General features: G+C 45.5%; 5 protein-coding genes across 5 annotated transcripts; all 5 read left to right on the forward strand.

Moving 5' to 3' along the window:
* Positions 1–17,625: 17,625 nt before the first annotated feature.
* ANKRD65 (ankyrin repeat domain 65) lies at positions 17,626–22,781 on the forward strand. Its single transcript, XM_032232191.1, has 3 exons — positions 17,626–17,819; positions 19,311–19,860; positions 22,332–22,781. The coding sequence occupies exons 1-3, from the start codon at positions 17,626–17,628 to the stop codon at positions 22,779–22,781; spliced, it is 1,194 nt and encodes a 397-aa protein (XP_032088082.1).
* Positions 22,782–24,538: 1,757 nt separating this feature from the next.
* Positions 24,539–29,820, forward strand: MRPL20 (mitochondrial ribosomal protein L20). Its single transcript, XM_032231526.1, has 4 exons — positions 24,539–24,772; positions 27,140–27,250; positions 28,570–28,647; positions 29,571–29,820. The coding sequence occupies exons 1-4, from the start codon at positions 24,686–24,688 to the stop codon at positions 29,742–29,744; spliced, it is 450 nt and encodes a 149-aa protein (XP_032087417.1). The 5' UTR covers positions 24,539–24,685; the 3' UTR covers positions 29,745–29,820.
* A 3,044-nt stretch (positions 29,821–32,864) lies between these two features.
* Positions 32,865–42,864, forward strand: CCNL2 (cyclin L2). Its single transcript, XM_032231648.1, has 6 exons — positions 32,865–33,288; positions 36,681–36,755; positions 37,782–37,891; positions 39,084–39,204; positions 41,662–41,726; positions 42,777–42,864. The coding sequence occupies exons 1-6, from the start codon at positions 32,917–32,919 to the stop codon at positions 42,793–42,795; spliced, it is 762 nt and encodes a 253-aa protein (XP_032087539.1). The 5' UTR covers positions 32,865–32,916; the 3' UTR covers positions 42,796–42,864.
* Positions 42,807–52,891, forward strand: LOC116518319 (cyclin-L1-like). Its single transcript, XM_032231647.1, has 7 exons — positions 42,807–42,907; positions 45,865–45,964; positions 47,772–47,876; positions 48,523–48,661; positions 48,925–49,045; positions 49,431–49,523; positions 51,439–52,891. The coding sequence occupies exons 1-7, from the start codon at positions 42,828–42,830 to the stop codon at positions 51,794–51,796; spliced, it is 996 nt and encodes a 331-aa protein (XP_032087538.1). The 5' UTR covers positions 42,807–42,827; the 3' UTR covers positions 51,797–52,891.
* Positions 52,892–55,928: 3,037 nt separating this feature from the next.
* On the forward strand, positions 55,929–58,407 carry AURKAIP1 (aurora kinase A interacting protein 1). Its single transcript, XM_032231937.1, has 4 exons — positions 55,929–56,008; positions 56,251–56,313; positions 56,973–57,445; positions 58,192–58,407. Exons 2-4 carry the CDS (start codon positions 56,262–56,264, stop codon positions 58,297–58,299), a joined length of 633 nt encoding a protein of 210 aa, XP_032087828.1. The 5' UTR covers positions 55,929–56,008; positions 56,251–56,261; the 3' UTR covers positions 58,300–58,407.
* Positions 58,408–59,994: the final 1,587 nt, after the last annotated feature.

Below are 59,994 nucleotides of genomic sequence, written 5' to 3' on the forward strand. Positions count from 1 at the left end.
GTGGTCATTTGACTGGGTGGGCATGGCCAACTCGTCACTCACATTGATGGGCGCTTCACCTTAGCTGTTACAATGGTAATAAGGGTTAACTGGAGAGGCAGTTTCTGTAAGCAGGGCAATAAAGATTAGGCTAGAAACAACACCAGAATGTTTCCTTCCTGCCTTCCTTACAGGATTAGCCCTGCAAAGTGGAAAAAAACAAAATGAGATTTCTTCCAACAACCGGTTCTCTGAACTGCTTAGCAAGTTAACAACCGGTTCTCCCGGATAGGTGCGAACTGGCTGAATCCCACCACTGGTTCTGACCCAGGCTTCCTTAAAATGTATGAAGCAGAGTCTTGGTCTTGGCAAAACCCCTTTTATTTACGTGACTGTGAATTCCTTTTATTCGCAGTCAGTAAGGCTTGGCAAACAGTCTTTCTGAGGAATGTTTATCCACACGCACCCTATCTTGCTTGGACAGCTGCCAGATAACTAGTTTCCAAACGCAGGGCAAGGCCACACTTGGCACAGAGTCTCTTATAGTCACAAACAGAACTTTCCACTCTCGACACGACCGAAGGAACGAATTGTTTCCTGCAAAAGCCCCCTCCCCTTTTGCTCCTCTTTTGTTTACTATGGGAAGGGCCATTCACCTCCAAGTCGATCCTGCTTTCTTAGTTGTGTTCCAGCAGTCTGCGCCTGCTCACACTGGGAACAGGCTCCAGCTGTTCCTCTGCCTTCCTGCTGTCTATCTCCCTCTCTGCCTCCGACTCAGAGCCCTTGTCTGAGCTTTCCTCGGTCTCCAGGAGAGGCCCATATTCCTCCCCAACCTCCTCGCTTTCCCATCCTGCTGCCAGCTCTGCTGGCTGTAGATGGGACACAACAAGAAATGTCAAACCCTCCCCCCCACACACACACACAAGTCAGAAGAAGGGAGTGAATGAGTTTGGGGATACCCAGTAGCTTGCAAAATGTGTAAGCCAACTTGGCCTGATATCTGTCCATAGCACCTAGGACCAGTCAAGCACTTGGCTCTAAAATAAATAGGTAAGTTTTGTTTTGGGGAGTTCCTTGAAGTCTCCTCTTGCAGGACTACAGAATCAAGTCAATTCTTCTAAGCCAGACTTGGGGAAAAAGGCGTCTTTGCTGCTGTCGCTCTCCGTGGTGCTGAACCAAGGTTCCTGTTGATTTCACCAAGAGCTTGTCAGCACAGATAGAGCTGGAAGCGACCTCGTCCAACCCCCTGCTCAATCATCTATATCATTTCAGACAAGAAGCTGCCCAGTCTCTTCTTAAAAAAAACGTCCAGTGATGGAGCACCCACAACCTCTGGTGGCAAGCTGTTCCACTGGTTAATTGTCCTCCCTGTTAGGAACTTTCTCCTTAATTCCAGGTTGCTTCTCTCCTTGGTTCGTTTCCATCCGTTGCCTCTTGTTGTTCTGACCGAGGCTTCCCAAGAGCATGAAGCAAACTCTGTGCAAGCCATATTTTGGGGGTCCCCCGACCTCCAGTAGCGCTCTGCCAGCCAAAAACGGGCCGCGCGGAAGCCTCCTAAACAACTGGAATGAAAAAAAATGATCTAGTGAAAAGGAAAGTCAACCCCAAGAGCAACATGCAAACAAAGACAAATAAAACACCCCCAGGAGCAAAACAAAGTTTAGTTTGTGTGTATTGCTTAACGGACTGCTAAATGGGCCATGCCCACCCAGTCACATGACCACCTAGCCACGCCCCCCCTAACTGGTCCGCGCCCCCCCACAACAGTCCGAGGGACACTGTTTAAAAAGTTTGAGGACCCCTGCTCTAAACTGTGGCTGGAGGAATAGAATAGAATAAAATAGCAGAGTTGGAAGGGACCTTGGAGGTCTTCCAGTCCAACCCCCTGCTTAGGCAGGAAGCCTTACACCACTTCAGACAAAGAGTTGTCCAATGTCTTCTTCAAAACCTCCAGTGATGAAGCACCTACAACTTCTGGAGGGAAGTTGTTTCACTGATTAATTGTTCTAACTGTCAGGAAGTTTCTCCTTAGTTCTAAGTTGCTTCTCTTCTTGATTAGTTTCCACCCATTGCTTCTTGTTCTGCCCTCAGGTGCTTTGGAGAATAGCTTGACTCCCTCTTCTTTGGGGCAACCCCTGAGATATTGGAAGATGCTATCATGTCTCCCCTGGTCCTTCTTTTCATCAGACATACCCAGTTCCAGCAACCATTCTTCATATGTTTTAGCCTCCAGTCCCCTAATCCTCTTTGTTGCTCTTCTCTGCACTCTTTCCAGAGTCTCCACATCTTTTCTACATTGTGGCGACCAAAACTGAATGCTGTATTCCAAATTTGGCCTTACCAAGGCCTTATAAAGTGGTATTGAGGAACTTAAGTCCTGTGCAGACGATGTGCCTTGTTTGTGACTAGCATTAAAGTCAGATTCAGCTGCTGACCTGGTTAATTTTTAAACATGAAAGAGTAGTGAGAAGGTATTATTCCCTCCCGCTGGGAGCTGAAAAAATATTGGGAATCGTGGCTTTCAAATTCCCCCTTTCCTCCAATGAATATTTAAACCCATTTGCAGTCCTCTTTCCAGCTTGGGAATCATTTATTCCTTCCCTTTCTCAGACAGAGCCCCCTCATCTCAGCCGCCAATGAAAAGTTGCGTGGTTGATTTTTATCCGCAGCCATTGCACTTAAAATACCCTGCAATAATTGCATAAAAAAATCCAGATGGCGTCCGGGGTGCAAACAAACATGACAGATTGCACAAAATGTTCTCCAGAGATGTGTAGTGTTTGTGCCTCATAATTGCTCTTTCTTTTTTGCCCGTCTCCTTCCCCACCCTTGCCACTTTCAGGACTTAGAATAATATAGATGAAAGGGGCCTTGGAGATCTTCTAGTCTAACCACCATGTTCAAGCTGGAGACCCTATACCATTTCTGGACAAATGTCTCTCCAGACTTTTCTTAAAATCCTCCAGTGTTGGAGCACCCACATCTCCTAGAGGTGAGCCGTTCCACTGATTAATTGTTCTAACTGTCAGAAAATGTCTCCTTAATTCCAGGTTGAATCTCTCCTTGATTAGTTTCCACCCATTGCTTCTTGTCCTGCCCTCAGGTGCTTGGAGAACAGGCTGACCTTCTCATTGTTCTGACAGCACCTAAATACTGAAAGACTGCTAATAAATCACCTTTAATCATTCTCTTTGTTAGACTAGATATATCCAGTCCCCTCAACCATTCATGATACAGTTCAGCCTGTAAGATGCCTTATCGTCTTTGTTGCTCTTCTCTGCACTTTTTCTAGAGCAGGGGTCAGCAACCTGCGGCTCTGGAGCCGCATGTGGCTCTTTCCTCCTTCTGCTGAGGCTCCCTGTTGCCGGTCAGTTCCACAATTGATAGGGCCTGCCACACTTTCTACTATTCATTTTCTATTGTGGGGAAATGGGAGGGGGGATTATACGGAGTTGGGTGATATTTAGCCATAACAATATTCTTTCTAGAAAGCCAAGGTCATCCTTTGTCTCTGCACCTGACCGGAACTGGATAGGTAGAACTGCCAGCATGGCAGTGGGAGACCCTGTGATGAACTTGTGGGTGTGGGGGCAAGATCTTGAACTTTCAACTGGGTGAGGAAAACCAGGAAGCTTTCAGATTCGGGTTTTCCCAAATGTGCCAACATGGGTCTCTTCATAAATTGGAATTTTGAGGAATCCTTTGCCTTGGACCCTGATTTAATTTTGGATGCTATTTGGAACCCTGACAAGGGCTTTTGGTTAGGACAGGTAGAGGAAAAAGGATGCCGCGCTAGGAGGAGACTTTATGGTAGGGGAACCAGACTTCCGATCAGTATAGGAAAAAGGATGCCACGCTAGGAGGAGACCCTATGGTGGGGGAACCGGACTTTTGGTCAGTAGAGGAAAAAGGACGCCACGCTAGGAGGAGACTCTTTGGTGGGGGAACGGGACTTCCGGTCAGTAGAGGAAAAAGGACGCCACACTAGGAGGAGACTCTATGGTGAGGGAACCGGACTTCCAGTCGGCTCCAGAATTGGATGGTGGACTTCCGGTTAGGACCTTTGCGGCTCTTTGAGTGATTAAAGTTGCCGACCCCTGTTCTAGGGTCTCAACTTTTTTTGGGTGGTGGGTGAGATCATGGTGACCAAACTGGATGCAGTATTCCAAGTGCTTCCAAATATTGCAAGTGCTCCAATTTATTTCGAGTTTCATCTCTGAGCAATGGTTTCCTGGATTTTTCTTTTAATTGGTAAAGAAATCAGGCATACGGATCAGCAGAGTTGGGGGTGGGAAAAAAAAACCCTCACCATAAAACAGACGTAGCCATTTTGGGAGCGCCTGCAGCATTCCCAACAGCTTCGCCTTTGAATTATGGGTCTAATTAGCTTGTACTACCCAAAATGAACCTCTGGGGGGAAATGTACAGACTCGCAACCGCACAATTAAGCTGCAAATTTTTATCACTATGTGGACAGTCCACAGCTCGACTGCTGCCTCGGTTAATATTGCAATCTGCCTTTTAACCATGGGATTAGATTAGAATAATGGCTATGCCATTTCTGGTACAGTGGGGGAAAGGAAATTGGACAAGCTGAGAGACTCCAAATCAAACACAAATGGAAACGATCTGAGGACTTGGAGAAAAGAGGCGAAGTAGAGAAACTTGGTTCGCTTGAACTAGTTTTAAACCATAGGAAGCAGGTTATCTGAAGGACCCTGGTTACGTCCACCCAACCCACTAGAGCGGAGAGGCAAGGAACGTTGCGGGCCTCATCCCCTAAGGAGGTCGATCTGGCGGGACACAGAAGGGCCTTCTCCGTGGTGGCTCCTTCCCTTTAGAACTGTTGTGGCCCGCCAGCGGCTGGCGGAGCTGGCAGGAGATTCGGACAGTGAGGAGGTTGGTTTCCCTTCTGGGAAAACTCCGAGATCCTGACTTGTTGGGGAAAGGTTAACAGATTAACAGAGTTGGAAGGGACCCTGTAGGTCATCTAATCCAACCCCCCGCTCAAGCAGGAGACCCTACACCATTTCTGATAGACGGCATTCCCGTCTCTTCTTGAAAGCCTCCAGGGATGAAGCTCCCACAACTTCTGAAGGCAACTTCTGTTCCATGGGGTGGATTGTTCTAATGGTCAGAAAGTTCCTCCTTGTTTTCAGGTTGAGTCTCTTCTTGGTCAGTTTCCATCCGTTGTTCCTTGTCTGGCCTTCGGCTGCTTTGGAGAATAATAGGTTGACTCCTTCCTCTCTATGGCAGCCCCTCAAATATTGGAAGACTGCTATCTTGTCTCCCCTGGTCCTTCTCTTCACTAGACTAGCCAGGCCCAGTTCCTGCAACCGTTCTTCGTATGTTTTAGCCTCCAGTCCCTTAATCCTCTTGATTGCTCTTCTCTGCATTCTTTCTAGAGTTTCAACCTCTTTTTTTACAGTGGGGCGACCAAAACTGGATGCAGTACTCTAGGGGTGGCCTTACTAGGGCTTTACAGAGTGGTATTAGCACCTCTGTATTAGTGTCAGTGGGCAAATCTAATTTCAAGCAGGACAGAAATTAGAAAACCATTGGGAAATCAGATGGGGAGGCCGGAAGGAGGAAGGTAAGGGAAGGAGGCAGAGGTGGGGGGGGGGGGGTTGGGGGGGGTGGCGGGGCTCTGCGCCAGATTAGAGAGTGAAGACATCTGTAATGAGTCTGGCAGATTTTATTTATTTATTTATTATTAAAATTTATATGCCGCCTAATCCCGAAGGACTCCGGGCGGCTTACAAAAGAAGAAAAAGAGAAAGAAAGAAAAAAAAAAGACAGTTTAAAAACACAAAGCCACATGCATTCATTCTAACCGGGGCTGGACCTCAACAATGAGGTCAACAGCCCCAGGCCTGCCAGAACAGCCAGGTTTTAACAGCTTTCCTGAAGGCCATGAGAGTGGGTATGGTCCGGATCTCTGGGGGGAGCTGATTCCAAAGAGTCGGAGCAGCCACAGAGAAGGCTCTCCTCCGGGGGCCCTGCCAGCCGACACTGTCTGGCTGACGGCATCTGAAGGAGGCCCAATCTGTGGGATCTTACTGGCCTCTGGGAGGTATGTGGCAGTAGGAGGTCTCTAAGGTACGCTGGCCCTAAGCCATGGAGGGCTTCAAAGGTAATAACCAACACCTTGAATTGCATCCGGAGACCAATTGGTAGCCAGTGCAGCTCATGGAGGACAGGTGTAATGTGGGTGTTCCTTGTACACCCAATATCGCTCGCGCAGCCGCATTCTGGACTAGCTGCAGTCTCCGAATGCTTTTCAAGGGTAGCCCCATGTAGAGCGCATTGCAATAATGCAGGGATAAAGATAATAAGTGTGGCATTTGAACAACTAAGGTAAGACTGGATCGCAGCCCAAAGGCTTTTGACTCGCCATTGCTACGGTAGTTGCCAAGTCAACAAGAGCGTACTTCCTCATTCCCTGCATTTTTTTTTTGCACCCACACAAGCAAATCCAATATTTGTCCAGTGTCACATGTCCGCCTCATTTCCCTTTGTTTACACCTCGGCACATCTCAAATAACCAAGGCCTGTGTGAAGAGCGTAAGATACATCCTCGCTTGGCCCCAGCTTTCGTTCACATTTATTTATTCCCCACATTTCTCTCTTCAGCACTGAAGCTTGGAACGATTTGGGGTTGTAAAAATAATAATCATCAGCATCACCATCATCGTAAAATCCCGAGCCTCTCCAAATTGGGAGAAAATAGGGGGAAATGTCAACTTTGTCAATGACATGTCCTCCTCCCAATCTGCTTGCAGCCCTCCTAAGCCAAAAAATGATCTTTAAAAATAAATAAATTAGAGAGGTGTGCACTTTGATCGTTCGCCTGAATGACGGATGGTTACTAGACACAGAAAGTTATGGCACTGATGCCTCTTCCTTGGTCTGAACAATACAGTAGCAGAGTTGGAAGAGACCTTGGAGGTCTTCTAGTCCAACCCGCTACCTAGGCAGTACCGTTTCATACAAATGGCTATCCAACCTCTTCTTAAAGACTTCCAGTGTTGGAGCATTTATAACTTCTGGAGGCAAGTTGTTCCACTGATTAATTGTTCTCACTGTCAGAAAATTTCTTCTCACTTCTAAGTTGCTTCTCTCCTTGATTAGTTTCCACGCATTGCTCAGAGATAGAATAGAATAACAGAGTTGGAAGGGGCCTTGGAGGTCTTCTAGTCCAACCCCCTGCTTAGGCAGGAAACCCTACACCACTTCAGATAAATGGTTATCCAACCTCTTCTTAAAAACGTCCAGTGTTGGAGCATTCACAACTTTTGGAGGCAAGTTGTTCCCCTGATTAATTGTTCTATTTCTCCTTAGTTGCTTCTCTCCTTGATTAGTTTCCACCCATTGCTTCTTGTTCTACCTTCAGGTGCTTTGGAAAATAGCTTGGCTCCCTCTTCTTTGGGGCAGCCCCTGAGATATTGGAAGACTGCTATCATGTCTCCCCTAGTCCTTCTTTTCATCAAACTAGACATACCCAGTTCCTGCAACCATTCTTTATATGTTTTCGCCTTCAGTCCCCTAATCATTGTTGTTGCTCTTCTCTGCACTCTTTCTAGAGTCTCCACATCCTGAAACCAGGAACACAACACCCCCCGCCCCAATATATTATGGAAAGCCCTGTTGTGGAACAATTTGTCCCCCCTGTCATTAGATAAAAGGATACTCTGTGGAAGAGCAATATTTTACCTTTTTCTTTTTCAGGCCCTTCCTCGTAGAGAAATGCTAACATCTCTTTCCTTTAAAATATTTTTTCTTAAAGATTTAGTTTAAGACACATTTTCAGTGGGTGTTAAAAACAGTGGTGGAACTAGAGAAGAACAAATCCTTGCAATTAAGTCTTTCATCCCTTCCTACCATCCCTTCCTGCATCTGTTACCTTTGTTTCATTCACAAAGCCGGAGGCCTGACTCAGGTGGCCTCTTCCAACACAATGGAAGCCATGGAAACCAGCGGGGTAGGGACAGCGGTGTCATTGTTTCCCTATCTCTGCAAGGATCTCATCTTTGGGGAATTTTGGAGTAACAAAACACGATGCACACCCCCTCTGGCTCTGGAGCACGCTCTCACTGGGTTTTCTCTTCTCTCTGGTTTCTCTAGTCACTCTGGCCTTCTCTCTGGACTGGATCCATAACCTGTCGAGAGTGTGACTATGTGAGACAACCCAGGAGCAAATGCAGTCAGCAGGGGTTTGTGTTCAAATTGTGGTCTACAAAGAAAATATACATACACATACTTTAGTCAGACCTGAAAACAATCAGCAATTACAGCACGGAAGCATACATGGCGAGAGAGAGATACACCCCCAACAGGGCCTCTTCTAGCCAAGTGCTAATTAAGTTAACAACACTAGCATGAAGAATCCCTTCCAGAGAGATTCCTTGGAAGGCAGGTTGGGGAGAACATCTCCGGCTAACTGTCCCCAGGAGAAAAGAGCTTCTGACCTGTCAGGGCAATCGATGATTTATGAGCAGCTGCTACTATGATGTAATGCTAGAAATGAGTCAGCAAGGTTTGGGGGCTGATATCCCTTTAAGAGCCTGTAATAAGAAGAGGCCCTGTTGGATCTAGATCCACGGAGTGGATGGAAAGAAAAGGATTTATTTGCCCTGATGAAAAAGAAGTCCCTCCTTTGATCCCAAAGTTGCTCTCCCTTCTGGCTGTGAGTGTTCAGCAAAAGTAGGACAGAGATGTCTAGCAGGCTGTCACGATATGGTCAGCCAAGCGCTAACTAAGTTAACGACGCTAGCATGATAGCATTGGTGTGTTGAGCGGCTGCTGGAAATGATCACTTCATCCGCACAGATAGCACTCTTCTTTGGCATTTTATCACTCTTGGTTAATTCAACAATCCTCATTTTATACTTCCCCGCCCCCACAGAAGCTATATATAAATGTTCGGGGGAAAAAACCGTCGTGTGGGTTGGATTGTAACACACTTCCCTTGACGCGCGGATCCTTCTTGAGATGCCAGGGGTCTTTCTGTGGCCGCAAAAAGCGACGGTGCCCTCTTCTCCTTTCTTCAGGCTTACAGCTCCACCTTGTGTTCATCCGATTTGAGGAAAAATTTCCTAGCTCTAGCACACTCAAAGTGCCTTTATTTATTTATTTATTTACATCAAGCAACTGGGTTTCCTTTGGTTTTTTTCCTGGAAGATGTTTCGCTTCTCAGCCGAGAAGCTTCTTCGGTTTTGGCTGAATGGTGGGATTACAGAGGTGGCATTCAGCCGGTTTGGACCGGTTCGCCCGGACCGGTAATGGAAATCATGGGTGGGCCTGTCCACCCACCCTGAATCAATGCGAGTTTTCAAATCATGCGCATGCGTACAAGCCATGCACATGCATGCAAGCATCATGTGTGATCAACGCGCATGCCTGGAAGGCCAAGTGCATGCTTGAACGGGGCATGCCACGCTCACATTTGCAAACCGGTAGGGAAAGTATGTGAATACCACCCCTGGGTGGGAAGGTCAGAACTGAAGAAGCTCCTTGGATGAGAAGTGAAATGTCTTCAAGGGAAAAAACCCTAAGAATGTCCAGTTGCCTTTTTGAAAAAGCACCTTTGGGACAACCAAGGCTTGGATGACTGAGAATCTACATAGATGTTTAAGTTGTTGTACAGTATCTCTCCTTCCCCTGTGCCTGATGGATCAGTGCTGGGAACTTTTAAAATAAAACCAGCAAAAGGGATTATTCAAAATGGGTCCAGAGAATACAGAATAACAGAGTTGGAAGAGACCTTGGAGGTCTTCTAGTCCAACCCCCTGATTAGGCAGGAAACCCTACACCACTTCAGACAAATGGCTATCCAACATCTTCTTAAAAACTTCCAGTGTTGGAGCTTTCACTGCTTCTGGAGGCAAGTCGTTCCACTGGTTAATTGTTCTCACTGTCAGGAAATTCCTCCTTAGTTCCAAGTTGCTTCTCTCCTTGATTAGTTTCCACCCATTGCTTCTTCTTCTACACTCAGGTGCCTTGGAGAATAGCTTGACTCCCTCTTTTTTGGGGCATCCCCTGAGTTACCGGAAGACTGCTATCATGTCTCCCCTAGTCCTTCTTTTCATTAAACTAGACAGACCCAGTTCCTGCAACCGTTCTTCATACGTTTTAAACTGTTCTTCATATGATTTAAACAGACTTTTTAACACTAATAGAGTGGGAAGAGACTTTGGAGGTCATCTAGCCTGACCCCCTGCTCACACAGGAGATCTGTACTAGGGATTCGAACTGCCGAACTGCTGACCTTTCTGACCGACAACCTCCGTGTCTTAGCCACTTAACTTTTTTTCCCTACGTAATGGGGTTGACATCCATTTCGTTCTCCCCAGCACAGAGTTAATCCACAACCTCACCGTCCGATTCTCCTTGTGTGGCATAGAAAATGAAAAACAAAAACAAAACTCCCGCACGCTTTTACTTCCCGCAGTAGCAGAGGCAAATATAATAAATGACAATATAAAAACAGAGCGTACAACAGGGCAGCTTTGGGCCCATAAATTTAATGGTTCCCCTCTCCTTTGCATCGCCGGCTGATAAAGAAAGATTGGGCTGCGAATGCGAGCCACGACGTGACGATCTTAAACACAAAACCTGGGAAAGGAAACACCACAACGATAAATTACGTCAGCCGGGGAGCCCGTAATACAAGACTTTAGTGGTTTCTTGCGAGCCGAAATGAAATCTTTCACTTTAGGAGTGGAATGTGGCCTAACAGGTGTGCATGTTCGTTTATTTTATGCACATCAGGAAGCTGTCCAATTCTAGGCCGGTGTTAGCCCTGAGAGATCCTCTCGTCAAGAAACACAACGATGCATACTACTAGCTCTGTCTTTATTGTCAGGTTACCGTCAAAGTATCTGAAATATATATACAACTAGTTGATAACCCAGCATTGTGTGGGTATTTATTTATAGCGGGGAAAATGTCGGGACCAAATGTAATTTCTAATGTTGGACTTTCCCCCTTACCAGAGGGAGCCCCCTGGTGGAGTACTGTGAAGCCGTTACCATGGCAACTCCACTGTGCTGTACAGTAGAAACCATTTTAAGGAACAACAGCCTGCATCTTAACAGAACACACGCCCCGAGGGGCATTAGGGGTGTCTTAACTCCACAATATTTGTCTCCAGAGAGTAAATCATCTGCGTACTGGGTTGCAGGAGGCTGTTGCAGCTGAAAACTGAGCTCGGGAGCCCATTTTCGCTGGCAAAGTGCTCAGGCTGCAAAGGCACCTCCGACATGAGTGACATTGGCTATGCTACCCCCCCTGCCCCCGAGGTCAAACACAACCCTGATGTGGCCCTCAATGAAATCGAGTTTGACACCTCATGTCTAATCACACTTGGCCAATGAAGAATTCTAATTCTAATACAGTGTGTCTCCCCTCGTTTTAATCTCTGGAAAAGAAGAAGGGTCCCTTCCGAGACTCTTCCCATCCCGCCTTCCTCTCCTAAGGGCTGTGATATTTTTTTACATGCCGGTTGCTCTGCCTCCTCCTTCTATCCCCCAAGGTCATTCCTGCAGGCCATTACAGTGGCTTACAAATAATTTGTTTTTTAAAAGGACCTTTCCAGATTTTGGATCCCTAATGTTCTGACCAAGACTTTCCAAGAGCCTGAAGCAATCTTCTTGTCCCCAAAAAAACCCCTTTTATTAACTGGCTCTGAATTCAGCTCATTCACATCCAGCAAAGACTTTCAAGGGAGGATTTACAGTCACAGACCTTATCTGGCTTGGAGAGCTGCCAGGCCGAAATCTACAAAACTTGGCAAGGAGTCTTGGAGAGTCACGAACCAGTGAAGCGAACTAATGGTCTCCTGCAAACTCCACTCGTCTTTCTCTCCTCTTTTATTTCCTCTGGGAGGGGCCATTCATTGTCCACCTGTGGCCTTACTCCCAAGTCAACCCCTGTTCTTTAGGTCTTCCCTTCGTCTGGCCATTCTGCTCATGCGCACACTGGGAACAGGCTCCAGCTGTTCTTCTGCCTCACTGATGTTTGACTCTGAAGGCAGCTGATAATTGGCATACGGTTCTGGCCTCCTCTCTGCCTCCGACACAGAGCCCTCATCAGAGCCTTCCCCAGACTCCAGGACTCGCCCAGGTTCCTCCCCAATCTCCTCACTGTCTGAATCTGCTGGCTGCTGGCGGGCCACAACACCTAAGCAGTTCTGGTGCCCGGGATTAATTCCTGGACCTCTGTGTAACCTTTACTTCTCAGGCCATAAAGAGCCTGGATTCAGGGAACGGTTGTTATCCTTTTAAAAAAATTCATTGTGTAATTTACAAGCCGGCGCATAATGATTCAGAATGCCAAGGTGTCAGAAGGTCAGCCTGCGAGACCACTGCAAAGGAGCCAAGTTAATGATCAAGTTTTTCTCTGCTCTAAATAAATTTTGAAACCCGGCCCTGGGCACTGAATAAAATCACCATAAGGTCACCTGTTCTCTTATTTATTGATGTTTAAAAATTCATAAGCATTCAGCATAGACTGTTTTCTTTGGATTGTGTTATTTTAGCTAGTAACATTCGTAAAAAGCTACCAACATCCTCCCCCCCCCCTCCGCCTAGAAGAATAAAATATTTTGAGGAATATTAAAAAAGGCAGACTATTATATTTCCCTGGATGAGAAACTGGAAATATGTTAAGGACAGAAACTCAGAGCTTCATCTCCCTTCCCCCAGCAGATAGTTGGTGCCCATTGAAAAGGACTGGGCCAGCCTATCTACAAGACAAAAAGACCCCCACCTCCAGGGTGATAGGATTAAGAAATGACGCCCCCCACCGCCCTCTCCCAGGACATAATAGGATTAACCCATCTAGCAGCATAGTTCACCACATGGCGCAATCAGCAGGGAACATTACATCACCCTCCAAGTTTCAACCAAACCTGGGAGCTCAGACAACCTATGACTCCCGCATAACCCCGTGGGAGTCTGACAGCAACCAAGAGAATACATGTCTTTGCTACAGGAACAGGAAGCTTAAGGGCAAGGCCCAAGAGAGGGTATAAACAACGCTCACTCTCCACTCCATGTGGTCAGCTGCCCAGGACTTCATACCCAGTGGTGAAATTCAAAAGATTTTACTACTGGTACTGTGGGCATGGCTTGGTGGGCATGGCAGGGGAAGGATACTGCAAAGTCTCCATTCCCTCCTCACTCCAGGGGAAGGATACTACAAAATCCCCATTCCCTCCCCACTCCAAGAGAAGGATACTGCAAAATCTCCATTCCCTACCCACTCCAGGGAAAGGATACTGCAAAGTCTCCATTCCCTCCCCATTCCAGGGGAAGGATACTGCAAAATCCCCATTCCCTCCCCACTCCAGGGGAAGGATACTGCAAAGTCTCCATTCCCTCCCCACTCCAAGGGAAGGATACTGCAAAATCTCCATTCCCTACCCACTCCATGGGAAGGATACTGTAAAATCTCCATTCCCTCCTCACTCCAGGGGAAGGATACTGCAAAATCCCCATTCCCTCCCCATTCCAGGGAAAGGATACTGCAAAGTCTCCATTCCCTCCCCACTCCATGGGAAGGATACTGCAAAATCTCCATTCCCTACCCACTCCATGGGAAGGATACTGCAAAATCTCCATTCCCTACCCACTCCATGGGAAGGATACTGTAAAATCTCCATTCCCTCCTCACTCCAGGGGAAGGATACTGCAAAATCCCCATTCCCTCCCCATTCCAGGGAAAGGATACTGCAAAGTCTCCATTCCCTCCCCACTCCATGGGAAGGATACTGCAAAATCTCCATTCCCTACCCACTCCATGGGAAGGATACTGTAAAATCTCCATTCCCTCCTCACTCCAGGGGAAGGATACTGCAAAATCCCCATTCCCTTCCCACTCCAGGGAAAGGATACTGCAAAGTCTCCATTCCCTCCCCACTCCATGGGAAGGATACTGCAAAATCTCCATTCCCTACCCACTCCATGGGAAGGATACTGTAAAATCTCCATTCCCTCCCCACTCCAGGGGAAGGATACTGCAAAATCTCCATTCCCTCCCCACTCCAGGGAAAGGATACTGCAAAGTCTCCATTCCCTCCCCACTCCATGGGAAGGATACTGCAAAATCTCCATTCCCTACCCACTCCATGGGAAGGATACTGTAAAATCTCCATTCCCTCCTCACTCCAGGGGAAGGATACTGCAAAATCCCCATTCCCTCCCCATTCCAGGGGAAGGATACTGCAAAATCCCCATTCCCACCCTACTCTGGGGCCATCCAGAGATGGCATTTGCTGGTTCTCTGAAGTACTCAAAATTTCTGCTACGCTACTGGTTCTCTGAACTACACAAACCTTTCGCTACCGGTTCTCCAGAACCTGTCAGAACCTGTTGGATTTCACCCCTGCTCAAACCCATGTGGTCCTGTCCACCATTAAACCATCTTCCCAATCAGCCTCCATGCCTCCAGTGTCTTTCTCCCCACTTGGAACTGAACCCAGATGGACATTTCATCCAATACATTCATTTTTTTTTTAAAAAAGGAATTTCAGGCTTGAGTAACAAAAGAAAATGGGATTGAATAACAGAGGTAATCTCAGCAAGGAGACGTGTTGGAGCATGCCGGATTGTCTGTCAGAAAATCGCCCACTTGTTTTTCTGCTGCTTTTCCTGTGGTGCTTTCAAGGTTCAAGTGTCCTTTCGCCGCTAAGCTACTCAGGCTGATTTTTTTTTAAAAAAAGAAGCCACAAGGGCAACTCAGCAGCGCGGCCCTGGCTCAAACTGGGGCGCTGGTTCAAACCTCATGTTTTTAAATTTTGGTTAAAAAAAAAAAGAATGTAGCAATGCAGAGCCTTCTGTCTGGATTGGCTGAGGGTTTGTAAACACTGGATCTGTTTTTTCCCCGAAATGCCACCTTGCTTTATCCTGATGGAGAACGTCTGCAAATCCTGAACAGCTGGATTTCATCTGGCAGGCAGGACATCTTGGCCTACACCCCCCCCCCGATCGCCTCCTCTTCCTTCTCATTTTGTCATCTTCTTCTCCTTCTCCTCCTCCTCGTCCTCCTCCTCCTCCTCTTCCTCCTCCTCTTCCTCCTCCTCTTCTTCCTCCTCCTCCTCTTCTTCCTCCTCTTCTTCTTCCTCCTCCTCTTCTTCCTCTTCCTCCTCCTCCTCCTCTTCTTCCTCCTCCTCTTCTTCCTCCTCCTCTTCTTCCTCCTCCTCTTCCTCCTCCTCCTCTTCTTCCTTCTCCTCCTCCTCCTCTTCTTCCTCCTCTTCCTCCTCCTCCTTTTCCTCCTCCTCCTCTTCTTCCTCCTCTTCTTCCTCCTCCTCTTCTTCCTCTTCTTCTTCCTCCTCTTCCTCTTCCTCCTCCTCCTCTTCTTCCTCCTCCTCCTCTTCCTCCTCCTCCTCCTCTTCTTCTTCCTCTTCTTCCTCCTCCTCCTCCTCTTCCTCCTCCTCCTCTTCTTCCTCCTCCTCTTCTTCCTCCTCCTCCTCCTCCTAGTGTTTGCCACCAAATTATTGCGGAAATCATTTGTTGCTCTCCTTCTCCTTCCTCCTCCTCTTCAGCCAGCCTCAACCATTGTTAATTGATGCTGTCATAGTATGCCTTTGATACTGCCTCTCTATCTTCTTCTGGGTCTGCCTCCCATTCTTGCATCTTCCACTCTTTTTATAATAGACCTTCCATCACGACTACCTTATTTTCCTAGCTGCCTTCGCAAACCTGAAGCCCAATGCCTGTGCTGGACTACAAGCCCCATGATCCTCAAACCTCAGGCGGCTTCAAATCTATACAGGCTTCAAAAGCGTTTCCATCAGGGTGTCTACCGTCCGTTTGTGTACACAAAAGGGAGACGAACTGGCTTGGTGACATCCAATCACTGAGACGTAAATACGTCTCCTTCCCTCCTTAAGTCTGTACTTAGTTATTAAGTAAACAGCTCTTTGCACACTCATAGATTTGCGCGGAACAATCCGCTGGACGCAGCTCACCGGCCCCATTCCTGGTCTGACTGGATATTTATGAAGCAAATATTGCCAGAATACTGTATGCCTTTTTCTTCTTGTCTCTCTGTCTCCTTTCTCTGCAGAGCAGTTTTGGGAAATTCTGCTTCGTTTGTACCAAGAGTAGCTACAACACCCTGGACTCACCTCTTGGGCGATAAATTAAACTCTGGAGAAGAGATTGCCAAGATTGGCAGCTGAGAAGAAGCCACCCAACGGTGTGAAGACGCTTTTACTACTCATCGTTGGAAGAGCAGTGCTGCGCGGTAATCAAAAGTTAGCAGCAGCAGAGAAAAATGACTGGTAAGGATTAAAAATGCCTTGACGTGCTTTTTTATGCTTTTTAGATCTGGAGGCAAAAAACATCTGAGTTTGGATTAGATCAGGGGTGTCCTCCCTTGGCGACGGTATGACTCGTGGACTTCAACTCCCAGAATTCCTTAGCCAGCCATGTGTTTGGAAGAAATATCCATCTGGTTCAGTTCCAAGCCGGGGGGGAAAAGACACCGGAAACATGGAGGCTGATTGGAAAGATGGGTTTAATGATGAAGTAGGACCGCCAAGCACATGGTTCTCTGGGCCAGCTGGAATGGGAGTGGAGAATGAGGGGCGTTTATACCTTCTTTTGGGCTGCGAACCTGAGCTCCCTGTTCCTGTGCAAGCACATGTATTCTGTTGGCTGTTGTCAGACTCCTATGGGGCCATGTACAAATCCTAGGAGTTTGTCTGAGCTAGGTTTGGTTGAAGTTTGGCTGATGCAATGAGGGGGTTCATTGGGCAATTCCTATGGCAGCTGAGAGCTAATTCTACCATTCTGCAGACCTTGCAAGGAATTTTTTGCCTATGAATAGAGCTCACTATCTCTTTATCTTGTGGGAAGTTATCATCCAGTCCTCTCCCAGAAAAATGAAATATCCTAGGAAATATTGAAAAGGCAGAATATTTCTCTGGATATGAAAAGAAATAAACATGTTTTAAAAGACAGAATAGTTGCCTGTAGCTTCCTGCCCATCCCCACTGTTAATGGGCCATTAAGAAGGCCAAGCTAGTCCCTTTTACATAATAAAGACTTCTCCACTGCAGCCCCAAGGGGGATGGGAGTAAAGGCATGATAATATTGGCCCTTTACTCAACTGACCACATGGCATCTGAGAACTCAACTAAACCTGGATTCAAAACACAGCCCAGAGAGTTGCCCCTGCATGGCCCTATGGGAGTCTGACAACCAATCAGAATAGATTTCTTACACAGGAATAGGAAACAGAGAGGTGGGACTGAACAGGTTATAAAAAGCCTAGCAAGCCCCTCCCTCAGCCCTTCTCTTCTTCTCCACCAACATTGAAGCATGTGATCCCCTTTTCTGTTCAGGGCTCAAGCCATGTGGCCCTGTCCAACAATAAACCATCTTTCCAAGCAGCCTCCATGTCTCCAGTGTCTTTTTCCCCACTTGGAGCCGAACCCAGAAGGACATTTCTTTCATCAATCTCTTAAGTGCTGACATCTACCCTTTTCGATACCTTCCTTTCTTCCCATCTTTCTCTCTGTGTCTCATTTTTTGTTGTTGCATTTTGGGCCGATGAACAGACTCTAATGTTGATCTGGGGTTTTTCCCCATCCTTCCTACAACAGCGGCGAAAACCCAGGCTGAGCTGGTGAGAAAATGGATGGTGTTGGCCGAAACCGCCGCCGAGGGAATCCGAAAAGAGGAAGGCTGGGAACCTGTTGCAAAGGGTACCAATAATGGTTTGGTCCCAACATCCAAGGCCCCGGGGTGGATGGAGCTCCACCAGGCAGCCAGGAATGGGGACGTGCGGCTGGTAAAACAGCTGTTGAAGCGAGGGGCATCTATGAACAGCAGGTGAGGTAAATTTTGAGTAGTTAAGAGAATCAGCAAATACTACCTCTAGCTGGCCCCAGAGTGGGTAGAGAATGGAGATTTTGCAGGACCTTCCCCTCGAGTGGGGTGGGAATGATTTTACAGTACCCTTCCCCTGGAAAGGGGACGAAATAGTGATTTTGCAGTATCCTTCCCCTGGAGTGGGGTAGGAATGATTTTACAGTACCCTTCCCATGGAAAGGGGAGGAAATAGTGATTTTGCAGTATCCTTCCCCTGGAGTGGGGAGGGAATGGAGATTTTGCAGTATCCTTTCCATGAAGTGGGGAGGGAATGGAGATTTTACATTATCCTTCCCCTGGAGTGGGGTGGGAATGATTTTACAGTATCCTTCCCCTGAAAAAGGGTAGGAAATAGTGATTTTGCAGTATCCTTCCCCTGGAGTGGGGTAGGAATGATTTTACAGTACCCTTCCCCTGGAAAGGGGAGGAAATAGTGATTTTGCAGTATCCTTCCCCTGGAGTGGGGAGGGAATGGAGATTTTGCAGTATCCTTCCCATGGAGTGGGGAGGGAATGGAGATTTTACAGTATCCTTCCCCTGGAGTGGGGTAGGAATGATTTTACAATACCCTTCCCATGGAAAGGGGAGGAAATAGTGATTTTGCAGTATCCTTCCCCTGGAGTGGGGAGGGAATGGAGATTTTGCAGTATCCTTTCCATGAAGTGGGGAGGGAATGGAGATTTTACAGTATCCTTCCCCTGGAGTGGGGTGGGAATGATTTTACAGTATCCTTCCCCTGAAAAAGGGTAGGAAATAGTGATTTTGCAGTATCCTTCCCCTAGAGTGGGGAGGGAATGGCGATTTTGCAGTATCTTCCCTGGAGTGGGGTGGGAATGATTTTACAGTATCCTTCCTCTGGAGTGGGGAGGGAATGGAGATTTTGCAGCAACCTTCCCCTAGTGTGGGGTGGGAATGGAGATTTTGCAGTAACTTTCCCCTAGAGTGGGGTGGGAATGGAGATTTTGCAGTAACTTTCCCCTAGAGTGGGGTGGGAATGGAGATTTTGCAGTATCCTTCCCCTGGAGTGAGGAGGGAATGGAGATTTTGCAGTATCCTTGCCCTGGAGTGGGGAGGGAATGGAGATTTTTGCAGTATCCTTCCCCTGGAGTGTGGAGGGAATGGGGATTTTACAGTATCTTCCCTGGAGTCGGGTGGGAATGGGGATTTTGCAGTATCCTTCCCCTTGAATGGGAAGGGAATGAAGATTTTACAGTATCCTTCCCCTGCCACGCGCAACAAGCCACACCCACAGAACCTGTAGTAAAAAAAATTGAATTTCACCACTGACCAAAAGCCATACATTCTGGGCTTCACATCTAAAGAGAATTGGCTGGTACGGACTTCCAGCTGTGCCTCCATCTAGAACTACACTTCCCAACATCCCTTGCTTTCCATCCAAGGCCTTCTATATTAGATTTTCTTTCTTTTTTCTTTTTAACTGACCCCTTTTAGAGACGAAAACGGCTGGGCTCTCCTGCATGCCGCCTCTTTGCATAGCTACCTCCCCTTGGTGAAGTTACTCCTCCAGCGTGGAGCAGCGGTCGACTCCGACAACATGGCCGGTTACACACCTCTCCATCACGCTGCCTGGGGAGGCCACACCCAAGTCGCCGAGCTCCTCTTGGCTCGGGGGGCTCCGGTGGCGGGCTTAACCCAGGGGGGCCTTACCCCGTTTCACTGTGCGGCCGCCAACGGCCACACCTTGGTGATACAACTGCTGCTACGGCACGGGGCAGATCCCGACGCTTGCGACTACGACCAGTGGAATTCCTTGCACTGGGCCACAGCTGGCGGCCAGCTTCACATCATGAATGGGTTGATTTCCCAAGGGGTGAACCCCAATTTCCAAGGCCAGGGTGGCATCGCGCCATTGCACATAGCTGCCCAGATTGGGAGAGTCGATACGATGCGTCTCTTGCTCGCCAAAGGGGCCAGCGTGGACCTCCAAGACGACGGCGGAAGGACGGCGCTGTCTCTCGCTTCTAAAAACAGCCATCACGAGGTGGTCTTACTTTTTAGATCAGATCTATACTAAGATCAGTGTTTTCATTCATCGTCATAATTAATTTTAGTATAAGGGAGCTGGGGAGGGCTGATTGTTGTTGTTTTTTTTAATGAAAATTTGGAAAAAAAACCTTTTACAAATATTTACCTCCCTCCCCCCACCCACCCCAACCTTTCCCCCCCCACACACACTTCCCAGAACCAATACAGGGTATAAATCTTTAACAAAAACACTCTAAAATAAGCTTTAAAAAAAGTTAATATCATCTTTCATTTGAGCTTTAACTCCTCCTTGCTAGGCTAACTCTAAACAAATTATATCATTCCTTGTTTCTTTAGTCATAAGCTATCTGAAATTTCTTAGTCCCGTATTTATTTTGAGTATAGTCAATCCATCTTCTCCACTCCAGTTTATATCTCTCGTTTGAATGGTCCTTGAGATATGCAGATATTTTAGCCATCTCCGCTAGGTTTGTTACTTTCAATGTCCATTCTTGAATAGTAGGCAAGTCTTCCTTCTTCCAGTATTGCGCCACCAACAATCTAGCTGCGGTTATTAAATGCAAAATCAGGCTAATCTCTACAACTGTACAATCAGTAATTATACCTGACAAAAATAACTGAGGGGGAAACTTTATCCTTTTTTAAAAGAACATTTTGCATAATCCACCATATTTTAATCCAAAATGCTTTAATCTTTTTACAAGTCTACCATATATGAAAGTAAGTAGCATCAGCATAGTCACATCACCAGCATTTGGGTTGTAAATTCGGATACATAGAGGCCAGTTTTTTAGGATCTAGATGCCATCTATAAAACATCTTATAAAAGTTTTCTCTCAAATTTTGGGCTTGTGTAAACTTTATATTTCTTACCCAGATCTTTTCCCAGGGCTGATTGTTGACTCTGGGCTGGGTTTTTAAAAATTATTAGCCCAATTAGAAAAATATTTGGGGAAGGCTTTAACGCAACAGAATAACAGAGTGGGAAGGGACCTTGGAGGTCTTCTAGTCCAACCCCCTGCTTGGAAAGGAAACCTTATACCAGTGCAGCCAAATGGGTAGTCCAACATCTCCTTAAAATCCTCCAGCGTTGGGAGCATTTACAACTTCTGGAGGCAAGTCGTTCCACTGATTAATTGTTCTCACCGTCAGGAAATTTCTTGTTTTTTCCTTGATTAGTTTCCATCCTTGTCCTTCCTTCAGCTGCTGTGGAGAATAGCAGCCCGTCAAATACTGGAAGACTGGCATCATTAAGAGCCGAGGTGGCACAGTGGTTAGACTGCAGTACTGCAGGCTACTTCAGCTGACTGCTAGCTGCAGTTCGGCAGTTCAAATCTCACCGGCTCCTGGTTGACTCAGCCTTCCATCCTTCCGAGGTGGGGATAAAATGAGGGCCCAGGTTGTTGGGGGCAAGAGACTGGCTCTCTAAACCACTTAAAGAGGGCTATAAAGCACTATGAAGCAGTATATAAGTCTAACTGCTATTGCTATCATGTCATCCCTAGTCCTTCTTTTCATTAAACTAGACATACCCAGTTCCTGCAACTGTTCTTTGTATGTTTTAGCCTCCAGTCCCCTAATCATCTTTGTTGCTCTTCTCTGCAGTCTATCTAGAATCTCATCATTTAAAAATATATAAATACTATATATATATTTATATATATATATATATATATATATATATATATATATATATATATATATATATATATATATATATATATATAATATATATAAAAGCAGACATCCATCCATCTTCCAAATCAGAAGTTCTCTTCCTGTTCTATTCTATTCTATTCTCTGTTTTATTCCCTGTTTCTATTTCTATTCTATTCTTTATATATTCTATTCTATTCTCTGTTCTATTCTCTATTGCTATTCTATTCTCTGTTCGATTCCCCATTCCCTATTTCTATCCTATTCTTTACATATTCTTTACATATTCGATTCTATTCTCTGTTCTATTCCCCATTCCCTATTTCTATTCTATTCTTTACATATTCTATTCTATTCTCTGTTCTATTCCCTATTTTTCTATTCTTTTCTATTCTTTACATGTTCTATTCTATTCTATTCTCTGTTCTATTCCCTATTTCTATTTCTATTCTATTCTTTACCTATTCTATTCTCTGTTCTATTCCCTATTTCTATTTCTATTCTATTCTTTACCTATTCTATTCTATTCTGTTCTGTTCTCTTCTCTATTCTATTCTCTGTTCTATTCCCTATTTCTATTCTATTCTATTCTCTGTTCTATTCCCTATTTCTATTTCTATTCTTTTCTATTCTTTACATGTTCTATTCTATCCATCTTGCTTTCCAATGGATCAAAAGCCCATTTCTGAAAGAAAAAAAATCAGATTATTTTAGGGAAGCTTAGCACAAAACCTGAACTGTTGGATTCTTCCATGGAGGGCCGTGACCTCCGTTGCTTTCTCAAACTTTTCCTATCTTCCCCTCCTTCAGATTGTGAAGCTGTTGCTCCAGAACCAAGCGGATCAGAACCTAGCGGACTCCCATGGCTGCACCCCGCTCCACAAAGCCGCAGCCACTGGGTGCCTTCTGTCTGTCCGCCTTTTGCTCCATCAAAGTTCCCCGGTCAGCGTTACTCAAAGAGATGACCTCCTGCTCACGCCACTTCACCGTGCGGTCCTCGGTGGTCACACCGATGTAGTCCGTTGTCTCTTGGATCACGGCGCGGACGTTAACGTGGCCGGGTGGCTGGGCAAAACCGCTTTGCATTTGGCGGCGGAGAAAAAATTATTTCCCCTGATGGAACTTTTGGTAGCAAAGGGCGCAGACCTTAGCCGGAAGACTTGGTGGAAGGAGACTGCTGAAGACTTGGCATTGGTGAAGCCCGAACCCAGAACTTTCTCTAGCTGTGCTCCTCCTGGGTGTCACCAAACATGTAGATAGTCCTTGATTTACGACCATAAACAATGGCTATCAACCTGCCTTCTATTGAGGACCTGGACACTGCAGGAGTCAAAAAGAGGGCCGTGAAAATATCTACAGACCCCTCGCATCGTGGACGTAAATTGTTTCAACTCCTACCCTCAAAACGACGCTATAGGGCACTGCACACCAGAACAACTAGACACAAGGACAGTTTTTTTTCCCTGAATGCCCTCACTCTGCTAACACCTATTCCCACAATATTGTCAAATAATTTACTAAGACTGTATTACTATTCTTCTTCTCTTCCTTACTAGTATCTATCTCTCCCCATTTACGACTATAGCCATGTTGCTTGTGTCTTTACATTTATATTGCTTTTAATTGTTTCCTAATACAATTTGATAGCTTATTTAGTAATCTATGACTATCACTAAGTGTTGTATCTTTTTATTCTTGATGAATGTATTTTTAGTCTCCTTATGTACACTGAGAGCCTATGCACCAAGGACAAATTCCTTGTGTGTCCAATCACACTTGGCCAATAAAGAATTTTATTCTATCCTATTCTATTCTATTCTATCCTATATTTTATTCTATTCTGTCCTATCCTTTCCTATCCTATCCTATATTCTATTCTATTCTATCCTATCCTCTATTCTATTCTATCCTATCCTCTATTCTATTCTATCCTATCCTTTCCTATACTATCCTCTATTCTATCCTATCCTCTATTCAATTCTATTCTGTCCTATCCTTTGCTATCCTATCCTATATTCTATCCTATCCTATCCTCTATTCTATCCTTTCCTATCCTCTATTCTATTCTATCCTCTATTCTATTCTATCCTCTATTCTATTCTATTCTATTCTGTCTTATCCTCTATTCTATCCTATCCTATTCTCTATTCTATTCTATCCTATCTTATCCTCTATTCTATTCTGTCCTATCCTATATTCTATCCTATCCTATCCTCTATTCTATTCTATTCTGTCCTATCCTTCCTGTGCTATCCTACATTCTATTCTATTCTGCCACAGCCTGTCCCAATCAACATCCTGCGTTCCCATCTATATCCACCCATGCAGGGTTTTTTTTTCCCCCAACAGGAAAACCAAAGTTTACAGATTAACAAGGTTGAAAGGGACCCTTGTAGGTCATCTAGCCCAGTCCCCCACCCAAGCAGTTGTTTGCTTTCTTCCAGAAAGTTTGATCTCCTCCCGAGCCAACGCTGGACTCTCCTTGTGGTCTCCCTTCCTAATGAGGTCCGATTTGATATGGTCTTTCAAAATTAGCTAAAATTAGAAATTAGAAAAAATAGAAAAATTAGAAAGAGAAAGTAGAAAATAGAAAAATTAGAAATTAAAAAAATAGAAATTAGAGAAATTAGAAATTAATAAAATAGAAATTAGGGAGGGGAAGGGGGGGGGGGAAGCGCCAGCTCGGGTACTTTTCCTTTCCTTATAAATTCCCCTCGGGGGCGCGTCGATCAGAATCGCAGTTGCCTTAGCTCCACGTTCGGCCTTTCCTCTTTCCTTCTTCTGAGGGGCGACTCCCATTGAAACGAACGGGGAAATGGACGGGACGATGAGCTGGGAAAGGGACGGGACGAGGACGGCACGGCGGGTCTCCAGTGCAAAGAAGCGACAACCGCCCTCTTGTGTCCCCCGGTCCTCGCATCTGAATGCCACGGCGATGTTCCTCTTCCTCCCTCCTCTCCACTCAAATGACGAGCCCCATTTCCCCGCACCAGCGCCGGAAGTCGGGTTGCGGAGTGCGCACTCTTCCCCTTTGCGTTTTTGCAGCCATTGCAGCCCAAGTCTGCGGCCGGAGGGGAAGGAAAGGGAATTGCACCGCGTGGCTCGGTCACCTCCAGCCCGGCAACCCCTCCGCCGCTTCTCCTGCAAAACTCCGGGTCCCTGGCATGGTCTTCCTCACTTCCTCGCTTTGGCTCCGTGGCGACGTGGCCGCCCGATTCTGGCGCAAGCAACAGATCCTCAAACATGCCCTGGTAAGGGGGGAAGGTCCCCCAAATCCCCATCCACCCCCGCCCCAGGCTTCCTTCCCCGTATATGTGTGTGTGTGTGTGTGTGTGTGTCAGTCAGTCAGTCAGTCAGTCAGTAATTTGATGTTTTGGGAACCGGGGATGGGAGACCATGAGGAAAGGACGATGCTAGAGGTTAAAGAAACATCCTGGAAGAAAGAGTAAAGTAGAGTAGTAGAATAGAATTAGAGTAGAATAGAATAGAATTAGAGTAGAATAGTAGAATAGAAGTAGAGTAGAGTAGAATTAGAGTAGAATAGAATAGAATTAGAGTAGAGTAGAATAGAGTTAGAGTAGAATAGTAGAATAGTAGAATAGAAATAGAGTAGACTAGAATTAGAGTAGAATAGAATAGAATTAGAGTAGAATAGTAGAATAGAAGTAGAGTAGAGTAGAAGAATAGAATCAGAGTAGAGTTGAATAGTAGAGTACTATAGAATAGAGGATAGGATAGGATTCTTTATTGGCCAAGTGTGATTGAACACACAAGGAATTTGTATTTGGTGCATAGGCTCTGAGTGTACATAAAGAAAAAATAAAATAGAATACATTCATCAAGAATCGTAAGATACAATACATAGTCATAGGTTACTAATAAGCAATCTATCATACCAGGGAATACATAAAACAATATAAATTTGAAAGATACAAGCAACAAGGTTATAGTCATAAGTGGAAAGAGATAGGTACTAGGGAGGAAGAGAAGAAGAATAGTAATACAGTCTTAGTAGGTAACATGACGGTGTTGTGGGAATTAGTTGTTTAGCAGAGTGATGGCATTCAGGAAAAACTGTCCCTTTGTCTAGTTGTTCTGGTGTGCAGCGCCCTATAGCATCAGTAACTTGATGTTTTGGGAGCCTGGGATGGGAGACCATGAGGAAAGGACAATGCTAGAGGTTAAAGAAACATCCTGGAAGAAGGCAAGGGCAGCCCACTTCCGTGGTATTGTTCTTGCCTGGAACACAGCATAAACATCAGGATTTGAGCCTTTCTGAAGGGCATATTTGCTTAAGAACTGCTGGAAATTTACTCCTAGTAGTACAGCTGTTGTACAGCCTATCAACTAGAAGTCAAGGGCCGGCGACCACATGGGGTGTCCAAAACAGAAATGGCAAGACACCATCAACAAAGACATGCAAGCAGCTGACCTCAGAAAGTGGCATTCAAGGATCCGAAAAGCATTTTGGATAAAAATATGGTGGATTATGCAAAATATCTTTAAAAAGAGGATAAAGTTTACCCCTCAGTTATTTTTGTTAGTTATAACTACTGATTGTACTGTTATAGAGACTTAATTTGATTCTGAACCTAACAACTGCAGCAAGACTGCTGGTGGCGCAATACTGGAAGAAGGAAGAATTGCCTACTATTCAAAAATGGATGTTAAAAGTAACAAACTTAGCAGAGATGGCTAAAATATCAGTAGACCTCAAGGATCATTCAGACGAGAAATATAAGTGGGAGTGGAGAAGATGGATCGATTATATTCAAAATAAATATGGGACTAAGAAACTCCAGATAGCTTATGAATGAATCAGCAAGGAATGATATAACCTATTTAGAGATAGCATAACAAAGGGGGAGTTAAAGTACAAGTGAGGGATGAATGCTAAAGTCTGTTAGTTTATTTTAGAATATGGTTGTTAAAGATTTATACCCTGTATTTGCTCTGGGAGGGGGGGGGAGTGGGTTATGGGGGGGAAGGGAGGTAAATATTTGTAAAACCTTTTTAAAGCTTTAAATAAAAAATAAAAAAGGATCCGAAAAGCGAATCCTGCATCTGCGGGAATACACTAGGAAGAAGAAGAAGAGGAGGAGGAAGAGGAGGAGGAGGAGCAGGCGGCCGCTATTGAACTAATTGTTGCTCCTAGTACTAATAGGACCACTCTTAGTACTGCATTCGGCTTACTCTGTTATTCTAAACCAGATGTTTAGAACTACAGCTCCCAGAATTCCCTGTTCTCAGCAGCCCGATTTGTTGAATGGGACTTCTTACTACTGATGCCCATCTTGGATCGTGCCAGGGCTCGATGGGTGAGCTGAAGGGACAGGGGTAACAATTTCTGGTTCGGCCCAGTGATGCCAACCTCCAGTTGTGGTGCCACATGTTGTCTAAACACATCAAGCCACCTTCAAGTGTTTTTTTGGTGAGTTGGGGGTTTCCTGAAAGAAATCTATCTATCTATCTATGTTGCATTTGTGCTGATAAATAAATAAAGGGAGACTAGTATAGATCTATTTCAAGCTATTTAGCTCTCATCAGCTAGCCCTACCCTTACTGGGAATCGAATATATATATTTCGCTCTCTTTGTGTCCTCCTTTCCTTTCTCTAGCATTTTCGTGGACGGAAGAATCGCTGCTATAGCTTGGCATATCGAGCTGTTCGGAGGGCTTTTGTGTACGCCACCAAGGCCAGATATCTGAAAAAGAGAGATATGAGGACGGTAAGGAAGACCCAAAAACATTTGAGATATTTATGAAATGTGCATCCTGAAATGCCCATCTTCTGCTGAGTTTCTACTTTCTATAATTGCTGGGTGCTCATTTTAAGAAAATGTGCTTTATTTATTTACTAGAGCGTGACAAAGTTGAATAACTGAAAGAGAAAAGCAAGCAGCAATGCAATTACAACAATGTAAATTGTGTGTATGAGAGAGAAAGAGAAAGAGGGAGATATGAAATATGGTCATCTTTAATTGAATATTACATAAAATATTGTGTGTGTGTGTGTGATTTTATGAAACAGTTTCAGTTAAGGATGATCGTATTTCATAGCCATTGTCCATGCATAAGCTATATCTGTCAGCAACATAATACCTAATGTCCAAAGTCTCAACTCACTCAATAATAGCCATGCATTTATTCAATTTCAATTTATTCAGCATTCAATTTTGCAGCTGCCAAGATTTTTGGCTGAGCAGGTACAAAAACAGCCAGGGAAATGATTGAAGCCTGGGAAACAGCCCCTTGTCAGTCAACAGGAGTGCTGATTTACCGCCAGCTTATCAGATACCTAGGAGTGGAGGATTGGCAGCACCAGGAAACAACAGAAACTACTTAGTAGCTGGCCATCAACACCCCAGTCAACAACTAAAAAGCCACACACAACCAGGCACCATATAAATACTACACATAGAAAAACCCAAAGCATACATTCAGGTAGCAATAGACTTATATACCGCTTTGCAGTGCTTTATAGCCCTCTCTACGTGGTTTACAGAGTGAGCCTCTTGCCCCCAACAATTTGGATCCTCATTTTACCCCTACCTCGGAAGGATACAAGGCTGAGTCAATCAGGAGCTGGTGAGATTTGAACTGCAAGCTGCAGCTAGCAGTCCAATGAAGTAGCCTGCAGTACTGCACTCTAACCACTGCACCACCTCAGCTCTAACCACTGCTCCACCTCGGTAGAGAGATGTTTCCCAAGGATGGGCTATAGCATAAATCCAAAATTTTGGAAAATTAAACCTCTGGTCCCAGTGACCGACCCAAATTGGATCTTGCGTAAATTTATTTTCCCAATGTTGAAAGTTTTAATTTCTTGGCCCTGGAGAATCCATTTCTATTCTCTTGCTGTCCGTCTCCATGTGATAGACACATTACTGTCGTTTCCACATAATAGGTAAACACGGTAAAAATCCTTGATTTAGTTTAGCATCTCCAGATAGGACTTCGGGAAACAGATTTTTTCCCTGGTTTGAATGCCAGGGATGGCCCTATGTTCTTTACCAAAATCCTATGAATATTGCACTTTCTCTTTCAGCTTTGGAAAACCAGGATCGAAGCGGCATCGCTGGAGCATGGTGTGAAGTACCATAATTTCGTCAGTGGCCTTTATAAGGTAATTGGCTTTAATTAATCATGATGTAGAAAAGATGCGGAGTTCTAGAAAGAGTGCCGAAAAGAGCAACAAAGATGATTCGGGGACTGGAGGCTAAAACATATGAAGAACGGTTGCAGGAACTGGGTAGGTCTAGTTTAATAGAAAGAAGGACTAGGGGAGACATGATTGCAGTCTTCCAATATCTCAGGGGTTGCCACAAAGAAGAGGGAGTCAAGCTATTCTCCAAAGCACCTGAGGGCAGGACAAGAAGCAATGGGTGGAAACTAATCAGGGAGAGAAGCAACTTAGAACTGAGGAGAAATTTCCTGACAGTGAGAACAATTAACTAGTGGAACAAGTTGCCTCCAGAAGTTGTAAATGCCCCAACACTGGAACTCTTTAAGAAGATGTTGGATAGCCATTTGTCTGAAACGGTAGAGGGTTTCCTGCCTAGGCATGGGGTTGGACTAGAAGACCTCCAAGGTCCTTTCCAACTCTGCTATTGTATTGTAATTTTTTTTCTTTCTATTTTACATTTCCAGACGCTTTTCAATATCTCATTCTTCCAGAGAGCCTGTAGCCGATGAAATGACACCACGAATTTATCACTACTTTTGTTAGCATTGCTTTATTTTAATCTTTTAAATTTATATTCTGGATGTTTTATTTTATTTTAAGGTTTTTGTTTTTGCCTCGTTGATGGCCACAGGGCTTTGGTTCATCACTGTGAGCATGAGTGACTTTAAATCTAATTTTTCAAAAATGGGGAAGGATTGCAAAAAGGCATCAAAGTTTACAAATATTTGTTTTTTTGTACAAAGATCAATTCTGGTTTTTTCCCCTTTTTTTCTTCAGCTTTTCCTGATTGGATAGGATGAAAATACAGGAAATGCACTTCCAACTCATCTCTCTTTTTTTTCTTTATTTCTCCCACATCGCAGTGTCAAGTAGAACTGAATCGGAAATCATTAGCTGATCTAGCCATCTATGAACCAAAGACATTCAAATCTTTAGCTGCTTTAGCGAAAAGAAGAGGCGAAGAAGGACTGCTTGCAGCTGAGGGAGAAGGAAATGAACCCGAAGGAATATTTTCCCGCCTGTTGAAACATCCGTGAAGGAAACGTGTTCCCAATGAGCTCTGCTCAAATTAAAAAGAGACATTTTAAAAATAAAAATGTTGATTTCCCCCCCCCCTCTCTCCTTTCTTCTTCTTGGCCATATCCATCATTGGATGTTGGCCATCCTGTTGGTGATCCTATTTTTATCAACAGCCGCAGGAAAAAGTGATGCTGAGTTTTGTCCAAACCAGTCTGTCAGCGTCACTCCATTACATAATTAGGAAAGAGACTCCATGGATTGGAAATCCAAAGTACTTTTACTAATTATAAATGGTAAGCAAGCAGTTGCGAAGCAAAGTCTACTTAATTAGGCGCGAAAGCGATTGATATATAGAATAGTCCATTCCCCACCCCCTTAGGATCATAGCTCCAGGCCAATCATAAGTCCTTCAAGTGTCAGGTGTGAGATAACTTCAAACAGGCATCACGAAGATGGAATGTCGAGGCCGTTAATCTACGCGGGAAGCTCTCACGCATGCGCCATCCGAGCATCTCGAACATCCTAGAAGATTCCTCCAGCCCATCAATTAATCCCTCCCACATACTAGCCCTCCCTCCCCGTTTCATGGCAGCTGAAGCAACAGCAAGGCAGAAGCTGACACAGTCCCTTAGATTTTGAAGCCATGATGTTGTTCTTCTGCCTGGACCTCGATTGCCTTCAATTTTTCCCTGAATGATTAAGTGAAGGATGCCGTTTTTTCCCGGGTGTCGCATCACATGTCCAAAATATTCTAACTTTCGCTTTTTAATGGTTTTGATGATTTCCCTTGGCTTTCCCAGGCATCTTATCACCTCTTTTCTGATTTTGTCAACCCACTTTATACATAATAGCCGCTTGTAAATGCATATTTCAAATCCTTCTAGTCTTTTCAAGTGGCTTTCTGTTAAGAGACCAACTCTCCACTCCATAGAGCAGGATAGAATTTCTCTTCCGGATGTACACTGAGCACCAAAGACAAATTCCTTGTGTGTCCAATCACACTTGGCCAATAAAGAATTCTATTCTGTGTATCCTACATTCTATTCTATTTATCCTATATTCTATTCGGTCTATCCTATAGTCTAGTCTATTCTGTCTGTCTAGTCCAGGGGTAGTCAACCTTTTTATACCTAACACCCACTTTTATATTTCTGGTAGTAGTAACATTTTCTAACCGCCCACCAGTTCCACAGTAATGGTGATTTATAAAGTAGGGAAGTAACTTTATAAAATTTATAAAGCAGAGTTACAGCAAACCCCTATCACCCACCAGGAAAGCTGGAATGTCCACTAGTGGGCAGTAGGGACTACCACTGGTCTAGTCTATATTCTAGTTTAGTCTATCCTATATTATAGTCTATTCTGTCTATCCTATATTCTAGTCTATTGTGGTCTTGCCTATCCTATACATTCCATTGTCTATCCTATAGTCTAGTCTGTTTATCCTATATTCTAGTCTATTGTAGTCTTGTCTATCCTATACTTTCCTCCGGGATTGGGCGGCCTATAAATTTAATAAACAGTTAAAACAGTTAAACTTTATTCTATTGTCTATCCTATAGTCTAGTCTGCTTATCCTATATTCTAGTCTAGGCTATATGCTAGTCTATTCTGTCTATCCTATAGTGTATTCTATCCTATAGTTTAGTCTATCCAGAATGCGGCCGCGCGAGTGATTGTGGGTGCACCTCGGTTCACCCACATAACACCTATCCTCCGCGAGCTGCGCTGGCTACCTGTTGATCTCCGGGTGCGCTTCAGGGTGCTACTTGCCACCTACAAAGCCCTTCATGGTCGTGGATCTGGATACTTGAGAGACCGCCTCCTGCCAATTACCTCCTCGCGACCGATTAGATCACATAGATTAGGCCTCCTCTGGATTCCATCTGCCAGTCAGTGTCGACTGGCAACCACGCAGAGGAGAGCCTTCTCGGTTGTAGCTCCGACCCTTTGGAACAATCTCCCCGTGGAGATTCGTACCCTCACCACCCTCCAGACCTTCCGCGCAGCCCTTAAAATCTGGCTATCCCGTCAGGCCTGGGGCTAAAGATTTAATCCACCCCCACCTGAATGGTATGAATGTTGTGTTCTTTTTAATTATGTATTGTGCTTATGTGTCATTGTTTGTATCCCCTTTCCCTATGAGTTGTAAGCCGCCCTGAGTCCCCCCAGGGAAAAGGGCGGCCTATAAATAAACTTTTCCATTCCATTTCATTCTATTGTATCCTATATTCTAGTCGTCTGTCCTATTCTATTTTGTTCTATTTACTGTTGAGTTGGGAGGTTTGCACACCTCCCCATGAGTGAATTCATTGACCAAGCCCACTGCCCTGTGCCACCCCAAGCAGGGCAAAGGACCATATAAGGAAACCCACCTCTGATTATGAGCACAGCACTTTGTAACACTTTTATGTGCCAGTAACAGTAGGGAAAGCTGCAGTGGATGGGATCCCAGGGTGATTTGGTATATGTTCATTCCTGGGAAAGGGAGGACTACAATGCCTATAGCTCTGAGCTAGCACGGGAATTATTATCAGAGGGTTGTTGTTTTTTTTAATTAATAACCAGAATAGATCTAATTCTGCTATTCTTGGCTGCCAATTCATTGAAGCTGCCAATTGAGAACTTTGCCTTGTTATCTGGGCTGTACCATTACAACGCATGGGGGGAGCCGACGGAGAAGCCTTTCCCCTCTTGAAAGGTTAAAAATAAGGGGAAAGATTACCAAAAAGCCGTTGTTATTTCTCAGTGTCGGATATTTGGCGGAACGAAAGCCGCCAATTCCCCGAAACGGCTACAATCCGTCCGTCCGCCCCTCCCCGCAATTTTGAAGTGGTAGAACCCAACGTTTCCTTGAGAAGAAGAAGCAAAAGACGCCCCGCGCGCGTTGCGTGCCGGGAAGCTCTGATTGTCTCGCGCTTCCATCCCTCGCCCCCCCCCCCCGCCTTCGTGCGAAACTTCCGTCCAGAAGGAAAATCGAAAATTTCCAACGTTGCGTCACTCGGAGGGAGGGAGAGAATGTTCTTTTGGCGCTGGCCAATGGGAAAGCGGACGCCTCCTGAAGGCGGACCAATCGGAGGCGTTGCGGTCTCAGGGCGGGGCCAGGCGCCGGCCGCGAGCCGGAAGCCGGCCGCGAGGAGGCCGGAAGTGGAGTTGAGGGAGCGGAGGTGGCGACGTCGTCCGGACAAGATGGCGGCGATGTTGGCGCCCGCGGCGGCTGTAGCGGCCGCAGCGGCCCCGGCCGGTTTCGGACTCGGCTCGGTTCGGCCGGCCGCCGCTTCGGCCGGCTGCTCGTCATCTTCGTCGTCGTCGTCGTCTTCGAGCGGCGGTCCGGGCCCTCTCCCGCCGCCTCCCGCGCCGCCTCCGCCCGGGGCGGTCCGCATCGGCGACCGGCTTTACTCGGGAGTGCTGCTCACCTTGGATAACTGCCTCCTGCCTGAGGAGACGCTTCGCTTTACGCCTTCCATGACCAACGGCCTCGACGCCGAGACCGAGGCGCAGCTCCGGATCACCGGCTGTGAACTCATCCAGTCGGCCGGCATCCTTCTCCGGATTCCTCAGGTAAGGCCTCGGGCCTTGTTCGAATTCCATCCCCCGGGCAGTTGGGAGGCGGTTAAGAAAAAGGGGGGGCTTCGAATCGTGGCGGGGGGGTCGAGGAAGAAAAGCAGGGAACGTTAGTGAGGAGGACGTTTGGACTACAATACCCATGTTCGCCCGGGCAAGAATAAACCAGCAGTGATTAAAGGGGGTTTCGAATGTGGGGGGAGCAGGAAACTTAGTGAGGAGGACGTTGGACTACAATACCCATCTTAACCCGGGCAAGTAAAAACAGTAACTCCAATAAACAATAACAGTGCTTAAAGAGGGCTTCGAAATTGGGTGGTGGGAGGATAGCAAGAGAACGTTAGTGAGGAGAACGTTTGGACTACAAGACCCATCTTCGCCCGGACAAGTATAAACTAACAGTGATTAAAGGGGGCTTTGAATGGGGGGGGAGCAGGAAACTTAGTGAGGAGAACATGTTGGACTACAATACCCATCTTGGGAAGTTGGGAGTTGTAAGCAGAGATCTTAATGGATAAAGAATAGAATAAAGTCCGTGTAGAAATAAACTAAGTGTTTCTCAACCTTGGGGCCCTTGAAGAGGGGTAGCCTGCAATTCCCAGAATACCCCATGTTCCAGCTTTCTGGGAGTTGTAGTCCACCCCTCTTCAAGGGGCCCCAAGGTTGAGAAACACTGACTTATTCTATTTTTTTTATCTGTTAAGATCCATGCCAACTAAGTTTCCTGCTCTTCCCCATTCCAAGCCCCCTTTAACATCCATTGCTGCCTTCCAATGTTACTGTTTATACTTTCAGATAATTAAGATACCCCTGTAATAAGTTTGTTTTATTTAGAATGTCAAAAGTCTGCTCTTTTATTACTGATTATAATAATTTCATCATTTTTAAATGAGGGGAGGGGGAAGAGTCCTTGAGAGATCAGACAGTTGTTTTCTTCCTCTTTTGCAAGCTTATCAGTTTGTAAGGGAGTTGGTGACAATGGTCTCCATTAGCATTAAAAGGAGGACTTAAGCCTGCCTTAAAACCTTTATGCAGATGCCTTGACCTGGCCAGGATCAAAGAAAAAGAAAAACAGTGCCTCTTGGGCAAACAATCTACTCTCACCGGTGTGTGGGTTGGGTGTGTGGGTTGTGCTGGGTGGAGATGGAAGGCATTGTTAGCAATCCAAGCATCATTGTGTTGCCATTGTAACCTAATCTCAAAATCTGCCCTTTTCAGAAATAGAGGAAAACTTAGGTCTTCTAAGCCTATTAGTTGTATAGAAATAGACAAAAGTTAAAGTATGGTGCTGCTCGTTGTAGGAAGTTAGTGTTAGATAATGCTTGTCCAAATTTCTGAAGGAAGAGGCGCTACCATGAAGCTGAATTGTGGACATTTACCATCTCAGCTCATTTTTAATAATAATAATAATAATGAGGGATTTTGTAGCCTCTGGTACTTTTAGGAGCCAATTCCAAAATTTGGAATTTGAGGATATTCTGTTCAAAGTTTCCAGTTCGGATCTGTACAAATCCAGACCAGGATTGAACAATACTGAAACTTCAGAATGAAACTCAAAATTCCAGACAATATTAGATTATGACCTCTACTATTATGACATCAACGGTGCTGACATATAAAGTACTAATCTAATTCTATATGTTAGTCATTTATTTATTATCTATTTATTTATTATCAAAATTTATATGCCGCCCAGTCCTGAAGGATTACTAGTCATGTAATCATTTAAAGCTTCTTTGCTTAGATAAGTGAAATATAATAGTGCTGATAATCTTACATGTGTTCCTCAAGTTTTGTTTCATTCTTTGGTTCATCCTTCCAAAATACTTTGGATGTATGTTACTGGGCAATACTGATAATAGGATGTTTGTGAGCCTTTTGTGTACAAATGTGGTTGTGGAATTCTGGTTTGCATTTGCTAATAGACATCTTTTTAATATAAAGTCTCCATATGAATTGGTCTAGAGTTTCCTGTTTGGACTAGAAGATCTACAAGGTCCCTTCCAACTTCATTATTGATAGTTCCCAAAGGTGCTTTTTCAAGAGGCAACTGGTTTTTCTTTGAAGATATTTTGCTTCTCATCCAAGAAGCTTCTTCAGTTCCCAGAAAATCCAGTTGCCTCTTGAAAAAGCACCTTTGGAAGAATCACGACCTAGATGACTGAGAATCTCCATAAAGAGTTGTTATTGATATATATGTCATTAGGATTGTGAGGGCAGTCTTTCCACTTGAAGCCAAATAAGAAAAAGGAATTTATAAATATAAAGTTATATTTTAAACTGGAAGATGAAACAACTTGGAATTCTCTTCTCAGGACCATCACCACCCCTGGTTATTTTAAAGTATTCAAAAACCAGAGAATCTGTAGCATCCAGTGTTCTAAATCCAGGAAGTATTTAGGAACTCAGTACAAATGATCTGCCTCTGAGTCAGTTATTTCTGCTTTCTTTTGTTTTCCAGACTTGATTAAATCGCAAGCTTAAAAAACAGTTGAACCCAGGCTTGTAAAAATAAAAACTTCTTAAGGGGAAGTCCTGATAAGGAAGCAGGGATTGTTTGTGGGGGAGAGGGGACGGGAGGCTGAGAGAGGAATATTGCTTTGCTAACCCAGCCCAGGCAAGCCGGCATTCTGTTCCCGGAAATGTGTGACGCAATAGCCCTTTGGCCTGAAATGACAGCGATTCCCTCCCTAGGAAGTTCTTTGTTGTTTGCCAAGGAAACCAGCTGATTGCTGCTCTTTTGAGAGCAGTCTGGATATTTTAGAGCTACAACTCCAAGTTGCACTCTGGCTGATTCATCCCCAAATTCCCTTCCCGTTGTTGTCTTGGTTTCTCCTCCCGAACTGGCAGAGTTGATTTTTTAACTGCCCCTTGTTTGTTTGTTTTTTAATTGTGCCGTTTGAGCAACAAAGAGCCGCCCTGCCCTTTCATTTTTTTCAGAGAAAGTGGGCGGAAGGCCATTGAGTGTCTTCCACCGTAGAATCCTTTTAAGTTGTCTGTCGACACCAAATAAACAACAATGCTGTTTTCTCACTTGCCTGCTATTAGAAACCAGGAGTGATGAAGTCACAGGGCCATCTTTTCAAATATATTATAAATAGTCTCCCCACATCATTTCCTTGGGCACTGGGAAGTTTAACCTGCGCAGTCTGTATGATTTAAAATTTTTTTAAAGAAAACTTGCTTCCCTTAAATAAGAAAAAACCTGGTTACTTTGGAAGTGTTTTCCCCAAGTCCAGCTAGGTATTACACAAACCTAGGAGAAGTGGTTACATGATAGGGGGAAATACAGCTGCAGATGCTTTATAGATTCAGAGCTCGTTCCATTTAAGTTTTTTTTATTGGAAGAATATTAATATATATTCTGGCTCTGCTTTTTTGTTTTCCAGGTGGCCATGGCTACAGGGCAGGTGCTGTTCCAGCGTTTCTTTTATACAAAATCATTTGTGAAGCATTACATGCAGGTATGTAGTTTATTTCCTGAAACCCCGGGGTGGGGGTGGGGGGCTGTAAACTCAATTGCCATTTTTGGAACATTAGACTATTGAAAGTTTTTCTGCTTGACATCCTGAGCTGATCTTACTAGCCGATAGATCCTGTTGATCTCGAATACAATTAATGTTTTCAGGCCTTTGGTTTAGTATCCACATGAATTGTCTTTTTCCTCTTGGGCCACATCCACAATGTATCACATGGACGCTAAATTTGGCCTTGATTGAAACATATGCTCCTTTTCCTTCATTGCTGACATTTAAGCAACTTTTAAAAGATTGAGAAATTCTATCTCCTGCGTCAGAAAGAGATGACTCGCCGAAAACATTAGAAATTTGTTTTTTTCCCCTTTCTTTCAAAAATTATTATGAAAGCAAAGCTGAGGTCATTTAGAAAGACCTTTTTGGAGTTTCCCTGGGAGGAGCTTAATGATAAGGTCCCTATCTGAATGTCAGGTGTGTGTGAAGCGTTAACATTCTGGGTCCCATAATGACAGAGCTTTTTTAAAAGTACAGGTGGTCTCTGACTTAAAGCTATAGCTCACCCCAAATTTCCATTGTTATGCGAGAAAGTTGCTGAGTGAATTTTGCCCCATTTTACGACTGTTCTTGGCACAGTTGCTAATTGAGTCACTGCAGTTAAGTTATTCGCACGGTTGTTAAGTTAGCCTGTCTTTCCCCACTGAGGTCACAACGGGATATCATGATCCTGGGACATTGCGATGGTCATAAACAGGAGCCAGTTGCCAAGCGTCTGCCTTCTGATCACGTGACCATGTAATGGCCGTAAGAGTGGGAAATGGTCACAAGTCCCCCTTTATAGTGACGTAATAACTTCAGTCACTAAAAGAATGGTTGTAAGTCTGGGGTTACCTGTGAAAATAAACAAAAGGGGCAGCTGGGTGAGCTTGGATGGCCTGCGTGAAGACTGGCTCAGAATTCAGTCGTCCAAATGGTTCTCTCGCAGCTCAGAATGACATTTCTGTTGTCTCTTTCCAGCATGTGTCGATGGCCTGTCTTCATTTGGCTTCCAAAATTGAAGAAGCCCCACGGCGCATAAGAGACGTGATCAATGTATTCCACAGACTTCGGTTGCTGAGAGAGAAGAAGTAAGTATGAAGTGCGGCGGGCTTGGGGGGGGGTCTCAGTTCTCGCAGTTTCTAGTTTCTAGTTTGGCCTTTTTGCAAGAATTCTTGTACAGCTCGACCATTACACACACACACATGCCTTGTCATTCATGTTCTGACCACTTTTCCTGCATCCACCTGTGCTATAGGGGTGTTTTAAGGATCCCGTCTTTCTTGGATTGTGGATCCCAACCAATCCGGGAAGAGGGTTCGCAGCGATTTCTCTCCCTCTGTTCACAAAGGAGATTGTCGCTGGGGTTCTTATCTCCAGGTTTTTTTGTCCCTGCAAGAGGGAGACTGCTATTATGTTGCTAGAAATAATATAATTGCTGGAGGCACTACAACAGGAATGGAGCTTTGCATGGGCGAAAAACCCATTCTGGGACTGAAGAATAGGTTAAAGAGGGGAAATTCAGGCTCGAATTGGGTGCCTGGCACTCACCAAAAGGATCTTGCAGGTTCCAGATGGAGAATTTAAACCTTTCTCGATCTGGTTCCCTTCAACTATTGGATTGCACCAAGGGATGAGGTGTTGTGGCCTGCTGGCCCCTTCAGCAGCCGAATCAGGGGAGGAGGAGTGGGAGTGGGAGTCAGGGTCAGCATCGAGGCAACCTGAGGGGAAAGAGGGAATGGAGCTGTCAGAGAGAGAGAGACAGAGGAAAAGCCTAGGCCGTCTGTCAGCCCTCAGATGGAGAGTCAACAGCTCCCAGGTCTGGAGGTGGCTGATGAGGAAGAGGAGGAACAGTGCCTGATGCATGGATGTGCAGAAAGCGGAGAGGAGAACAGTGGAAACCTATGGGCCGGTCCTTGGGACGGAAGAGCCACCGCTGCTAGCGAAGCCCCATTCTAGCTATGGGGATAAAAGAAGGGGGCGGAGATGAATAGATGTGGCAGACAACTATTCATCTTCCCGCCGGCCGGTCTTGTTAGCCTGCGGTGAGAGAGAGACTTTTTGCTGGGGCTGCTGGCATTCTTAATAAAGAAATCCTTTGAGTTCATGCCAGAGAGTTTGTTGTGTTTGGGGAGCTGGGTCAGAACATGAGGGCTGTGGCTTCAATTGAGTTGATTTTTCCATTCAGACTGTACAAAAAGCTGGCACTAAGACTCCTCCTGTGGCGTTTAGGCTGTTGAGGTTTCAGCCAAGACCTCCTTCCTTCCTTCCTCCTCCACGCAGGAAACCTGTCCCCCTAATACTGGATCAAGAATATGTTAACTTGAAGAACCAAATTATCAAGGCGGAGAGGAGAGTTTTGAAAGAACTTGGATTTTGCGTGCACGTGAAGCATCCTCACAAGGTTCGTATTAGGCTTCCTGTTTTTTTCTTCCTTATATATCTGTTGCCTGGGCAGACCAAAGAATTGGACTTTCTCTCCACCCCCCTCCCCATTAGAAAAAGATAACTCTTTAAGGCCCACTGTGTCACCTGTGACTGAACAGTTGGATTCCCATTTTAAGCGCTGATCACCTTTCTATGTTAAGGATTGCTTGTTTCAATCCGCATGGCAGGAGGGGGGTCTTTTGTATGTCCAGGTAACTCTGTAAATGTTTCTCGGTTGTGCATCAAATCTTCCCAGATGCTCACATCCTTGTGCAAGGGAGTGTTTTCTCTTTCTTCCTCTCTGCTTTGCTGTATGGCTTCCTTTTTTTTTTTTTTGACTCAACAACATTCAAGTACTGTTCCCTTTGAGAGTGAAACAAGCTGGCAACCTCATAAGAGCGGGAATAAAACTGCATCTTCTCAGTGCTTTTAAGTACCATCAGAGGTGTGTTTGAATTACCTCACAAAGACCTTGGTTTTGTCTCTTGGTTGTGCCAGGAAAGGACACCAGGATTTCCCATTCAGACCCCTTTGCAGTTTTTCCCAACCAAATTGCATCCCTCTCTCTAATCTTCTACAATCGGAGCCCAGAGTCTTAAGAAATTACATTATCATCAGTAAAGTCCTGGTAGGGTTTTTTTTTTTTTTTTTGCAGGGGAGCAGAGCCTGGTGAGTGGACTGTTTCTCCTAAATTTGCTGGCTGACCCTCACTCTGCACTGTCCATCACTATATAATAAAGGGGAGTAAGGGAAAACTCTGGATGAAATATTTTTTGCATTAATGAAATCTGGTTTGTCAGCTTCAGAAATGAGGATATCACAGCCGTAGTTTAGGGTTATCCGGAGCAGTAAGAGACACCCATCTCCTATGCATTGTGGCTCCCATGAATTTTTCTCTTCCGCCATGCTCTGTTTAATTCCTTTCTTGGCATTTTTTTTATTTTTTATTTTTTTTACTGAGCTGTGATGGCGGAGCGGTTAGAATGCCGCGTTGCAGGCTTCCTGCTCACTGCCGTTGGTTCGATCCTGAACGGCTCAAGGTTGACTCAGCCTTCCGTCCTTCCAAAGTCAGTAAAACGAGAACCCAGATTGTTGGGGGCCAAGAGCTTGATTCTGTCACCCCGCTTAGACAGGGCTGTAAAGCATCGCGAAGCGGTAGATAAGTGCTGTTGCTTCTCACAATATAAGCTCCTAAGCCTTTTCCCCATTGGGCAGTCTTACTCGTTCCTGGGCATGCTCTGAAGCCCAAAGTAAGATAGATTAGTTCTTTTTTTTAAAATCGCTTCAGCAATTGGTACAGTTTTTGGGTGGATACTGAAGGAGGAAGCTCTCTCCAGTTTTAACTTCCTTTGGAACAGGAACAGGAAAACAATCTGAGCAGGCTGAAGAGAGCCAGGGCTGGAAGCATTAAATGTTCAGGAGAAAGCTTTGCATTATGTGTGTGTACTTCTGAGTCTCACTTCTCTGCTTCTGGAGGACATATATATATATATATAGAACTAGCTGATAACCTGGGGTTGCCCAGGTATTTATTTATAGGGGGAAAATGTCCGGACCAAACGTAATTTCTAATGTTGGATTTTTTCCCCCATACCAGAGGGAGCCCCCTTGTGGAGTACAGTGAAGCTGTTACCATGGCAACTCCACTGCACTGTACAGTAAAAGCCATTTTATGGCAGTATAGTAGAAGCCATTTTAAGGCACAACAGGCTGTATCTTAACAGAACATAGACCACCGAGGAGTTTTAGGGATGTCTTAGCCCCCACAGTATTTGTCTCCAGAGAGTAAGTCATCTGTGTACCAAGTTTGGTTGAAATTGCTCAAGGCGTTCCAGAGTTATGCTGGAAAACACACACACACACACACACACAGACATTTATTTGTGTGTGTTTTCGTAGATTTTCACACGTGTAGGTATGCTGGTCTTGTTGTATTTGGGTCTTTTCCTGGGTGAGATTGAGATTGTCTTGGCAACGCTTCAGCGAGGTCTCACCATCTTCAGGCTGGTGTTTTCGGCTTAAAGCGTGGTCGGAGCTGCCGTCTTTCTATAAATCTTGGTGTGTGTGTGTGGAGTGCTGGCTTTGTTTCACAATCCACTTACTGAAACAAAGCCAGCACTCTCCCCCCCCCCCACGCACAAACAAAGATTTAAAGAAAGACAGCAGCTCCAACCACGCTTTAAGCCGAAAACACCAGCCTGAAGATGGCGAGTGAGACCTCGCTGAAACGTTGCCAAGACAATCTCAATCTCAATCTTACATGGGAAAAGACCCAAATACAACAAGACCAGCATAGAGACACACACACACACACTAGCTGTGGCTTGGAGCAGCTTGACAAAGAGGACATTAGCTCAGCCGGCCTCCTCTCTAAATGAAATACCTCTGTCCGCTACTTGACCACGTGTATAACTCCGTCACCCGTATCTTCCAGATAATCGTTATGTACCTTCAGGTATTAGAATGTGAACGTAACCAGCACCTGGTCCAGACCTCATGGTAAGTTGACGTTTCTTGTTTCTCTTGAGGCCAGCGGGGGCAGTGGCAGGAATGTGTCATAGTTGGGGGCTGTATGCGCGTGCCCCACTGCCGTGTTCGTGGCCTTCCATTTTTTTTTGTTTTGTTTAAAAAAAAAACCGGAATGCCACCTCTTGTCCCTCCGAGTGGGACGGGCCTCTTTGCTAAAAGAGTCAGACACACACTTTCTCTTAAAAATGGTAAGAGAGCGGATCTCTTCCCCCCCCACCCCCTTTTTGCTCTTCCTTTCTTTTCCTACTGTGGGAAATTTTGAGGGAAAGTTCTGGGTTGGGGGGGGTGGCGTTGGAAGGAAAACATGATGTTCTACCCATTTTGCGTAGGGGACCCTTTGAAGCAGGCGGGCACCGGAAGAAAATTAACTTGGAAGGTTACAAAAGCAGCTTCCATGCACAGTGTTTTGTCGTTGAAAAAGCACACTGCCCTGGGTGGGTCGTATTCTAAGTGTGGGGTGGCAATCTTTTAGCACAGGGGTCCCTGTGGGCCGCATGGCCTGTTTGGAATTGGGCCACGCAAATGGTGGGCAAGCAGCTCGTTGCATGAGTGTTCAACTGGACGGGCTTGAATGCTCACAGAGCCCAGTTCCCCTCTCCCACCCACCCCAGCTAGGCCGCCAAGCCGCAACACTTGGGGGCCTCTCTTTTAATGCATAACCTTTTGGGTGACTAGTGGCTCCCTGTCGCTTTACAGCAGCCCCCTGGCAATCAATAAGCCTCCCAAGATGGCATCAGCCACCTTGTCCGTGTCCCCGTTTCCAGGTTTTGGATCCTTAAAATATATCTGTTCTGTTCCACGTTGGTGTTTTCTGAATCTCAGTCCTAGCCAGCCTCTTCCCTTTCCTCTCCCCCTGCCCCCCACCCAACCCCCGTAGTAAGAAAGGTAGCAGCTAACCTGTGAACTTACCAGGGTGTAAACATTGATCTCAAAAAGCGAATTGTTATGAACTGTCTGGCGTGGTTTGGAAGGAGAACCTGTTTTGACTTTCTTTTTTTTTCTGTACTCTTTTGATCGAAGGGTAGCCTCTGACGGGTAAGTGACTAAGACCTCCTCTGCTGCCCACGAACAATGGTGCAGGGAATACTGGCGTCTTCAGTCAAACCCCGAGCAGGCTCCAACAGAGAGAAGGCTGCCTCTCTAGACAGGTGGTATGCGTCCGCTAGTAGAGTTAAAAACTGGCCGAACTGCTGCTTGTTGATTTTTATTTCATTTCCCCCCCTCCTTTGTTTTCCAATCTCTCTTCCATTTTGTTTGCACACTTTTTCCCCCCCAGATGAGCCTATGTTATTTACTGTCCAGGTGCTCTGATGATGCTATCATGTTTGATATCTTAATAGTTCAAATGCAAATGTTTTGATTCAACTTGGCTGTTTTTATATTTCTTTCTTGAATTGTCGCTGAGGTTTGGGATGAGAGGGAACGGGGCTCTAAACGCTGTAAATCTATTATGATTTTGTATTGTATTGTAATTATTATTTTTTAAAAAAACGATGTCAACTTTCCTGACTATTATGCACATCGTATATATGGCCCAGGTGTTCTATTTGGACTTTCAAAAGTTGGATCTTCAACGTGGCCTTCCAGAACAAATGCCTTCAATTATTGTTGAATTCGAATGTTTGATTCTCTGCTGGAATTACTGCTGTCTGATAAAAGTTGGGGGGCGGGAGAAGTCCAAGAACTTATGTTGCATAACCACACTTTTCAGTTGTTTCCAGATGCTGTCCTTGATCATTTAGCTCTTGTAACTCTGGGATGTCACCACAATTAGTTCATTTTGGTGTGTCTTCTAATCTAAACTGAAGTAGCTCCATTCAAAGGTTAGTTGGACAACTGGTCCCACCCTCTTCGTCGATCTAGATTGGCACCATCCGAGAATGGTTGTTATTATTAAGCCCTTATTTTCATCCCCTGGTTTTTCCATGCCCCAAGACATGTTGAAAGATGCCATTCAGAACATTCCGGTGGGCATAAGTACGGGTAGTCCTTGATGTACATCAATTCATTTAACGACCGTGCGAACTTACGATGAGACTTCTGGCCATACGGTCGTGCTAGCATGGTCACATGACCAAAACTTAAAACACTTGACCACTGACTCTTATTTATGACGGTTGCAGTGTCCTGAAGTCATGTGGTCCCCCTTTTGCGACCTTCTGACAAGCAAAGTCAACGGGGAAGCCAGGTTCACTTAACAACCATGTTATTAACTGAACCACTGCCATTGACTCGCCTAACAACTGTGGCAAGAAAGGTGGTAAAATGGGGCGAAATTCACGACGTCTCACTTAGCAACACATTTTTGACTCAATTGTGGTCGTAAATCGAGGACTACCTGTACTATGGGAGGACAAAAGGCATTCCTGTTAAATAATTGTTGGTTGGCCCCCTTTTTTCCCCCTTCCATTTTTGCACCTGAGTCATTTTTTTCATCATTCTAGACCTACACACAGGTTCAATAGATACCGTATTTTTCAGAGTATAAGACGCACCTTAGTTTTTGGGGATAAAAATGGGGGGGGGATTCTGCCTATGAGATACTCATTTTTATTCCCATAGCACCAGAAAAGCAAGCAAGCACTCACCATTTGCCTTTTTTTTTCTTTCCCCAGCAGAAAAATCTTAACTAGATCCGAGCAGTCAGCCAAAAGCATTTAAGCACTTAAAATGTAACAAAGCTGAATCAACAAACCAGCCCAGCACTTGCCTGAAGGAAACCATTGAGAAAACTCGGATAACAGGAAAAATCCCTGCCTTGCCCTTAAAAGGGATTATCCCCCCCCCCCCAAAATAGAAATCAGGGTAGCCACAAGAACTCTCTGCTTTGCCCATGAGAGGATTATCTCCCAAAAATAGAAACTATTTTCTATTTTCTACAAAAATAGAAAAGAAGTACCTCTTAAGAGAGTCTTCAAATCTTTTTGTGGGTGGCTTCTCCCAGCTGGAAGGAACTAGGGAAAAATATTCAAAGCTTTTTTTCAGCCCTAATGAGGTGCTAATGAGTGATCTTCGCTTTGCTTTGCCTGAAATGGAGCTTCACTGGTTAGCACCTCATTAGGGCTGAAAAAAAGCTTCCAAAAAGCTACATTCCACCCTCTTTTTTGTGGGGGGGGAAGGTGTGTCTTATATTCCGAAAAATACGGTAGATTCTTGTTATAGTAACAAAATGCTTCTCGGAAATTAAAATTCCCCCGTGTGCAAATTCTTCACAAGAAGTAGGCACCCCATGCGTAATGCAGCCTGTCTCCTAGGCTCATAAACCCCATCCAGCAGACGACAACTTGTGTGTGGGGGGGTGGGGATACTTTTTTAAAAATGATAGGTGTTGAAAACGTACTGTGTTGCTTGCATTGCCTTCCGTGTTCCAGTGTGTGCAAAACGGGACTGATCAGAGGTCCATGTGCTGTGTGTTTTCACTTCATTCTGTGAACATTTGTTTTGAGAGACCTTGTTGCAGCCGGGCGGTTAAGAACAGCCCAAGGAGAAACCCAAAGCTATGTTCGACTTGACTCATGCACCTCGTTGGCAAAGGATGGGACATTGTGTTCTGGCTGATTCCCTCAAAACGGATTTGGGTCCAGTGGTTTCCTCCCCCCACAAACACGGAGAATCTCCCCATCGGAAGCGGCTTGCAACGGAAGAGGCCGGCTGTTGGAAAAGCCCTGGATTTCTGCACCTCCCTCCTGCGAAACCGTTGAACCTGTTCCCGCAGACTTGTTTATTTTGGCACTGTGGACGTGTTGTGGTGGGAGAGTTTTCAGACGGCTGCGACTTGATCCCTGTAAACCTTGTGCTTGGCGTAAGGCCAGCCCAGTAGAGCGTGTAGCCGAGAGGAAAGTTAAAAGCAGGTTCTCCTTCATAAAAACCACCCACGTACAGTTGATAACGTTCCAGATCAATGTTCTAGATTGATGCTCTTCTGCGAGATGAAGCAGCCCGTTCCCATTCCACCTTGTTGGAGTTCACAGGGTTAGCTAGCAGGAAAAAGTTAGTTCCCTTAAATTGCAAAAGGAGGAGGCTTAATGCTGTATAGGAAGTATTTTTTTGGGGGGGCAGGTTAGCAACTCCTACTTCTTTCTTTTTTCCCCTTCCCAAATTATCTCAGGAATTACATGAACGACAGCCTGCGAACAGATGTTTTTATGAGATACCAACCGGAGACGATCGCTTGTGCCTGCATTTACCTTGCTGCTCGGACCCTTCAGGTTGGTGCATTAAAAGAAAAAAAATGTTAGTGTTGCCCAGCAGGATTGCTGTTTTTTTTTTTTAGTGAATCGTTTCCACCACAGAGAAGAAAAGGGTCAGCCTATCCTCCAAAGCACCCGAAGGCAGGGCAAGAAGCAGTGGGTGGAAACGAAGCAAGGAGACAACCAGTTAAGGAGAAATTGAATGACAGGACAATTAAGCCCTGGAAAAGCTTGCCTCCAGAAGTTGGTGCTCCAGCAGTGGAGATTTTTTAAGAAGAGACTGGATATCTGTTTGTTTGAAATAGTATAGGGCAGTGGTGGCGAAACTGTTCGGCACCGAGTGCAGAGGAGGGAGTGCATGCACACTCATCTGACGAGGGCTGCGGCCTGGAAGAGGAGTTACCCAGGGGGCATGCGTGTGCCGGAAAATGAACCTCCGGTTTCCAAAGTCTTCTGATTACTGGCGCACATGTGCTCACACCAGAAAACGGGAGATCAGCTCCTCCAGGTTCTGGCACTACCGAGCACCCAAAGGCCAGCTGATTGTTGCATGCACTTTCCCGGAAGAGGAATGGGCAACATCCTACGTGCCAGGCGATATGGGCACATGTGCCATAGGTTGGCCGTCATGGGTATAGGGTCTCCTGTCTGAGCAGTGGGTTGGGTTAGAAGACCTCCAAAGGCTCCTTTCAATTTTGTTATTCTTTTATTTTTCTGTATTGAGCGTTTAGGGACTTTTTTCTTCTCACAGAAGAGGAAAGAAATGTAGAAAAGTAGGCTAGGAAATTTTAAAAAAATGACTCAGAAGTAATCCAGTGTTTTCAGGCCTGGGCTTCTACAAAAGCCATGTTGATTCTCCCCTTATTCCCCCTCACCTGCAACAACAACAAAAAGCAGCCTTAAAAAGAGCTGTGAATGGGATTGCAATTCAATGTTTTATATTTTGAGTCTCAAAGCTGGTATGGTACAGCCTTGTACTATACAATTGTCATTGTACAAAATAAATGACAACGAAATTGGTTTAAGGCCTTCCTTAAAGTGGGGGAAACTGCCTTTTTGGAAACCATCCGTCAGGAGAATTTTTCGATTTTGAGAAAGCGAGGGATATCCTGAGAAGTAAACCAGAAATTGGGATGATCCCAAGTAAAACTAGTTTGTTTCAGTCTCCCAAGTTCTCCTCCTCTCCTTCCTCTTTCGCATTAGCACTTAGACTTATATACCGCTTCATAGTACTTTTTACGCTCTCTAAGCGGTTTACAGAGTCAAAATCTGGGTCCTCATCGGACTGCCCTTGGAAGGATGGAAGGCTGAGTTATAGCAATAGCCATAGCAGTTAGACTTATATACTGCTTCATAGGGCTTTCAGCCCCCTCTAAGCGGTTTACAGAGTCAGCCTCTTGCCCCCAACAATCCGGGTCCTCATTTTACCCACCTCGGAAGGATGGAAGGCTGAGTCAACCCTGAGCCGGTGAGATTTGAACAGCCGAACTAGCAGTCAGCTGAAGTAGCCTGCAGTACTGCACTCTAACCACTGCGCCACCTTGGGCCCCTGTCAGGATCAAACTCCTGGCAGTAGGCAGAGTCGGCCTGCAATCCTGAATCCTAACCGCTGTGCTACCGGGGCTCTTAAAAAGAGATTGATGACGTTGATGTTAGGTCAGCCCTTGGGATGACTTTCCCAAGGAAGCCATCTTGAGAGTTTGAAAGCACGGTTGCGATTTGGGGGGCCCGTTACTACAGCCTACAAAGAGTCTCCCAGAGGGGAGCGTGTGAAGGGCGACACATGTCTTCTAGCTGATGAACGAGCGATGCCTTTCCTTTGCAGATTCCTCTTCCAAACCGCCCTCACTGGTTTCTTCTCTTCGGAGCTACCGAGGAGGAAATTCAAGAAGTCTGCCTGAAAATCTTAAAACTCTACACAGTGAAGAAGGTGAGTAGCTGGGTCGGGTTTGTGAAATGGGAGACCATGGTGGTTGGTTAGCAGACTATTTTCTCTCCCTGAGGGGCTGGGAAGGTTACGGAGATCCACCTTTCCATCCATCCAGCAGTCCATGATCAAGCTTGCGACGGGAACTGTACTCTGATTTCTGTTGGGGGTGGGGGAATACAGATCGTCCTCGGCTTACAACCCTAGTTGAGCCCGAAACCTACGTGGCTAAGTGAGACAGTTGCGAAATGAGTTTGACCCATTGTACGACCTTTCCCACCAATGTTGCTAAGTGAATCTGGCTTCCCCCTCTCCCCACACTGACTTGGCTGGTCAGAAGGTCGCAAAAGGGGGACACCACGGCCGTTGTAAATATGAGTCAAATTTCCAAGCATCTGAATTTCGACCACCTGACTTCGGGGAATGCTGCCCCAGTCACAAGTGTGAGAAATGGTCCTAAGTCACCTTTTTTTCCAGTGCCGTAGTAATTTTGAGGCCACTATAAATGAACTGTTGTGAGTTGAGGACTTTACCTGTACTTCATATCCTTGGGTCCTTTTCCCTGCCCTCCACCTGCCCTGCCCTTCAGCCTAGCCTTTTCAGGTAGGCAAAGGTTGCCTTAAAGCGCTGTCTCTCTTTGCCTCCTCAGATTGACCTGGCCGTTCTGGAAAGCCGCGTAGAGCAGCGGAGGCTGGCCATGGAAGAGGAAAAAGCCCAGGCCAAAGGCCTAGTGCCAGAAGGAACGCCCCATCTGGCCGTGTCTGGTTTTTCTCCAATCCCCAAGCCCGGTGAGTGTCCTCATGGCCTGCCAGCGGCCAACAGAGCTGGGAGCAGATTCTGACAGTGAGGAGGTTGGGGAGGAACATGGGCCAGTCCTGGAGTCTGAAGAAGGCTCTGGTGATGGTTCTGTGGGGGAGACGGGGCCCATCTTGTTTTCGGTTTCTTGAGGATTCTTTTTTTCCTCAAGAATCAAGCAGTGCTTGCCTAAAATTTCTAATGTCCCCGGATTGGCTGGGTTTTCTGACTTCTTGTCGCTTTCCCCCCTCTCTAGAATCGCCAAAAGACACCAAAGGCAGCATTAAGCCTTCCCCGCTGCCTGTGCAGGCAGTCAAAAATGCCAAGAGGAAGACCGAAGGGATGAAGAGATTGAGGTCCAAAAGTCCAATTAATGGGTAAGATTTGGGGCTAGAGGAGTTGTTTTGGGGAGGGTTTTTCCCCCAGTGTGGATCCAGATGTCTTCCTACCTACCTACCCTTCTTCTTTTTCATCTTTTCCTCTCCTTCTCCTTCTCCTCCCCCTTCTCCCTCTCCCCTCCTCTCACAGTGTTTCCCAACCTGGTCCACTCTTAAGACGTGTGGATTTCAACTCCCAGAATTCTCCGGTCAACCCTGGGGAATTCTGGGATTCCTTAAAGGAGCCGAGCCCAGGTTGGGGAACCTTGCTGTAAGCGAGACCCTTATTTTTAAGATTACCCTCTGCTGTGAAAGTTCTTTGTTTAACTGGAAAAAAAAAAAACCCTATCCACTGGGTCACTTCCCTCATTCTTTGAATCCACAGCGTTCAGAAAGGCCGCGAGAGCAGGAGCCGCAGTAGAAGCAGAGAGCAGAGCTATTCCCGATCCACGTCGCACTCCCCTTCTCCCAAAAAGAGGTAGGCTGCCGAAAGGCTGGAGCTGACTTGTTGGCTCTACCAGCAGTTGCTTTGAGCCACAAGAACCACCAAAAGGGTCTTTGTAATAAAAGTATAAAGCTGGCACCCGGGGAATGCAAAGCGGTGGGGAAATGGTTTTCTTGAGGTTAAAGCCTGCAGAGAGTGGATTTGGCAGCCTGGCCTAGCTCATTGCTCTGCCAGGCACAAGCCCTCCTGCTAGACACAGATGGGGATTTGGCTTGCAAATACGGCTTGGTTTCTCCTCTGGCCAAAGACATTTGCTAGCTGGGCATTTGGCCCTCACTTTTAACAGGTGGGAGTCAGTGGTGGGATGTTGCCGGTTGAACTGGTTCAGTGAGTGCGTGCTTTGCGCACATGCGTGCCTAAAGCGCTTGCACACAGCATCTGAAAATGGAGCATTCAGAAGCTCAGCTGCTTACCTTCTAAGTCGACAAGGGTAAGCAGAACAGGGGGGGGGAATCAGCTGTGTCGCTAAGTGGGAGGAACTAGAAAACAAGAAATAAAAGGATAGGATAGAGTGGGGGGGGGGGAACTGATCGTCGTTGCTGCTAGTTTGCCCGAACCGGTCCAAACCGCCTGAATACCACCTCTGGTTGAAGTCAATTACAGGTAGTCTGCAACTTACGATGGTTTGTTTAGTGACCATTCAAAATTATACCAGCACTGGAAAAAATGATTTATGACTATTTTTCACACAACCATTCCCCTATGCTCAGTTGATCCAAATTCAGATGCTTGGCAACTGGTTCATATTTATGACGATTGCAGCATCCCCAGGGTGTGTGTGTGTGTGTGTGTGTGTCACGGTATCCCCTTTTGCGACTTTCCGACAAGTCCACAGACAAAGCCAGACTTGCTTCACCAACAAATGACTAACCTAACAGCTGCCGCGATCCACTTAACAACCGTGGCAAAGAAAGGTTGTAAAAGGGGGCAAACTTTAACAACTGTCTCGCTTAGGCACAGAAATTTGGGGCTCAGTTCTTGTGGTTGTAAGTTGAGGACCACCTGTAGTAGGAAGCCAGCCTTTTCAGTCTCCATTCCCAAGATTGCCTTAACCCAGGGCTGTCAAACTTAATTTCATTGAGAGACGCTTGGGTTTGACCTTTGGGACAGTGGTGGGCATGGCCAGCTTGACATCACTCATTGTCAGGGTTCCCAAAAACACCCCTAACGAAATAAAACTCTGAGGCTTGAGTTTCCTCAAAGTTCCACTTGGCACATCTGGGAAAACCCAAATCTGAAAGCTTCCAGGTTTTCCCCATCCAGTTGAAAGTTCAAGATCCTACCCCCCCCACACCCACAAGCCCATCCCATGGTCCAATGTGTTCCACTGCCACGCTGGCAGCTTCCACCCATCCAGTTCCGGCCAGGTGTATGGTCAAGGATGACCTTGGCTTTCTCAGAAGAATATTGTTATGGCTACATATCACCCAACTCTGTATAATCCCCACTCCATTTCCCCACAATAGAAAATGAATAGTAGAAACTGTGGCAGGCCTGAAGTCCAAAAGAAAAGATGGCCTGCAGGCATGACACCCCTGTTGGGGGCGCCTGCGTCCCGAGCACTCTGCTATCAAGCTCCGTTTTCAGCTGGGATGGCCTGCAATCCTCTCCCAGTAAAAGTGGAGCACAGGAGGGCCACGTTTTTGCTGGCAGTGGTACCACGGGAGGCTATTTCCAAGGCGTCCCCGTGAGCCAGATCTAAGCACACCGCGGGCTGGATGTGGCCCCCGGGCCTTGAGTTTGACACCTCTGCCTTAGCCAGTATAAGCGTAGGAGGAAGCAAAACGATTCGCCAAGCAAATTCTTCCTCAAGTTTTCAAAAAATTTTAAAGGTGCCTTGGTGGGGCAGCAACAAGTAACCCGTCCGTCTTCCTCTTCTCCCCTCCAGGAAAAGCGAAAGCTATTCCACCTCCAGCTGCTCCAAGTCGCACAGCCGTTCGAGGAGCCGCAGCGATTCGCCTCCCCACCAGTTCGGCCACACCGCCTCCACTTACCAAAGCTCCAAGATGCGCAACTACAAGAAGGACAAGGGATACAAGTACAGCTCTCCCAAAGCCCGGCGGTCTCGCAGCCGCAGCTCCTCGAGATCCCGCAGCCGTTCGCGGGAACGCTCCGAGCACACCGGCAAGTACCGGAAGAAGAGCCACTACTGCAGGGATCAAAGGCCCGAGCGGCACCACCCGTACGACAGGCCGAGCCATCGCTATGACAGAGATCACCCTGGCCACAGCCGGCACCGGAGATGAAGTCAGACAACACAGCCAAAGCTCCCCCCCTCCCCTCCGGCCTCAGCCACTTAGCCCTCTTTTGCCTAAGGCTGGACTATGGAGCCTTAACAAACTTCTTGACTACTAGTTAAGGGCACGGACCCTACACAGGCAAATTAGGATTGACAGGGGGCCCCCTTTGGCTTTTCACCCCCTCCTCTCTTGATATAGGGCTGTTGCTTGTCTGCTGGATTTTGTGTCTGCTTCCTGCTGGTGTGATGTCCCTTTGAACTCTCAAAAAGCAGGACTGTAGCCTGCGTCGGATTCTGTGGAGGAAAACCTCAGGACACTGTTCAGAGGGTTGGGATTCCCCCTGCTCCCTCCCCAATTTTTATAAAAAAATATTTCTCACACGCCCACAGGATCTTGGGAAGTCACCCCAACAACATTTTGTTTGGTGCTAACAGCATTTTCCTTTCCGTTTTCTCTTTTTTTTTTTCTTACCGTGAACCTGTTTGCATTATTACAGAAAAAGGTGATTTCCAGATTCTTAAAAAAAATCTAGTGCCTATATTAGGCAGTTGCGGAGAGAAGGAATACCTGATGCTGAAATGGGAAGGATGGGGGAAAAGCTTTAACCCTTTTCAAAGTGCAAATGTGTTTCAAGTAATGTTTGGAACTTGGGAACCCGCATCCTGAGAATGCAAATGTTTACGTTCCTTAACTGGAGGTTCTTTTTCCCCACAGGCCTACTACTTCTTTTTATTATTATTATTATTTTTTATCCCCAGCAGAAAGAACTATGGAATAGTATTTAAATTCCACGTGTTGAAAGTGGGTTTTTTTAAAAAGAAGGGAAAAAAAATCCTGGTGCTGGCCACCAATTTTCCAAGCTGCGGATGATTTCATAGAGCTTAACCTTTTACGTGGTTTAGTTAATAATAAAATTTACTCAGGATCTTTTCAAAAAGTCTGAAAGAAATGATTGTTTTTGTCTGTTCTTAGCTTGCTGAAGAAAAAGGTGTTTATATTAAGAGAGAAATGTGTGCAGCACAAGAATATCCGTTTTAGTGGTATATCTGAGCTGTCTTCCTGTTCCTTAATTTCATTAAAGTATTTGATTTTGTATTTAAACGGTTGGACTTTGACTCTTCAACCTCTGTTGAATGGCTCTTTTAGTTTGTGATACGTTTTCTTTCTTTCTCCTGCCAGATTTTTTCTGGTTTCGCCAATTGCATTGTTTTGTCTTTTTTACACAGAGCAGAAGGTTGGATGTTTGGTGTCAAATTGGATCTAGGTGACATCGTTTTGGCTTCTGAAAAGTTCTTTCTTCTTAATAACAGTGTACTTTGCCTTGATGTTTCATTATCCAAAAAAATATTTCCACACTCCGGAGTGGTTTTCCACATAAAGAACATAACAACAGTTCATAATACGTAGTTGGCCTTGGCTGAGGCCCAAAATGAAACAAATGGTTTGGTTTTACCGTATATACTCGAGTATAGGCCGACCCGAATATAAGCTGAGGCACCTAATTTTACCACAAAAAACTGGAAAAGTTATTGACTCGAGTATAAGCCTAGGGTGGGAAACGCAGCAGCTACCGGTAAATTTCAAAAATAAAAATAGATACCAATAATGTTTTTGAATATTTATTTCAAAGAAAAACAGTAAACTAGCGGTGTATTCAATGAAATACTTCACTCACCTCATGATGCTGATGTCCCGCTGTGATGATGATGTCCCGTGCAGCCGCGGGAGCGATGTCCCGCCTCCTATGACACACGGCACAGTGATTCCTATCATTGGATCACTGTACCAGAGGAGGTGGGACATCGCTATGTGGCTGCTTGCCATAACAAGGAGGAGGTGGGACATCGTTGCAGAGCGGCAGGAGGGGGAGGAAGGGGAATCGTAAGACAGCCCTGCATTACATTAGAACGTGAGGAGGGGGGATGGTGCGGTGCGCGCTGCGCGGCAAACTGACACAGAGGGAGGGGAAACTCACAGGGGCACTGGGCCATTCACGAGTGTCACCCAGCGGCATGGCCCCGCCCCTTTTTCTCCTCCATTTCGGGCAAATTTTTCACTGACTCGAGTATAAGCCGAGGCGGCTTTTTTCAGCCCAAAAAGTGGGCTGAAAAACTAGGCTTATACTCGAGTATATACAGTACTTTTTTTTTTTTTTTTCCTCTCCTGTTGACGACAAGAGCTGTGTGGATGGAGCCGAGGCCAGTAAGAAGAGCCAGAGTTTTAGGGGAGAAAAAAGATAGAAGAATGAGAGTTTAGTGTGGTGTACGAACTTGGCCTATCAGCTTCCAGATATTTTGGTGGAAGATTCACCCTATAAATAATTGCCCAATGGGATAACAGCCTTTTTGAAAATATATAGTCCACTTCCAAGCATGAGGCCAAACATTTCCAGCAGCGCACTTTTGAAGATGTTCTGAATCTCAAGATTCTTGGCTTGCAGCAGACAATATGAAAATAATTTATTCTACTACTATTAAAGACTTAGTTATTTTTCTAGCTTATTTTTAATCTCTGAATAAACTTCATTTGGTCTTAAAGAAGCATTTCATTGTGAATTCTGCTAAATGATCCTTAAATGCCTATTTTCCCTAGTTATCCCTAGGGCAGTGGTTCCCAAATTTGGCAACTTTAAGACTTGTGGACTTCAACTCCCAGAATTCTCCAGCCAGCAAACAACTAATTTCTAACTCATGAGTAGTCTTATTGCCAGGGAAGGCACTAATATTGGACGACTTGGGAACTCTAAAGCTGTCCGGTTGTCTATTGAGTAGCAATTACTCCCCCACCCCAAATTCTGTTAGTTTCAAGAAGGATTTGCCACACAGTTGTGAAATTCAACTGATTTCCTCCTGTTTTCTCTCCAGTGATTTATAACCTGCAATTTAAAGCCTGTGTCCATTACAAGCTCCCCAATGGGGAAATAGCACACAGGAAGTGTTGGATGGACTTAATAGCTGATCCCATCCACTCCCCAGTACATTCTGCGTCCCCCCCCCCATCTTTTAATCAGAACCTGCATCTTTACTGCATTTAAATATATTTTAATACTTTATTGTTCGAATGCAAAAACCACCCAGGGCCGTAGGCGGTAAATTAAATAAAACAGGAGTATCACAATTCAACTGTTGGAATAGCACCCAGAAAAAAAAGGGGGGGGGATGTTACAGCTTTTAGTCCACTTTCGGCGTTGGAAGCTCATCAGGTGGCCTTGGGCCAGTTTCCCCCCTCCCACCCCAGGCTACCTCACAAGATGGTTGTGGGGTCAAAATATAGGCAGGGATAGGTCAGTCAGAATAGAGCTGGAAGGGACCTTAGAGGTCTTCTAGTCCAACCTGCTCAAGCCAGAGACCTTAAGTGGTGGTAGTTGTGAGGTTGTATCCGACCCATCGCAACCCCATGGACAACCTTCCTCCAGGCCTTCCTGTCCTCTACCATCTGGAGTGCATTTAAGCTCACCGACTGCTTTGGTGAATCTATCCAGCCACCTTCTTCTCTGCCGTCCCCTTCTTTTGCCCTCATTGTTTCCCAGCATTAAGCTCTTCTCCAGGGAGTCCTTCCTTCTCATCAGGTAACCAAAGTATTTGAGTTTCCTCTTCAGGATCTGGCCTTTTAAAGATTTCCTCTAGGACTGACCGGTTGGATCACCTTGCAGTCCAAGAGACTCTGAGGCATCTTCTCCAGCACCCGAGTTCAAAGGCCTCCATTCTTTGGCGCTCAGCCTTCCTTATGGTCCAACTTTCACAGCCATCCATTGCAACTGGGAAAACCATCGCCTTGACTAGATGCACTTTTGTTGGCAGGGTGATGCCTCTGCTTTAGACCTTAAATACTAGAAGTGAAAGCTTATTTCTTAATAGAACTAAGTTAATAAAACTAATAGAAGCTTAAGGTAGAAGTACTACCTTAATCTTGGGGTGGGGGCAGATATAAATAATATAATACGGGAATATTAGGAAATGATCATTATTACAACACTGGAGAAGATCCTTACTGTGAAAACCTCGCTTAGTAACACAACTGGGATTTCCCGTCTCGTCATCATCAACCTGCGCCATTCCATCGCTAGAGGGAAGCAGGGACAATAAGGAGAAAAGGCATACAGGGGAGGAACCTTTCCCTGAAGCCCGCGTTTCCGGGAGGGACTCTTAAGACAGCCGGCCCGAAGCGCGCCTGACCGGAAGTGCACTCTCGTAACGTTTCCCCGCCTTCAAATTGAGGGTAAGCTCCCCGTTAAGGAGGTATACACGGTTGTGTGTGTGTATTTACATCGTTGTGTGATTGTGGGTATCGTAGGAGAGAGCGCGCAGTGCTTCTTCCAAAACGGGGCCCGGCCTTTCCGAAGCCTCGAAGGCCTTTTTTCTTACGCCGCCTTCGGCCTGGGATAGGGCCTTTACTCGAGGGGCCTGTCCGGCTTTGGGCCTCCTCGCTTCTCTGAGACCCTGCTTTCTCTTTTTCACTAGCCGGCCTCGACATGCTGGTCTCCCGGCTGACGGCTCCCCTCGTGAGGGCATCGCGCTGTGCAGGTAATTTACTTACTTACTTACTTACTTACTTACTTACTTACTTACTTACTTAAATATTTATTTATGTCAACAAGTACAAGGAAACATCAGTATAGACCAGAGCTCTTCAAACTTGGCAACTTTTAAGACTTGTGGACTTCAACTCTCAGAATTCTCCCGCAAGCTCTGCTGGCTGGAGAATTCTGGGAGTTGAAGGCCGCAAGTCTTAAAGTTGCCAAGTTTGGGGACCCCTGGTCTAAGACATAGACATGGACACATGAAAATATGGCACCAATTTATGGTTTGATTGTTTTAATGCAAGGCAGAGTGGTGTGGTGGCCTAGAGGTGGGGCTCTCGCCTTACAATCTGTGAGTTCGATCCTGGATAGAGGCAGACATTTTCTCTCTCTGGGCACGATTAGAATATATCTGCTGAACAAAACTCCGCATTGGCGACAGAATCTGTCCATTGAAACACTCTGCTAGCTCCATTCAGTTGCCCAGATTCCACCCTGCAAGGGAGTATGGGGTTATTAAATGGTGATGATTATTGTTTTAATGCAAATCAGACAGAGTCTCCTCTTGACACCTGAGCAGCAAACAAATAAAATGAACAGGAGTTTATTCTCACAAAGTCTTACATTCTCACAAGATGAATTTCATTCCCACTTTGTCCACAGGGTGCTTTCTTTTGAGGCCATCTGTTGTCCTCCCACCTCCTAGAGCAACTGTTCTGGCAAGTTACAGCACACTCCCGTCAAGCAAAAATGGAACCCGTCCCCACCAGTGGTTTACCTTTGACCCTGAACTGGAAGAAATGCTAGTCCCTCGCAAGATGTCCATCTCGCCTCTTGAAAGCTGGCTGACGGTTCAGTATTTCCTCCCTAAAAATGGAGGCTTCATAAACGTTCATGAGAGGAACGCTCCCCGACCGCTCCAACAGTATGATCTCCCTGCTCCTTCCAGGGGCACTGAGGCAGAGGGAGAAGAGGAGGCAGAACAAAGAGGGGAGATGAACCCACCCAGAATGGAATGCAGAAACATTCTGAAGATCCGGAGGAGGAAGATGAATAGGCACAAGTACAAGAAGCTGATGAAACGTACGAAATTTGAGCGGAGAAAAGTCTTGGAAAGGCGGATGTGGCGGAAACAGGTGAGTTGGGCAGGTAATGCCCATCGACCTCTAGGTGAAGAGCGTTTGTGTTTGCACAGCATGGCTGAGTCTGTCCTCTCTCTGTCAAGTTTTTTTATTTATATAGAAGTATTTTGAATATGCTTGTCCCGGCATTCCCTTTTACAAAAGAAAAAGTAACATATATATTGATAATAATAATGATAATACAACAAAATAATTCTAACCATATTTATAATTATATTACCATATTTTCAGAGTATGAGACGCACCTTTTTCCCTCCTAAAAGAGGATGAAAATTTGGGTGTGTATTATACACCAAATATAACCCGTCCCACCCACCAGCCCCCACCCTTTGGCCTCTGCCTCCTAACAATTTACCTTCTTGCAGCAAACGTAAAAAATGGGGCATGTGGTGGCGGCAATAAACTATGGCAATCCCTGCAGCCTGAAACAGCTCATCATTGGGAGGCCCCTGCTTAAACTTATTATTATTTATTTTAACATAATCTTAATTCTGCCACTTTTCTGATTGCTAAAATGCTGATCCTAAGGTAGTGTCTTAATTTGCTCAGAAATAAGTTGAGTATCAGACCTGGAAGCCATCTTTTACATCCCTTTTAAGTCCCTGCCCAGCACCCACATGTCCATCACAAGAGATCCCTGCAGAATACTTTATTTGGCCAAGTGTAATTAGACACACAAGGAATTTGTCTCCGGTGAAGAAATTCTCAGTATTCATTTTCTGTTTTTCTTTTCTTTATAGAAAAATTTTGAATATGAACTGAAAAGGATGTGGAAAAAAGCCGGCTTGAAAAATCCCCCAGAAGGATGGGTAACTCCGAAGATTTATCTCAAAAATGTGAAATCTTGATATTGATTGTGTAGAAATGTCTTTAATTAAAAACATTATTTAAAGGGCAAAGGTAATTTTCTTGCTTTCCTCCCCCCCCCTCCAGCCGAAGTGACAATTGTACCGCATTTATACAAGAATTTTGAAATGGAGCCTATTAACAGCCATCCTTACGGCAACCTTGCAATGTTGAATGTCTATTCGCAGATTGTTTAAAATAAATACATTGTGCTGGAGTTTCCTTTTAATAGTGATTAAAGGGATTTTTTTTTGTCTGCTGGCAGCCGGTTAGAAATATAGGTGGCTTCTGTCACTCTGTCAGAGGCTTAGAGCGCAAACCATCCACCCATGGAACAGAAGTTGCCTTTGGAAGTTGTGGGAGCTTCATCCCTGGAGGCTTTCAAGAGACTGGACTGCCACCTGTCAGAAATGGTGTGGGGTCTGCTTGGGCAGGGGGTTGGTCTAGATGACCTACTAGGTCCCTTCCAATTCTGTTAATCTGTATCTGCTCTGCTCCTGTCCCAATTTTAAGTAGTATTCAATTGTAAAGGTTGAGGTTAACTTCAGGCCCCCAAGAGAAGGCTTGGTGCAGGAAAACCCCATTGGGAATGTGGGGGCCAGGTTTTCTCATCCAATCAGGCTACCTTTGGAGATCCGTTGCAGGGATATTTTTGTGGCAGCGGGGGACATATTTTGGGCTACTTTTAAGAGCTTGTACTGTTTTGGGGCCAGATATCAAAACGTCCAGGAATCCTTAACTGCGACATTGCAGGATCTTCCCCTTGTGTTGTTCCCCCAGCACCAAATCCCCAAATCCAGCTTCTCGCTTCTCACTCTCCCCCCCCAGCCCCTTTTCCATCTCGTCTCCCAAGGATTCCTTTGAGGGGAAAAAAGGGGGGGGGGAGGCACGGGTTTGATGTTCTGCAACCTCCAACATGCCTTCATATTTGGATTATTCACACACTGCTGAACTTTTGGTACTCTGATGCAAAAGCCTCCCCTCTTCTCTCTCCCCTCCCCACTTTATGGGGGACTCCTGCTGGGACCGGCCCAGCCGCGGATCGTCTGCTCCAACCTCGAAATTGAAAACCCCCCGCCGCCAATTGCATCTACAGCAAAGCAAGAAAGGCTCCGGGCAAGCGGCGCCGCCGCCGCTTTCTCTTGTGCGCGTGCGCGAGGCTCGCCGGCTGAGCGGCCACCAGCGCCACCTACCGTTCTGCCGCTGCCTTTTTTTTTTCATTTCCAAACCACGCACGCCCCTCCTCGGTTCGCGCGCTTTAAGCGGCGCCGCCTCGGCCCCCACGCACGCGCAGTCGCCGCCTGTGGCCCGAGCGCGCGCTCTGGCGGGCAATTTTCAGCGTCGGAGTTTTGAGGCGCGTCTGAGCTCTGAGGGGATTTTATTTTATTATTATTTATTTATTATTTATTATTCTTTTATTAATAATTATTATTACTTTATTAATAATAATTATTACTTTTTAATAATTATTATTGCTCTATTATTAAGTATTGCTTTATTAATAATTATTGCTTTATTAATGATTGTTATTACTTTATGATTATTTATTGTTTTATTATTAATTAATTAATGATTATTGTTATTGATTATTATTGATTACTTTATTATTTTATTTTTATTTTTTATTATGTTTTGGGGTTTTTTTTGGGAACTCTAGGCCTCAAATCCTGATTGTCAAACCAGGATGCTGAGCTGAG

This window comes from Thamnophis elegans, chromosome 15 (genome assembly GCF_009769535.1).
Source record: "Thamnophis elegans isolate rThaEle1 chromosome 15, rThaEle1.pri, whole genome shotgun sequence".
NCBI classification, from domain to species: domain Eukaryota; kingdom Metazoa; phylum Chordata; class Lepidosauria; order Squamata; family Colubridae; genus Thamnophis; species Thamnophis elegans.

Coding starts and splice junctions, on each gene's coding strand:
- ANKRD65 (XM_032232191.1), top strand. CDS start 17,626: ATGGTGTTGGCCGAAACCGCCGCCGAGGGAATCCGAAAAGAGGAAGGC. Junction 17,820..19,310: donor GGGGCATCTATGAACAGCAG/GTGAGGTAAATT, acceptor GACCCCTTTTAG/AGACGAAAACGGCTGGGCTC. Junction 19,861..22,331: donor CTAAAAACAGCCATCACGAG/GTGGTCTTACTT, acceptor CCCCTCCTTCAG/ATTGTGAAGCTGTTGCTCCA.
- MRPL20 (XM_032231526.1), top strand. CDS start 24,686: ATGGTCTTCCTCACTTCCTCGCTTTGGCTCCGTGGCGACGTGGCCGCC. Junction 24,773..27,139: donor AGATCCTCAAACATGCCCTG/GTAAGGGGGGAA, acceptor TCCTTTCTCTAG/CATTTTCGTGGACGGAAGAA. Junction 27,251..28,569: donor AAAAGAGAGATATGAGGACG/GTAAGGAAGACC, acceptor TTTCTCTTTCAG/CTTTGGAAAACCAGGATCGA.
- CCNL2 (XM_032231648.1), top strand. CDS start 32,917: ATGGCGGCGATGTTGGCGCCCGCGGCGGCTGTAGCGGCCGCAGCGGCC. Junction 33,289..36,680: donor TCCTTCTCCGGATTCCTCAG/GTAAGGCCTCGG, acceptor TTTGTTTTCCAG/GTGGCCATGGCTACAGGGCA. Junction 39,205..41,661: donor ACGTGAAGCATCCTCACAAG/GTTCGTATTAGG, acceptor CGTATCTTCCAG/ATAATCGTTATGTACCTTCA.
- LOC116518319 (XM_032231647.1), top strand. CDS start 42,828: ATGGTGCAGGGAATACTGGCGTCTTCAGTCAAACCCCGAGCAGGCTCC. Junction 47,877..48,522: donor AACTCTACACAGTGAAGAAG/GTGAGTAGCTGG, acceptor TTGCCTCCTCAG/ATTGACCTGGCCGTTCTGGA. Junction 48,662..48,924: donor TTCTCCAATCCCCAAGCCCG/GTGAGTGTCCTC, acceptor CCCCCTCTCTAG/AATCGCCAAAAGACACCAAA.
- AURKAIP1 (XM_032231937.1), top strand. CDS start 56,262: ATGCTGGTCTCCCGGCTGACGGCTCCCCTCGTGAGGGCATCGCGCTGT. Junction 56,314..56,972: donor GAGGGCATCGCGCTGTGCAG/GTAATTTACTTA, acceptor CTTTGTCCACAG/GGTGCTTTCTTTTGAGGCCA. Junction 57,446..58,191: donor GGCGGATGTGGCGGAAACAG/GTGAGTTGGGCA, acceptor TTTTCTTTATAG/AAAAATTTTGAATATGAACT.